We start from the raw sequence: 64,774 nt of genomic DNA, 5'->3' as shown, positions 1-64,774 counted from the left end.
GGCCCAAGCTGCTCGAGCACCAGCCTGCATGAGGGAAAGTGACAGGGAAAATCCTTGCTCGAAGAGACCAAGAGACTGCTACGCCTCACTGTTGTCAGTTGTGCAGAAACACGTGACTGCGTGTACGTAGTGCCAGGGCGTCCTGCCAGGGACTGGGGTGAGGCCTGGGGAAGACGCCTTAAAGCTCAGGCTGGCACTCACTTCACAGGAGACCGGCCTCCAACCTGTACCCATTCCACAGGTTGGGAAATTCCGGTCTTTGCTTTGACAGCACAGCAGTATCTTAACCTTGCCTCCCATTTGGGGGTCAGGTCTGCAGGCTGGTGGTGTACAGGTGGGCTTCGTGCTTGCAGAGCAAAACAAGGGCTCTGGGATACCTCTCTAGCCACACGTACGCTGAGTATAACCAGGCCGTGACTCAGTTTGCTTGAGGCATAAATAATACAGCTGTGCTATCTGTGCTGACTAGAGTAGATTTTTCTGTTGTTCAAAAGGTGAATTGTCTGCTGTGTATTCTTAATAGAATGTCAGCACAGTTACAAGTCCTTTACCTTGACACTATTTTCATTGCCATTACCATAAACCAGCCTGTTGTAATTACTATCCTACTTTTTTTTTTTTTTACTTTCTTATTTTGCAGTTCTGAGATGTTGCAAAAGAAGAATCGGACAAGAATCTGTTTCGTGTCATTTCACATGAAGAACCTAACACACAGTTTTCATTGAAGACTTGCAAATAGAAACTGTAAGAGAGAAAGATCCGACTTAGAATTAAGACAGCAGGTTGCATAACACGCTGAAGTGGGATGGGAACCAAACCCCAAAATGGCGAATGCTGACTTCCTGCTGGGGGAGCAGAACTGGTCTTGTCACTGATGACTTTCTGCTCTGGGTCTGTGCTGGTCAGCGGGTCTTGACATGACTTTATTCCTGAGAGAAAACTTGAAACGGAATGCAAAAAGCATCTACAAATCAGGCAGGGTGGTTAAACAGGGGCAGATGGAGCAGGTGGGACTGCCTTTTGCCTCAAGTCTGACGGGTAAGTGTAGATTCAAGGTAATTTTCGAGCTCAATTTTGGGTGAAATTCAAGGCTTGAATTAGGTCTTTGTACCAGGTCATATGCATGACAGCAACCAGCGCATTTTTCTCTAGATAGCATATCCTCAGCCCAGAGTTCTTTGGAATGTTATTTGAGGAGTATTAGAGATACGATAAACACAACAAAAGATAGTATCTGCCCAGAATCCTGTTTAGAACATTCTTTTTCAGACAGAAATGATTTCAAATTGTTATGTAAACTCTTTGGACAAACTATTATATCTCTGGTGCGGCCCCAGCAGAATTCTCTTTGTTTGTCTATTGTTTATTTGCACTGTGCCTTCTTCTAAAGGGGTCTATGATGATTTACAGTCACAGACAAATATAAAGAACAGTTAAAAGAAAAACAGCAGAAGTAACAACAACAAAAAGACAGGAAAGAGAGAAAGGCCGACCATCTCTGATTAAGGCCAATAGGATTGGAGGACATTTTCTCTACAGTCAAATGGAATGGGTGAAGGGGAGATTTTTTTCAGAACTGATTCTCAGGTAGAAGGAATTATACAGTTTATTTAGGAGAAAGCCTGTCCTGAGAAGAATTTGCCACAAGGTTGTTGAGGAGGGGGCGCTAGACCACAATGGCTTGGCTTCGGGTCATCTGTTGCTGGCAGGCTAGAGTAATTCTTCTCAAATACAGTGTCTTTCTGAGGCGAGGAACAAGTCTCCGACAGACTTACTCTCTTTCTTACTGACTTTGGAAGGGGAGCCAAAGATGTAATATCAAATCTTCATGGTCCATGTTTCCTTTTCTATAAAAAGGGGTTATTAAAAACATTTACATCGGGAGTCGGGTGGTAGCGCAGCGGGTTAAGCGCACGTGGTGCAAAGCGCAAGGACCAGCGTTAAGGATCCCGGTCTGAGCCCCCGGCTCCCCACCTGCAGGGGAGTCGCTTCACAGGCGGTGAAGCAGGTCTGCAGGTGTCTGTCTTTCTCTCCCCTTCTCTGTCTTCTTCTCCTCTCTGCATTTCTCTCTGTCCTATCCAACAACAACAACATCAAAAACAATAATTAAAAACAACAAGGGCAACAAAAGGGAAAATAAATAAATAAATATTAAAAAATTAAAAAAACACACATTTACTTCAGAGTGTGGTGGAGACGACACACGAGTTAAATTCTTTAAAAAACGACTTAGTCATATCAGAGCTCAATAAGCTACAACTGTCCTCAGCCAGAGCATGTGTCCGCAACTTACACTCTTACCATTTTTCTTTTGTTGCGATATCATTGCAAATCCTATTTGGGGAAAAAAAACTTGCATCTTAAAAAAAAATACCTGGGGGCCAGGTGGCAGCGGGTTGAGCGCACGTGGCTCAACGTGCACCCACTGGCATCAGGATCCGGGTTTCAGTTCCCAGCTCCCCACCTGCAGGGGAGTCGCTTCACAGGCGGTGAAGCAGGTCTGCAGGTGTCTGTCTTTCTCTCCCCCTCTCTGTCTTCCCCTCCTCTCTCCATTTCTCTCTGTCCTATCCAACAGCGACCACAGCAATAACAACAACAAGGACAATAAAAGGAAAAAATGGCCTCCAGGAGCAGCGGATTCGTAGTGCAGGCACCGAGCCCCAGTGATAACCCTGGAGACAAAAAAAAAAAAAGCCTAACACCAAAGTCAGCAGTAAATAAGGAACTGTTCTGCTCTCCATCGCCAGTCCCAGACTGATCCAGAAACACCTGTCCAGAAACACCTCTGCGGCGAGGCGAGGTGAGGCGTGGGAGCGAAGCCATCCGAAAACTTTTTAGAGCCATCCTAAAACTCCCCAGCAGAGCCTACGCTGTGCTGCACAGGACCTGGGAGCTCCTCAAGCTCTGGCCTCAGCCCCAGATTGCTTGCAAGGGACACAAGGGACCTGAGCTACAGTGTCTCTCCTTCTGTCTGTTGGTCCCTCTCTGCTCCTCATACTCTGGCAAAAGGAAAAAACACCAGTGAAATCACTAGCAAACAACTAAGAGCTATCCTTGTGTTACTGGTCCTTATGTTGAGGAGCTTTCCTCAGATAACATAGTCTGTAAACCTGGAATCAGAAGGAGAATGAGCTTTGAGTTTAGGGCTCCTCTTACTGTGCCACCCGGTTTGACAGATCAGCTATGGTTGTCCAAACAACCAGAAGCTTGGGTGCACCATTGTTTACAAATCTTTTTTATTATCTTTATTTATTTACTGGATAGAGACAGCCAGATATCGAGAGTGATAGAGAGGGAGAGAGACAGAGAGACACCTGCAGCCCTGTTTCACCACTCATGAAGCTTCCCCCTATAGGTGGGGGCCGGGGCCTTGAACCCAGGTCCTTGTGCACTGTAACGTGTTCACTCAACCAGGTAGGCCACCACCGGACCCCACTGCACCATTTTTTTTTTTACTCACAACTACTCTAAATATTGTCTAGGATTAAAAAAATTAAGATGTTAGGAATAAAAACTTGTCCTGGAGCTTCAAAAAAAAAAAAAAGGAAAAACAGCTGCTGGGGATTAAAAAGTTGTGTGAGCACCTCGCTCCAGTGACAAGCCGGGTGGTGGCATCCCTGTCTGTCCTTCTCTTCACAATTCTGTTGTACTAAGTGGGTAAAGCTTAGAGGCCTATAATGACTAAATGGGTGTTAGGGTTATATTCCTTTTCTGTTTCTTTTTTCACATTTTATTTATTTATTATTAGAAAGAGACAGAAAGAAATTGAGAGAGGAGGTGGAGAGATAGAGGGAGAGAGACAGAGAGACACCTGCAGCCCTGCCTCACCGCTCATGAAGCTTTCCCCCTGCAGGTGGGGACCGGGGGCTGGAACTCCGGTCCTCACGCTCTGTGACATGTGCGCTCAACCAAGTGCGCCACCACCTGGCCCCTAGTAGTATACTCATAAAATAGTCTTCGCTTTGTTCCACTCCCATGGTCTACTTTACACGGATCCAAGTAATTGCTTGATTTCAGCAATACTGGATAAGAAATAGGTCTGCTCTCCAAAAGACTTAAGATAGTCTCCATTCAAGAAGCCTGTTACATTCCTTTTTGAAAAAAACAATTTTTTATTTATGTATTTAGTAGAATCAAAGAGAAATTGAGAGGGAAGGGGGAGATAGATGGGTAGATAGGTAGGCAGTTAGGTAGGGGCCTGCGGTCCTGCTTCACCACTCATGAAGCTTTCCTTCTGCAGATGGGGAGCAGGGCCTCGAACCCAGATCCTTGTGCCGTGACACGTGTGCTCAAACAGGTGCACTGCCACCCAATTCCACCCCACTCCCTTGTTAAATTCCTTAGACTTCTGTGATGTGCAACACCACACGCTGTTAAAACTAACCCCCAGATTTAGAAACTTTGAGTTGCCAGGTGGAGGGACAGGCAGACAGACAACAGGAGTCTGCAATTAGTCCTGGACACGAAGGGGAGATGCCGTTAGCAACCCCTCTTCCTCTTTCTGGAATCCTCTCTGTCTGTCTCTCTGCTCTGATGCCCTCCTCCCACGCCCTGCCCCCTCCCACCGGGTACCAGTGCCAGCGGGGCAGAAGCCGGTCCCAGGCCCTGTTCTTCCTCTGCTCAGCCATCTTTCCCCTGCTGCCTCTACCAGCATCACCTTTCTGCACAGAGCTGGCGGGACACACCAGGCCTTTCCTGATTGTCCTCTGGCCCTTTTCCTTGAATGTATTTCTCCTGACTCACCAAGCTCTCTCCTCTGTCCTTGTTTTTCTCTTTCTTCTCTTGTATTCTTTATCTGTTTCCCAGAGTCATTTAGGTGCAAAATAAGACATTAGAACTGATGCTACCTTATTCCTTACAGTCCAGTCATTAGGCCCAGAGTCCTGTACTAATATTCTCAGTTGAGCTAATGGATCCCACAAAAGAGCAATTTCCTCCACTCTCAGCGGTGATATTAAGCCCATTATTTAATTTATTCCTCCAGCTACTGCACTCAGTGTGTTGCCAGAGGCATTTTGCTCAGAGAGAGCCAGAGGTAATAGAGTAGCTCCCAGCTGAACCCCAAACGCTCAATCTTTAGGTGCTTTGTTCTAGCTAATTCACTTCACCCACAGCTTTCAGTGTGCTGTAGCAGGCTAAAAAAATAAATAATAAATGAAATAAATAAAAACTAAGAGAAAGTGAGCTTCTTTTCCCTTTCCTAACTGTGAAGAATTCTCAGTAGTTACATATTTGCTAAAGGGCTTCCTTCAAGGTCTGGAACACATTGAATCGTTGAGAAGTGACAAGGCAGTTAAATCATTGATTTCCACCACAGCTGTCTCCCCAGGGTGTCCGTCAGGGAGCTGCTCTGGTGCGTGGCGTGGGTCTCCTACTGGAAAACTAAAGTGGCCGTTGCTGTGGTAGCTGTGGCCAACGGGGACATGCTTGCTGATGACTTCCCTTCTGGAACTGAGGCTGACGGAGGACACCGCTCCCAAGAGGCGGCGTGTTCAGAAGCCCGGCATCCATTTCCGTGACATGCCCACAAAATCCTGGGATTCTGGCTACTTGGTTTCATCACAGAGGCAATGCTTCAAGGGCTGATAGGAGTTTTGCCACTACTTTATTGCACTGCCATCCAACTCAAACTCAAGTGTTCCTGGAATGTCATTGTGGCCACCCGGGAAGTCTAGGTTAAGCTACTCAATTAATCTTAGCCCCCCTAAGCTTGTTATTATTATGTTTTTTTAACTTTAGCAAAGGGAAGTAGCAGGACATTTACAACTGTGACTGCCACTGTCACTCCACAAATCCACGCCAGCACCGGCTGACAACGGTCCCTTGAGATTCCTGGGGGAATGGGCCCTGTCTTCAGTCCTCAAGTTGACCCGTGCTGACCCACTGGCCCTTCCTTGCAAAAGCTGTCCCGGAGGTGACCGCTGGCCAAGGCTCATATATTCAGGGAAGGAACCTCCATGCAGTGCTTTTGTGGGGGAAATGTTAAGAGGACTCTTGTTTTCCTCTTCTGAGCAGACTTTTAATGAGTGAGAATGTTCTGGAAGAACACTCTGTAGTGCCGTGCTTTCCTGGGGCATTTTCAGTCTGAACTGTGAGCTGACTCTGTCACGAAGCATTTGTACTTTTTTTCAGTGTTGGAAAGAAACAACAAACAGAACATTGTATCTGTAAGCGAGTGGATTTATAGATTTCAAACTGAAAGTGACTTTAGATATCACCTTGCACAGGAGATGTTGCAACAAGGAAACACTGTCAAAAGTTCTGTGACTTGTCTAGTTCACGCAAACCGATCCAAGTTATCGGAGGACAAAGTTACTCTATTACATTATTCAGTTTGTGCCCAAGATGCTGATCTGTTTAGCATGTCTTTCAAACAAAAGTAGATCAACTTGCTAGCTCTAACAGAAGAAAAAAAAAATAATAAAGAAGAAGGAGGAAAAGAAAGGGAGGAAGGGAGAAATTTTGTTTATTTTTCAAGTTTATTGTTTTATTTGACATCTGTCATATGCTTTACATTGGGTTGTTCTAGATCTCCCCCGCCGAGAGAATTGGATCAGTCCCGTTAGTTTCGCGGGCCTGCTTGGCCCCGCCCCTAGGAACCGCGAGAGAGGGTCAGAGTTCCAGAGTTCCAGAGTTGGAGAGTTGCAGAGTGAAAGAGAGTGCTTGCGCCGCCGCAAAGAGACAGCAGAGTTCTGTTTGGTGATTAGTTTGGTTTAGTTTATGAATCGTTGTTCCTGAATAAAGAAAATACAGCTTCCCTGCCCAGCCGTTGTCTCCGCGTCTCTGTTACCCGCCCGTGAAGCTAGCCCACCCAGCTAGAACCGCCGAATTTTTAACAACAGACATCTTTTTTAGACTGGGTGAAGTCTTACTGATGTAATAATTGCATTTTCCCATGAGGACAAGTGGTCACCACAGCTAGTCACCTGCTATGTACCCACTTATTCACTCAGAAGGTGTTTGTGGAGTCTCTGCTAAGCCAAGCTCTGAGTAAACACTGAGAACTCTTTACCATGGATAAACCCTAGTGATCTCCACTAGCCCACATCTGCTTCTCTGCCAGGTAGTCCAAGTTCAAGAACTTCAGAAGATGGTTTCGAGCCAAGAATTGAACTCCATCAGTCAAAGTTTAAAACTTGTTAATCACAAAGTCGGTGAGACCATTATACACAGCCAACGAGCTGTTTTAATTATATTTTTCCAGCAGGGTCATCACTGTAGCTTAATGTCTGCACCACGAATCGACCTTTTTCTTTTCCCTTTCTGTTTTATCTGGTAGGACAGAGAGAAATGGAGGGGGTAGTGAGGAAGGGATAGAGACTAGAGATGGAGAGGATAAGGTGGACACCTGCAGATCAGTTTCACCACTGAGAAAGCTTCCCCCCTGCAGGTAGAGACTGGGGCTCAAGTCTGGGGTTCTGTGCTTGGTAGACAGGAGCACCGGCGCCTGGCTCCCAGACAGACGCTGTGTACCGGTCTCCTCCTGCCACTGGTGGAGGTCCACAAAGCCAGGACCAAAAGAGGTGGCATTTAGATGCCTCCCCATAGCGTCCCGATGAGCACAACGGCATTTTCTGGTTTGGGAGGACTGCTGGGCTGTATTTACGTATTTCATTTTGTGACACCTGCCGGGCTGCAGGTGTCTCACTAGGTTGTAGAGTTCAGGGTCTAGCTTTGCACCCACCATCCAGAGGCGTGTCGCCACCGTCCCATGGGCATCGCCGTGGTTCTCACAAGCTCTTAGAGACAGTCTGTCTCTGTGGTTTGTCCTGTTTTCTTCAGGGTCATGGACTCCAGTTCTCTAGATTTCACATTTGATGAGACAGTAACGCAGCATCAGTGCAGATACTGGGCACCTGTGGAATGTTCAGTGTGAGGTAAAAGGAAGCCATGGAGCAGAGTCAAGAAGGCGGCTGGAGGACAACCTGGCCCGCTCTCCACACACACAAACTGCCTTAAACCTGGGAATTCCAAGTGAGAGCAGGACTTCCAGGCCAGTAGACAGAAAACTATAAAGGAAGGGACAAAGAGGAGCCGCCGTGAAACAGCTCATCTATGAATTGGCAAAAGGGTGCTGACAAGGACAGAGTGTCACCAGGCTGCAGATGCTGCCATGACGCCATCCTGACCTCCCCGGGCAGACGCCCTCACCATGTGTCCTGGAGCCTCCCCTCCCCAGAGCCCTGCCCTACTAGGGACAGACAGACATAGGCTGGGGGTGTGGGTCCACCTGCCAGCACCCATGTCCAGCAGAGAAGCAATGACAGAAGCCAGAACTCCCACCTTCTGCTCCCCATAGAGAATTTGGGTCCAGACTCCCAGAGGGATAAAGACCAGGGAAGCTTCCAGTGGAGGGGAGGGGACAGGGAGCTCTGGTGGTGAGAATAGCTTGGAATTATCCCACAATTTTGTTGATCATTATTAAATCACTAATCAAAAAAAGAAAAGAAAAGAAAGCCTCATAGGCCAGGGAGATAGCTCAATAGTAGAGTACAGGACTTACTTCCCTGGAGTCCCAGGTTGAGTCCTCGCCGCTGCAGATGCCAGGGACAAGCACTACTGAGGCTCCTCCTCCTCCCTGTCTCCGTACGATGACAACCAAGGCAATGCAGGACAGCTGAGTCCGTGAGAACATTCCGGGAGCAGTGACACTGTTCAGCCTCTAACAAGCTACAATGCATGTTTGCTTTCGTTTTATTTGTCTAACAATGATTTCACTGCTCCTGGGTTCCTGTGTTTATTCAGAGAGAGAGAGAGAGAGTGGAAGGTCAGACACCATAGCTCAGGAATTTACCAAATGTGTCAAGGTTTGAGTCTGAGTTCATGACAAGGCACGTGTCTCTCAGAAGCAAAAATATCTGACCAGAGCTCTGTGCCCCATGCCCTCCACTGGAAACTGCAGCAGTTCTCCCAACATCACAGATATGGGTTGACTGTTATTTCTTTCTTTTTTAAAAAAATATTTACTTATTCCCTTTTGTTGCCCTTGTTGTTACATTGTTGTAGTTATTATTGTTGTTGCCATTGTTGGATAGGACAGAGAGAAATGGAGAGAGGAGGGGAAGACAGAGGGGGGAGAGAAAGACAGGCACCTACAGACCTGCTTCACCGCCTGGGAAGCGACTCCCCTGCAGGTGGGGAGCCAGGGCTCAAACCGGGATTGACTGTTATTTCTATAACTATCTGTCTATATTTATATACATTTGCCCACTTTTTCCTTTTTTTGATTAGTAATTTAATAATGATTAGCAAGTTTATAAGATAACAAGGGTACAATTCTACACAGTTCCCACCACCAGAGCTCCGTGTCCCCTCCCCTCCACTGGAAGCTTCCCTGTTCTTTATCCCTCTGGGAGCAGGGACCCAAATTCTTTATGGGGAGCAGAAGGTGGGAGTTCTGGCTTCTGTCATTGCTTCTCCACTCGACATGAACATTGGCATGTGGATCCACACCCCCAGCCTGTGTCTGTCTGTCCCTAGTGGGGCAGGGCTCTGGGGAGGGGAGGCTCCAGGACACATGGGTGAGGGCGTCTGCCCAGGGAGGTCAGGAGGGAATATTTTTTGAATCCACCAAGCACACGGGAAACCCCATGACTCGACCTTGCTGTTTCTTCAGCCTGCCGTGCTCCCCTCTGTGTGGCTCCATCTCACCTCCGTGGAGAATTTACCCAAATGTCAGCTTGCCCCAGTCTCCTCACTTAATTAAAGCATTTTCAATCCTTCACATTCAATATTTCTCATTCATGATTTACATTTCTCCAGATGACTTAGTCCTTTCTAACTCAGTTCAAAGCACATTTATTTTATTCATTACATGTCTGCCCTCTGGGAAGGAAATGTAAGATCTGCAGAAGCAGGGGTGTCGTTTCCTTCACTGCCTGACGCCATGTGTCTGTAGCAGCGGCCAGCACAGAGTCTGCTCCGTGATTCGGGAAACGGAGAAATCACACCCACAGCCCCATCCAGCGTCTGACGCGCGCATGGGAGTCAGTCAGTGGCTGTCACCTCCATTTTCCTTACTCTTTTATTTCCTTTATTTCCAACATTTTGATTCATTCACTATTGGCTAGAGACAGAAAGAAACCAAGAGGAGGGGCTATAGAGAGAAAGAGAGACAGAGAGACACCTGCAGACCTGCTTCACCACTCGTGAAGCTTTCCCCCTGCAGATGGGGACCGGAGGCTTGAACCTGGGTCCTTGTGCCCTGTAATGTGAGCGCTTAACTGGGTGTTAACTGTCCGCTCCTCACTCTTTTCTTTGTCACTATGGTAACCAGATGTCCCCCACCTCCTTCTGCGCTATTCCTCACTTTGGCATCTTCATCCTGGGGTCTACCGCTTAACCCCAGTGGACAGCACTGCTTTGGTGACCTAGCACCTTGGATACTAACTTCTTTCCCACCTCCATCTCTGGTCACGCTTGGTCTCACTGTCTACATCCACCTCCTCCTAGTTTACCTGACTGTTCTAGTGCAGACGACCTATCTTCCTGGCTCTAGAGTCCATCATCATCATCACCATCATTAATTCTATTTTTATCGCCACTGGGGTTATCACTGGGGCTTGGTGTTAGCTCCCGGGGGTCATTTCTTTTTTTCTTTTTGATGTTTTACATTGTACAGGATGGAGAGAAACTGAGAGGCGAACGGGAAATACAGGCCCGGGGGAGATAGACATCTGCAGCCTTCCCGAAGCCTCTCCCCAGTAGTGGGGAGTCGGGGCTCGAGCCCAGGTCCTTGCTCATGGCCACGTGTGAGCTCAGCTGGTCCGCCATCACCTGGCCCTGGCCTGGATTCTTCATCGATTCTCTGCTATCCGCCCTCTGCCCCCACTCTCTTTCCTCTCCAGCTATCAGCAGCACCCTCATCCTCACCCTCCCCAGAAACCCAAGCAGGTCCTCTAGAACAAGACGACCCATGTCCCCATACTCCCAGCTCCTTTCTGTCAAAACCCGCAACATGTGCACAGAGTAGGCATCTTTCCTTCCTCTGTGCCTTTTCCAAGAAACCCCATGTCCCGGCAGGTCCATCTTTCCGTGAAAGGCTTTGCCAAGCTCGCCTTCACCTTCTTGCTTTCTGACTGTAAAGTGAGACTTCGAAACTGGATACCTCTCAGTAAGCAAACAGCTGGAACTGGTTAAAGCCAGCGAAGGCAGATGATGAAGGAGGGAGGGCGGGAGGGAGAGAGGCCCGACCACTGCTTTCATCGCACCCCTCACGTGGCACTGCACAGTTGCGCTGGCAGCCACCACAGCAGTGTCCACAGGGGCTCGGCTGACTGCACTCACTGGTTCATCGCCTGTAGGGGGAAGGGATTGTGGAACGTACCCCAAGCATGTCCACCCCACATTGACCTGTGTGTCCATCTGGGGGAAGGGGCAGAATTCAGACGGAGCCAGAGTACCCACTGGTGGAAACTAGTAACTCCTGAAAACTAAATGTTGGAGCTGGGAATAGCAATGGACACGGCGTGCTTCCCTAGGTCACATAACTGACTAAGCCAGAACGCTGTTGTCTGAAAAGCATTTGTCCAGCTGTCTTTGGAATCCGTAATTCGAACCAACACCGATGACATAAGCAGATACTTGAGGTCTTAAGAATCTCAGGAATAGCTCAAGGAATTTAGGGATATCGGCTGAGGAGACTCTTAGGATTTGCTTGTTGGACATCTGGCCATGAGCCTCAGCCAAATCATTTGTTTTCCTCGCTCCTCTTCTGATTTCCAAGTTTTCCTGTGAGTTGCCCACAGGAAGGGGCCCAGGACAGACACCCCTTCCATGCCCCCTGGACTCCTCCTGAACATTAGATGGGATGGCCGGCGTATATCAGTTTCATGGCGGCCAGTGGATGCTGGGAGCTTCCTTAATAGTTCTGTGTCTTCTCCACTGACGGGAAGACAATAAGTACACTTGTTGCTGTCTCGGTCTTGCTGAGGAGATGTAAAGTGAGACAAAGCAGAAATCACTTGATTTGCACAGCCACGCGAGCTGGTGAGCTGAACACCTCTGTACGCACGGTCAGATGTTGGCATCCCGGCATCCTAGCTGTCCTCAGCAAGATGGAGTTTAGAGTCGGCCGAAATAAGCTTTACTGACTGTGCTCCAGCTGACATCATCATTCACAGAAGCTACTGTCGTGTCCTGAGTTTTTAAAAGCTACATGTAGATATATATCTCATTTTTGAAATTTCCCAAGTCTCTTGTAAAATATCCAAATATCTAGATCTTGACAGAACTGCAAGTTGTCTCAGAACCGTGTCCGTTGTGCGTTGGCGCATGGTGGCACGATGCAAACGTGTGGGTCGTTTGTGGAGTCCCTGATTATTGGCGTTCGATAGACACTCGGAATCAAGTCATCACACTAACAGAATGGATATCCAAACAAAACAGGAAAAAAAGGAGGAAGGTAGGCAAAGAGAGCTTTCTTTAGGTGAAACAAATAGATCAATGGAGAAACAACTTCATTTATAAATTCCCTAGCTCAAAAATTGTTACATGGGGGGGCATAGCTCAGGGGTAGAGCTCTTGACTGCAAAACTTGTTACATCACAGTGAGTAGGTGAAGGTCTGAGCTGTAGACAGGACAGCACAAACTCTAGACAAATCTATTGACGCCATTCTTCAAGGCCTGTTTCATATAAGCTTTTCAGTTATTAACCCTCAGGTATTACTAACGGACCCTAAGGACTAATTCTACGAACCTCTTTTCTGCAATACTGAGGCTGGGGTCAGGTACAAAGTTCTGTCTTAGATCGCAGGACACAAATACCTGAGACCCTATTGGAAGCCCCAGTAGTCCTCCAAGGTTACAGATATAGGTTGACTATTATTTCTCCAACCATCTGACTATATTTATATAGATGGCCCTGCTTTTGGTAAGGGCCTCTTCCTTTCCAGGCCACACCTACACCTGTTACTACATCCTCTTCCCTCTCTGGTCCTGATGGAGCTGGAGTTCAGAGCCTTTTTATCCTCTTCCTCCTATCACTTCTCCCCTGCTGGGAGCATGGACAAACAAACAAACAAACAAAAAACCACTTTTGGGGGAGATCTTGGGTCCAGACTCCCAGAGGGATAGAGAACAGTGGAGAAGAGGGGATGTGGAACTGGTGGTGGGAAGTGTGTGGAATTGTACCCCTCTTATTCTACAATCTTGTTGATCATTATTAAATCTCTAAAAAAAAATAGTAAAAAATTATTTTTGGGGTGCAGAAGGTGGAAGTTCTGGCACTGGCATTGGCAGGTGGATCTCTACCCCAGCCTTGTTTGTCAGATAAGAAATTTTCTTTTCCTTCTGCACACTGTGCCTGTAGACTGACTTTGTGCAGAAGGCTGTGTGATTAGTTCTGTGTAGTTTCAGACTTGCCATAGATGAAACAAGTTTTGGTATTCTCCTAAATCTAAGAAAGCCCTGGGGGTTCCCTGCAAATATTTTAATATTGTTCTAACTGGTTAAGGGCTGTTGACATTTAATAGTGTTCCTGGAAACCACGTAAGAAATGAATCTAATACACTAGTGGTCCCAGGAATGGAAATGTACCAGAAAAGATTTTCCTTATAAATCGTTCTCATTACCGTGCTTGGAACTAGGAAGTTCCTGTAAGTCGAGCAATGCAAACCCCGGTCTTCCCCATATGCGCTGATGGGGACATGCCATTTTACACGCTCATAAGCAGGCCTGGAGCTCTAAACAGGCACAGAAGCCTCCCATCCTGTGGGAACCGTGACTGCAGACACCAATTTTCTGTGTTTCGTCTCCCTCTCCTTTGCCTCATCTTGGATGAAGACTGAAGGAATCCCGTTAAGTGAGCTAAGCCAGGTGCAGGATGAATTCCAGGTGGCCTCACTAAGCCAGGCGAAACTTAAGAAACAAGGAGAGGAATGGAGACACAGAGTAAAACATGGCTGGGTAGAACTGTGTATTGCATCAAAGCAAAGCACTCTGGGGAAGGAGGGCAGGGAGAGAGCTGGGTGTAGCTGGGGGACAGGGAGAGGAAGTTTGGGGTCCTGGAGTTTGGTGGTAGTAAGGACCTGAGCTGGGGGGAGAGAGCTACGCCCATATCTACCACAAGGAGGTGGAAAATCGTAGCCAGGTGTCAACATCGACCATCCCCAACAGAGTGACTATTGTAAGTTTACCGCTAGGCCTGTAGCTGCAAGCAGACACTTACACACTCCATCCGGTGAGAAAAATGGCTGCAGAGGGGCCAGACAGCGGTGCAGCCGGTTAAGCCCATGTAGTACTAAGCGCAAAGACCCACGCAAGGACCCAGGTTGAAGCCCCAGGCTCCTCACCTGCATGGGAAAGATTCACGCGGGGTGAAGCAGGGCTGCAGGTGTGTCTCTGTCTCTCTCCCTCTCTACCTCTCCCTCCTCTCTCAACTTCTCTCTGTCTCTATCCAGTAAAATAGGGGGAAATAACGGCCAACAGGAGCAGTGGACTTGCAGTGCTCAATAAGCCTGGAGTAAAAAAGAAAAAAAAAAAAAGGTCTCGGTTGGAATTCTGTCTCTACTGCTTCTCATGAAGTAACTTAGTCAAGATGTTTAACCTCTCTCTGCTTCAGTATCAGTTCAAAAGAATCTTGACAATACCTACTGACTGGAATTATCTCAGAGTTTACTTTGAAAATATGCATAGATAAATATCTGGCAGATTTAAAAAACTAACAAATATTAGCTACTAGTATACCCCTTCAGCCAACTTTCCAGGAATGAGTCTCTTCCCACTCTTAGTACAATTATTTCCTCAAAACCCAAATTTTATCCCATGACCCCTTAGCCTCTACTAACTTTTTTAAAGATTTTTTATTTTATTTATGAGAAAGGAGGAGAGAGAAAGAACCAGACATCATTCCAGCACATGTGCTGTTGGGAATCAAACTCAGGACCTCATGCTTGAGAGTCCAAAGCCTTATCACCACGCCACCTCCCAGACCACACCTTTACTAACTTTTTTGCAATGAGAAAAATGTCAGCTTTTCCAACACCATTAAAAATGGGACAAAGATATGGGCCAATCTTTCACTGAGGAAGAGATCCAGAGGCCAACAGGCATATGACAAGATGCTCACTGTCACCGATTATCAGAGAGACGCAAATAAATACAGAAATGACGTGTGACTTTATACTCATGAGAATGTCATATACCAGAAAGGACAGAAACAACAAATGTTGGAGAGGATGCGAGGAAAAAGAGACACTTGTGCTCTGCTGGTGTTAGAAAATGGCCCAACCATTATGGAAACCTTCTGGAAATATCTCAGAACACTAGAAACGGACCTGCCCTTTGATCCAGCAATTTCTCTCCTGGAAATTTATTGAAATGGAAACAAAAACACTCATATTTAAAGAGATCTATGTACACATATGTTCACAGTAGCACAATTTGTAACAACCCAAACTCGGAAGCAGCTCAGATGTCCAAAGATGAGATGAGTGGACAAGGAAATTGTGGTACATACTCACAATGGAATACTACTCAGTTGATTAAAATGGTAAAGAGTCTCTTTCGCCTTATCTTGGATGAAACTTGAAGACCTCATGTTAAGTGAGATAAGACAAAAAGAGAAGAGCAGATAGCAGATCATCTCATTTGTAGGTGAAGCTTAAGAAACAAGGGCAGAGAATGAACACAAGTGACACTTGGATTGAGTGGGGTGAATTGCACAAAAGCAAAGGAATGTGGGGAAGAGGGGGAGGGAGGAGGGCAGAGCCCCTTGGGGTTGTGGTGCGTGGTGCTAGACAAGGACCCAGGTGGTGGGTCAGAGTGTTCTTCAGAGAAGATTCATGAGATGGGAGGTGAGAGAGGTGACACCCTGTGTCACGGCACTGTGCACCGTGAACCCCCCTCCCCAGTAAAAATGCTTTTAAAAATTCAGGAGAGTTTTTTATGACTATAAGTTAATAGGAGTGTCTATTAACACCATTCCTGTCATTAAAGGTCTGTGTCCCTCCCCCCCACCCCACCCCACATAGTGAAGCTGAAAATCTACCCTCCTCCTACCCCCAGAATTTTTCACTTTGGTGCCCTACTCCAAACTCAGTCAACTTCTGCTTTGTGTTTCCCTCTCTGTTCTTCTTTCTCAACTTCTGTTGCTGAGGGGGATCATCCCATACTCGTCTTGGTCTTTCTGACTTAGCTCACTTAACATAATTCCTTCTAGCTCCATCTAAGATGGGTCAGAGAAGGTAGGCTCATTATTCTTAATAGCTGAGTAGTATTCCATGGTGTATATAAAATCCAGGATAGTTAACATCCTTCAAGAAAGATGTCCCCAATCTTCCTTTCGAGATTCAGTTCTCACTTGGGAGGTTCTAAACTTAAAAACAAAATTTTATCTATCAAAAGGAAACACTGACAAAACCATAGGATAAGAGGGGTATAACTCCACATAATTCCCACCACCAGATCTCCGTATCCCATCCCCTCCCCTGACAGCTTTCCTATTCTTTATCCCTCTGGGATCATGGACCCACGGTCACTGTGGGATGCAGAAGGTGGAAGGTCTGGCTTCTGTAATGGCTTCCCCGCTGAACATGGGTGTTGGCAGGTGGATCCATACTCCCAGCCTGTCTCTCTCTTTCCCTAGTGGGGCAGGGCTCTGGGGAAGTGGGGCTCCAGGACACATTGGCGGGGTCGTCTGCCCAGGGAAGTCTGGTTGGCATCACAGTAGCATCTGGAACCTGGTGGCTGAAAAAGAGTTAAGCTTTGAGCTCTTGCTCCCAACCACCCTGAACTTCTCTTCACTCCTCCAAGTCTCTGCACTGTCCCATGATGTCAGGCTAACTGCTCACTTGGTAGCTGGTTTCCTAAGTTTTCCTGCTACAGCTCAACCCTCTCCAGGTCTCAGTGATCTCTGTGACAGACGTTTCTTTCATGCTGACGGACGTTACATGTTATTTGACACTTGTCTTCAAATTCCAAGAGCCACGCTTACTCTGGGACCCACACTAAATGATCAGTCCTTAACAGGAAATGATTTTTTTTTCATGTGGCAGAGAGAAAAGAGTGATGTTGGCCCTGGATGGGAGATCTTCATCGCTTTACTCAGAAGAGGCAAAACTACTTCCACTCATCATTTATTAATTCAAATAAGTCACATGGCTAGGACAGACCTTAAGTGGGGAGATGGGGCAAGTGGGTGAGGAGCAACATATAGGGCTAGGGAGCTAGCTTAGACTGTTAGAGCATCAACTTGTGTGCCTGAATCCCCAGAGGCCACAGGTTCAAATCCTTTCACCACCTCGTGCTAGAACTAACTATAGCTCTTATCCTTTCTCTCTCCCTCTCTCCTTCCTTGCTCATAATGAACAAGTCCAGTAAATACGTTTTAAAAGATTGAAAGCAACATTAATAGCCTAGTCATCTGTGAATTTCAAGATGTGAAATCCCACCACTGTCCCCCTTTCTTGCCCAGGCATGGAAATGCTCCTTCTCTTGATGAGCTTTGACACCAGAGCCACCTCACTTCTCTGCTTTACCTCCGGACTCTTCATCCACTTTAGTAAGGTGTTTGTGACTCTGTACTAGTGTGTCTGTTTACATTTGCCTATGTCTGCTGGGAAAAGACCAGAAATTCTTGATTTCTCTGTCCCTGGTTCCAGGCATCAGATCACTCTGAAACATGATGAACGCATAGTCATTAGTTAGACAAGTTTGGGGAGACATTTCTGCCGTGATGAATAGCAAGTGGTCCCTTCATGCCTGCTAGCAGAACGACACCTAACAACAACTGAGAAGGTCAGTTTGGTCTGTTCTCACATATCAAAATTACTATTATTGCCTCCAGGCTTATTACTGGGGCTTGATGCCTGCACTACGAATCCACTGTTCCTGGTGGCCTTTTTTTTTTTTTTTTTTCCATTTTTTAGGATAAGACAGAGAAATTGAAAGAGGCGAGGAAGATAGAGTGGGAGAGAGACAGAGAGACACCTGCAGACCTGCTTCATCACTTCTGAGGTGACCCCCCTACAGTTGGGGAGCTGGGGGCTCAAGCTGGGACCTTACGTGGGTCCTTTTACTTTGTACTATGTGCACTTAACCCGGTGTGCCACTGCCCGACCCCCCTACATACCAAAATTATACAACCCATTGTCTTTTTTTAATTTATTTATTCATTCCCTTTTGTTGCCCTTGTTGTTTTGTTGTAGTTATTATTGATGTCGTTGTTGTTGGATAGGAAAGAGAGAAATGGAGAGAGGAGGGGAAGACAGAGGGGGAGAGAAAGACAGACACCTGCAGACCTGCTTCACCGCCTGTGAAGGGACCTGCCTGCAGGTAGGGAGCCCGGGGCTCGAACCGGGATCCTGACGCCGGTCCTTGAGCTTAACCACCACCTGCGCTTAACCCGCTGTGCTACAGCCCGACTCCCACAACCCATTTTCTTATACTCCCCTTGGTTCGTTACTGAAGACCCAACACCAATGCCTTGAAAAGACTGCACCTGTCATCTTGGGCATTTGTGTGCATGTGATATTCACATGAAAACAGACTTCGTCTACATAGTGTTTCTCCCAGCTCTGGTGTTTCCACCCATTATACCTTTTGACAATGATAAATGATAAGACATCAACCAAAATCTGCTTATGGAACCCTCAGTAAGTTTCACCTTTAGTGGTCTTTAGGGAAAATACTAAATCAGATTGCCAAGCTGTTTAATTTACCTTCTAAGTCTATCAACCCATATCTTTGAATCTCCTCACCAGCACTGATCTCATTCAGTTCAGCTTTTTGTCTGTCCTCACCTCACTTTCCTGCACACCTGTCTCCTTTTTTCCTGCTCAGAGGACCTCCATCCATTTCCTCAGTCTTCTTCCAGTTAAAACAAGACTTTCCCCAAAGTCCTCTCTTCTTTATCTCTAAAGAGAGTTTAATCCTATCCTTACATGTATTTTTGTCACTGTGTTTCATCACATCATATTGTATTTATTTGTGTATGTATATGTTGTCTCTTAATAGAATGAGAATCTCTGGGGATCAGGTGCTGTGGTATCTGATTTCTCTTCTCAGAAAAGAACATCTTAACTCTTACAGAAGTTACTCAACTCAAGTCTGTTGCAGTGAGCTCACATACTTTGTGGTAAGTGATGAAGCACAGTTGGGAACTAGTGTGCTAATATATGCTCACAATTTTATGATTCATTCTAGCATTCAACAATGTGTTTTACATTAATTAGTGTAAAGTTTAACTTTGATATACACAATCCATTTAAAAACTTGGGAAAAAAAACAATAGTTCTCTAGGGAATTCATTAGCATACTTATCAGAAGATGCCAGAAAGGAAATATTCATTTTAGTGTATTCTGTGGCTAAAGAAAGTTTAGGAAGATACTTGAAATCAGCTGATTATCTTTGTCACACAAAAGAAAGTTGCAGTGAGACATAAGAACCAAAGAAACAGAGGGCTGAATTATGTGTGCCTTAGAAACAACAGTGCAGCAAGCTAACTTGACCAGAGATTTCTAATGGAATAGAAGCCAAGTGCAAATTGCATCCATTTAACTAACTCCAGAATGAAAGCTTCAGCCTTGGTAACTCTAACACATGTTTTGTAAGAGATCCTGAGTGAAAGAGGCAGAGGACGAGGAGCAGGAGAGGTTGTAATTAAAGTAAATCTTCCCAGAACCCTGGGTTGTAGCAGGAACATGGCCAGAATAAGCAAGGCTACTGACTTCTGCCAGGGTCATGTGTGGAGGTCACTCTATCATAGCCCTTGCTTGAAAAACATCATAGGAGCACCAAAGGGCTCCCAGCGCTCAGGGACTGCCATGTGCTTCCCATTACGGTCAAAGGACCGCCGTGGAGGCCTCAGCCAATGGGATGGTCTGAGAATGTTCAGATTCCCCCCTGACTTGGCAAAGGTCTGTGTGTGAGGAGGGATGTCCGGAGGGTCCAGGGCTTTCTCAAGTAAAGAAACACAGAGTCACAGAGTCTCCCTTGTCAATGCTTTCTCTGCTTTTCATCTCCCTTGCAGGGAAGTATCTAACTCAGCTCAGAATGGCTTATTGTAAATAACATCATTTTTTTTTATCATACGTCTATTCTGTATATACACGGACTCACTTTTTAATATTATACTTATTTATTTTAATGAGACAGATACAGAGAGATGAAGGCTGCATGGTGGCATGCCTGGTTAAGCTTACAGGTTACCATGTGCAAGGATGGTTTGAGCCCCCAATTCCCACCTGCAGGGGGAAAGCTTTATGAGGGATGAAGCAGGTCTTCAGGTGTGTCTCTGTTTCTCTTCTTATCAACTCCCCTCCTAATTCCTCTCTCTGTCCCATCAACTAAAAAAAAAAAAGAGAGAGAGAGAGACAGAGAAAGATACAGAGTACAGAGACAGAACAGAGCACTGTTTAGCTCTGGTTTATGGTGGTGCTGGGGACTGAACCTGGGACTTGAGAGTCTCAGGCAGGAAAGACTTTTTGCAGAGCCATTAAACATTATACCAATTTCCTTCAAAAATATTTATTGAATTTATTTATTATTTATTGCATAGAGACAGAGAGAAATTGAGAAGGCCAGGGAGATAGAGAAAGAGACAGAAGCAGCCTTGCTTCACCACTCATGAAGCTTTCCCCCTGCAGGTGGAGACCAGGGGAATGAACTCTGGTCCTTGTGTGCTGTAATGTGTGTGCTGAACCAGATGAACCACCACCTGGCCCCCGTAGCATCAGTTTCTTGAAGCATAGGTTAACTAGTAAAATAATATTGGATAATTCCCTTTCTAGATGAACTATTATGATTCAGAAGCTTCCCCAAATGCCTTCATATACATATATTTATTACCTACAGAGTTATCCCTGGGGTTCAGTGCCTGTATTACAAATCCACTGCTTCTGGAGGCTATCTTTTTTTACCACTTTATTGAACAGGACAGAGAGAAATTGAGAGGGGGGAGATAAAGAAGAACAGAGAAAGACAGACACCTACAGACCTGCTTCACCATTTGTGAAGCAACCCCTTTGCTGGCTGGGAGCTGGGGGCTCAAACTGTGACCTTACGTGGGTCCTTACACTTTGTAATATGTGCACTTAACTCAGTGTGCCACCGCCAGACTCCCCCCTTCAATATTTACTTATTTAGTGACACATGTCAGCTAGTCCCCCTCCCTGATGTCCATCAGCAACCAAGATGGTACAAAGACAGGCCAAGTACAACCCCACTGCCAGCTGTCTGTCTAGTGTCTGTATCTGTCTTTCACTCCATATTAAACACATCACAGCCACATGCTGGCTTCTGGGCAATTAGACATAAGTAGGTGTTTGCCCATCAGGTCTGGTAAAATCTTTTATTAAAAACAGAAGGCAGAGACAAACTCTTCAGCTATCAAAGCTGCTGTGATAAGTCTGACATCAAATTTACCATCTTGAAACTTGAAATACTAAGCATGATACTTGGGTCTTTCATGGAGCCACGAGGACCAAACAAAGCCAGCAAACACCTAACTCCAGTTGCCTACAAAACCCCACACTCTTTGAAGCACTGTTCTTGGGTCCTGACACTTGCTCATCCCTAAATGCTACAACAAACGCACTGGTAGGAACTCAACGAGGGCTGGCGACGTAAAGTCGGTCTCTGATGACTGGTAGCAGAAGAGCCAGACTCCCAAGAGGTAGAAGCTGATTATATGTTCCTCTTCTTTTCTAAATGTCTTCATATTCTTTAATCTTCAAAAATCTGACACAAGGGCATGAACTCAGGGCTTCATGCATGCCCAGTACAGCAGAGGGAACCTCCCCTGTCCAATTTTCTTTTTTCTTTCTTAAATTGTATTTATTTATTGGGTAGAGACCATCAGAAATCAAGAGAAAAGGGTGGGGCTAGAAAGGTAAAGAGACTGAGAGACACCTGCAGCCCTGTTCCACCACTTGCAAAGCTTTCCCCCTGCAGGCGAAGGCCAGTGGCTTGAACTCAGGTCCTTGTGCCCTGTAACATGCGCACTCAACCAGGTGCACCCCCACTTGCACCGCCACCCCCCCTGGCCAATTTTCTATTCTTTATTTTTGAGCAAGAGTAAAATAGACATCTGATATACCAACACTGGGATTTCATTCCTTCACACCATGGAGGTTCCCCTAAGAACAACTAGAGTTAATTAGAAAGGAATCATTGATTAGAACCAACGACACTAGGAGTGATGATATCTGCCCTCACCAGGCCTGAGTTTCATCAGATGAAGTTCAGTTTCACATGTAGTTGTAATCTTTTAATAAGAAAAGGGATTATCCTCTCACGCCAGGTTTTCCATAATCTAGTCACATTGTAAAGAAATCCAACCTAAGGGGCGGGGCCGCTGTCCCCACCTGAGTGCACAGGTCACTAAGCACAAGGGCCTTGAGTCAAGTCCCCTGTCTTCACCTGAAAGAGGGAATTTTGTAAGAGGTCAAGCTGTGCTGCAGGTCTCTCTCCCTCTCTCTCTCTCTCTCTCTCCCCATTATTCTCTCAATTTATCTGTCCTATCAAATAAACAAATATTAGAAAACTGAATTCATCTTTAAAAAGTCCCATCTTAAAATTCCAGCTTTGTGGGAGTATGGATCCACCTGTCAACACCCATGTCCAGTGAAGAAGCGATTACAGAAGCCAGAACTCCCACCTTCTGCTCCCCATAATAATCCTGGGTCCACACTCCCGGGGGATAAAGAATTGGGAAGCTTCCAATGGAGGGGATGGGGTGTGGAACTTTGGTGGTGGGGACTGTGTGGACTTGTACCCCTGTGATTTTACAGTCTTGTTCATCATTAGTAGATCACTAATACAAATATTTAAAAAATAAGCACCTAAAACCTTCAGCTCTGGGTATGGAGCTCATCTTCACTCATCAGACTTAAGGCTCAAGTGTGTGGTTTTCATGTGGTTTCAGTGATTACCTCTTGCAAATTGAGTTTTTCATACTCTATCTGCTGTTGTTGCTGTTCAAGTGCTAGCATGTAGCTTTCTATAGGCATAGAATATATTTCTGCTTTCTCTCTCTCTTTTTACTTTAATAAAATACACCTCCAAACTGGGCACATCTGGCTGGGCTGGGTCATGAACATTTGCAGCTGGAGCTCAGCCACACCTGAAACCAGCCCGAACTTACGATTGTCCTAGATTCATCACATCAGAGTGATGTTCTGTCCTGGTTCCAGCGTCAAGACTGGCTCACAATTTCAACTCCTCTCGCTCCAAAACTCTTCAAAGAGAATTTAGAATTTTAAAAAATGACAAGAAAGAAAACTTGCATGTCTCCCTTTGACAGCCTCTGTTTGAGAGACTCCCACCGAAGGGGTTAGCGAGAGATCCACTGTTTCTCTTAGACACTCTCCAGAAGCCGAGCTGCCACTGACTGAGGCATCTACCCTGCACCAGGAGTAGCACCAAATGTTATTGGCACATCTTCTCCCTTCAGGTCTAGGAGTTGACAGCAATCTCCTGACTATGAGCCCTTCAATAAATCAAGTCAGGAGAAGCAGAAGCCACCACTGGGCTAGATTCTGAGAGTGAACAGAATAGATATTCTCCACCACTACCCTCACTCTCTTCACTTGCTCAGCATCCATGTCTCCCCTGGGGGGAAGAGAGACATCCTGGTAGCAGCAGTGGAGAGGAGGAGGAGGAGGAACATGTAACAGGGGCCCTGACCCAAATGGGCATAGGTGGGGTGGAGAAGCATAGAGGAAACAAGGCCTCAGCCTGGACATCGAGACTGCCTGTGCTATCCAGGTGGTGGGGGCAGGACCCAGGTGCCAGGGGCAGTGGCATGATGTTCTTTCTGGTCAGGAGGTGCCTTCTACAAGGAGGACAGAGAGGAGGAACTAAGAAGACTTGGGGGGGGGATGATGTTAATGGTCAGAACACTGTGTGCCCTGTGATCTGAGACTGCTGTCACTCTCCATGGCTTTAAAAGACTTTGCCCAGGGGGCCAGGCAGTAGCACAGCGGGATAAGTGCACATGGTGCGAAGTGCAAAGACCAGCGTAAGGATCCTGATTTGAGCCCCGGTCCTCCCACCTGCAGGAGGGTCACTGCACAAGTGGTGAAGACAGGTGTCTCTCTGTCTCTTTCCCTCTCTATCTCCCCTTCCCTCTTGATTTCTGACAGTCTCTATCCAATAAATAGAGATAATAAAAACATACATTTCTAAGAAAAGGAACGCCTTCTAATAAGTTTATAGGTTTATTTAAAAAAATTATTATCTTTATTTACTTATTGGATAAAGACAATCAGAAACTGAGAGAGAAGAGGATGATAGAGAGGGAGAGAGACAGAGAGACACCTGCAGCCCTGCTTCACCACTCGTGAAGCTTTCCCCCTGCAGGTGGGGACCAGGGGCTTGAACCTGGGTCCTTGTGCCCTGTAACATGTGAGCTCAATCAGGTGCACCACCACCGGGCCCCGTTTATAGGTTTATTAAGACCTGAACTTGAAAATTTGTCCCAGACCTTTTTCTTGTTACTAGATCTGTTCTCAGAAGCTTTGTGCTGTGGTCTAAGTGGTCTCAACTTTTCACCTTAGTTTCCAAATCAGTTATTCAGCCTTTAGCTCAACCATCTGTCTGTAGTTTGCGACTTTTTCAGTTTGTTCTACACAGCGGAAATGGAGCAAATAGTACATCTGCTTCTTAGGACTCCTGGTAGATCTAGAGCTCTGTGATCATTATCTCACATAGCCTTGTAAAAGTGGGATAATTACCCCTCACTCACAATTAGTTTTGCAAGTTAACTATTAATGTTGTCAGAACATGTTTTGACAGAGATGGTCACGTACAGTGTTATATATCCAAGAACTGTGAATAATAAAGTGGGTGCTCCTTAACTGTAAAAAAAAGAAAGAGAGAGAGAGAAAGGGATAAGGAAAGAAAAAGAAGAGAGAAAATAGGTCAAAGTAATTTTGTTTATTAAAAACCATTTAGCTTAGTGTGCTGGGCAGTGTGTCATCCAGTAAAGCGCACATGTTACAATGCACAAGGACCTGAGTTCAAGGCCCTGGTCCCCACCTGCAGGGGGGAAGCTTCACAATTGCTGTAGCAGGGTTGCAGCTCTCTCTCTCTCTCTCTTCCTCCCCCTTCCCTCTCTACTTTTTCTGTCTCAACTTTTCTCTCTCTATACAAAAATAAATGAAGAACATGCCAAAAAATTAGTTTTCATGATAATTTCAGATGAATGAAATTAAATGACAAATCATTTGGACAAAAAACACCTTCCTAAACTGTCATGAAATTAGAATCTCAAGTTGTTGTTAAGTTTAGAACATTTGGGAAGTGGAGGGAGGCAAGGCTAAGACTGGCAGCTTTGTTACACGAAAGAACACTGTGGGGTGCTGGGACTGAGTCACAGGATAATGACCTAATGACCATGTTGCTCACAAATTAGAGAAGGGGTTCAGAGGTAAGGGTGGTCTGTGCAGACAGGAAGTGGTCCCGTCACCTTGAGGGGTCCCTGAAGGAAGGAATGTCCTGAGCTAAATCTCCCAGGTCCGTTTGCAGGTCAGTGGGCCCACGTCTACTTTTCAGAGTATGGACAGCCTACTCCCGATACACATTAGGTTCTTCATCAGTTTGTCTCAGTCAAGTTTCATAATCCCAAGATCACATTTCAATTTTCCCACCTAAATCAGAGATAGAATTCATCAAGGAACTTAGCCGCCATGACGAGACTGGTAGGATTTATGCTAGCTTCATGTCTTCCCTTGTTTCCTTCTTCCTGCCCTGCATAGAAGATTCTATCACTCAGCTAGTCAACACACTATTTTCAAAAGAACATCAGTTGTCAAAAGACATTCTTTAATCGTAGCTGACAAAGACAGATTCTGCAGGAGAGGCTGAATTACAAACTAGGGGCATTCAGACAAGGCTGGCCAAATAGAAGTCCGTCAGACTGGCGGGGGGATCATGGTTCTGCAAAGAGACTCTCACTGAGCCCGAGGCTCCAGTCCCAAGTTCAGTCTCTGCACCACCATAAGCCGGAGCTGATCAGTGCTCTGAAACAAGGAAAGAGGGAATGAAATAAGGAAAGAAGGAAGGAAGAACCGAGCCTATTGTATCGGGAGATAAGAGGGAGGTGAGTGTAGGGAGATGGGAAAACATTTGGTGACATTTCCTTGGGTTCTGAAGATCCATCTGCCATGGAGAACATCACATTGGTGTCTCCTTGGACACCCTCCCTCTGTGTCTGCACCTGGCAAGACACACACAGGTAGTGTTTTGGTGATCGTGTGTATTGAGACACCTACTATACTCATCATAAATGTATCAGAAACTCATGTAGCTGATGTGTATTTTTAAGCTTTTCGTTTTTTATTATCTTTATCTATGGGATAGGGACAGCAAGAAAGTGAGAAGGTAGGGGGAGATAAAGCAGGAGAGAGACAGAGAGACGCCTGCAGGCCTGCTTCTCCACTCACAAGGCTTTCCATCTGCAGGTGAGGACCAGGGGCTCGCGCCTGGGGCCTTATTTCGAAAGAGTGGTGATAAAAGATTAGAATGAGGACTGCCACTTGTCAAGTGTTTATCAGACATCGATCACCCTCCTCATCGTCGCCAAAGGTCAGTGACATTTATTGACTCCTCTGTTCCAAGTTCCTTTCCTGTGTTAGCTCACCGCTGTTCGATCCATTGGAAATCAACACACTTCTTCTATACACAAAAGGAAACAGGGGCCTAGACAAGAGAGCTCTCTGTCCAAGGATGCAGACCCAAAGCCAGGGATCTGACTCTTATCGGCTACGAACTCGCCTCACCGGAAAGACTGTTATTAATGACTTCCTCTCTGCCATGCTCTGAGCACATCTGCCTCTGCGTAAAAGTTACAAGTGCTGCCTTTCTGGAACTTACAGTCCAGCAGAGAGAGACAGTGGTGGGCAAGGGTGAAAGAAGCCGAATGGGTCCCTGCAGCGCTGCCAAGAGCTCTCTGAAGAAAGCCCGTGGAGGGTGGAAGGCTCCCCACCAGTCACACTGAACCTTTACAATAAGTTCTTCCCAGTCCATGTGGGGGTCGGTGAAGGCAAGGTGAAAGAGAGAAAGGACAGCCATCTGGACACTTGGCTGAGGGCCATGGACTCAGATCCTCGCAAGTAAAGAATCAAGTACTTAACTTTGGAGCCCCCGGTACGTTAGCTGCCACTATCAGAGCCTTCAGCTCGGAAGCCAGAGTGGTAGTTATGTGCACGCTACACTTCCAGAACCGGGACGTGACCCTTGCACAGATCACGCTATTTTTACGCAGAAAGAGTCCCACTGCTTATATAACACACAATTCGCTGACCACTCTCATGGGCAGGCAGGCGGAAAACACTGGGCTTGGGAGCTCATGCCTAATACTTGAGCTTCTCAACCGTGGTGTGGAATGTCCAACGGGGCTTAACCACCGTGTTTATTTCTGTTCAAAGCACTGGAAATAAACAGTTTTGTGCCATCATTTCAAGGACACCATATAGACTATCCGCAAACGTTTGTGGTCAGTGCAGCCACTATTAGTCAGTGCCAGTGACTCACTCTGACCTAGGTCTTGTTGGCTCTTAAAATATTGTTTTGGTCTTGTCCTGAGCAAAGCTGATGTGTTGGGCACAGCGTCGTCCATCAGGGAAGGGAGTGGTGTGGGTGGGACTGTGTGAAATATTTTGTGTGACAAAGTTCTTTTCCAATTTTCCTAGTCACCCCCAGGCTACTCCTGACCCATGACCCAAGGACTACTTGAGTCTAGGACAGTGGCGCGTCTGTGAAGAACCCAGCAACGCCTCACAGGGAAAGCTGAGCTCCCTCCCGAGGGCACCGAGTCCTCTGAGAGTCACCTTCGTGGTGGTTGCCTACTTCGCGTGAGCCCTGCCTGCACCGAACCCCTTCATCTCTCCCCTTGTCCCTGCTCCTTTCTTCCTTCTCTCTCCTACCTCCAGTGGGACGCCATGGTGGCTGAAATGGGACACGAGACGAACACAAGCTCACCACTAAGGATGGCCAGGAGTGGCTGCCCACAGATACGCGTGTCACATAATTCTGCTCTGCTTCCTAGGAGCGCTGAGTCGTGAGCAGAAAGCAGAGGGACACGAGAAAGACAGCTGAGGAGCACGGCAAGGTTCCTAAATGAACACGATTCGTTTCCCACGTGGCCTTGATGCTCCACGGGGGAGGAGAGCAAGGACAGACTCCGAGGGAGCCAAGGTGACCTCGGCGGGGCTGGGTCAGGCCGAGTTCCGGCGCTTCTCTCATTAGTCAGGGACACTCAGGGGGACAGGGGGGCTTCAAGCATCAGGCAGACGTAGGGCCAGTTTACGGTCCTGTCAGAACGGGTGACAGGGAACGCGGCGCGGAGAGACCCTTAAACGCCAGCGGGTTGAGCGCACACCTCACCATGTGCAAGGACCAAGGTGAATCGGGGGATGCTTCCCAGGTGTCTGCCTTTCCTTCCTTCTCCCTTCCTCTCTCATCTTCTCACTGTGCTATCAAACAAAACAGAACGGGGGGGAAAAAAAGGGCCACCAGAGAGGTGGCTTCATAGTGCTGTCACCCAGCCCCAGCAATTACCCTAATGACAATTAAAAACAAACCCTGAACCAAGGAGTTGAGAACGTCAGATATGTTTATCATATTCTTTCATTCCAATAATCAGTGATTTAGGCTGTGGCCCATGAAATGGTTCTGTACTTGAGCTCCGGACTTGTGAGCATGATGTCACATGTTTATGACAGAGTGATAGTCCTCTAGTTTTGGCCAGTGCATTCACTTATTCAAGAGGGAAAAAAAGTACTTTCTACAAAACTATGAAGTCACATACACACACTACAGTGTACAAGGACCTGGGTTCAAGTCCCTGGTCCTCTCCTGCAGGGGAAAATATTCACAAGGGGTGAAGCAGTGCTGCAGGTGTCTCTCTCTCTCTCTCTCTCTCTCTCTCTCTCTCTCTCTCTGTATCATCTCTCCCCTCTCAATTTCTTTGTGTCTCTCTAATAATAACAAAAATAAAAATAAAATACGTGCCATTGTCCATCTGTGAAAACCAGCATAGTGCAGGGCAGAACGGACGGCAGTGTCAGCTCTGGACTCCGCTCACTGCAAGGCGTTGGCTTTGCCTCAGTCACACCGGTGCACAGCACGGCCACAAAGCCCACAGAATGGGGCAGCTGGAGCTGGGGCTGGGGGCTGGGGCTGGGGCTGGGGCTGGGGCTGGGGCTGGGGCTGGAGCTGGGGCTGGGGGCTGGGGCTGGGGCTGGGGCTGGGGCTGGGGCAGCTGGGGCAGCTGGGGCAGCTGGGGCTGGGGCTGGGGGCTGGGGCTGGGGCTGGGGCTGGGGCTGGGGCTGGGGCTGGGGGCTGGGGCTGGGGCTGGGGCAGCTGGGGCAGCTGGGGCAGCTGGGGCAGCTGGGGCAGCTGGGGCAGCTGGGGCAGCTGGGGCTGGGGCTGGGGGCTGGGGCTGGGGGCTGGGGCTGGGGCTGGGGCAGCTGGGGCAGCTGGGGCAGCTGGGGCAGCTGGGGCTGGGGCTGGGGGCTGGGGCTGGGGCTGGGGGCTGGGGCTGGGGCTGGGGCTGGGGCTGGGGCAGCTGGGGCAGCTGGGGCTGGGGCTGGGGCTGGGGCTGGGGCTGGATTGGAGCTGGGATTCTGTAAGGGGTATGTGGGGGTTCTCTGCACTTTCTGCTCTTGTCTGTTCACAGAAAATTCTCTTGCACGGAAACATCTGTGGACTACCATTTCCCCATAAAATATCACCCGTCCTCTGAAAGGCTTAGTTTCCACTTAGAAAGGAGAAAACAGCGAAGTGCGTGAACTCATTTCATCCGAGAGTCCAGAGCAGTGTACCAGACACCTGTGCAAACTGCTGTCCCATTATAAACCAAGACAAGATGCCAGGGGAAGGCTCAGTGCCTAGAGATTGGATTTAAAAGCCTGAGGGTCTGAGCTCAGTCCCCTGCATTGCTTGTACCAGAGAGGTACCCTGGCGCTCTCTCTCTCTCTCTCTATTTCTCTCTCTCTCTCTATCTCTATCTCCTGTTAATAGATAAATCAGTCTTTTTTATTTAAGGGCAGAACTGTGTATTGTCCTTCAGGTACCCTTGGTATCATGTGAGCAGAGTGCCTGCTGGGATTTGGTCCACACTTGCCTCTCTGCCGCTGTCATTCTGCAGAGCACAGACCAGACTGCAGCTCCACTAGGATCCCATCCATGACTGTCAGCGAACTCCCAGCAGGGACCCACGTGGCCACAGACATTGGGGACTAAAGGAAAAGTCTGTTGAGAAGGAGTCACCATGGGGAGGGGTTCGGTGATAGTGCAGTGGGTTAAGCACACACAGTATGAACCACGAGGACCGGTGTAAGGATCCCAGTTCAAACCCCCAGCTCCCCACTTGCAGGGAGGTTGCTTCACAAGCGGTAAAGCAGGTCTATGGGTGCTTATCTTTCTCTCACTTTCTCTCTGTGGCTATTCAACAATACAATGGAAAAAATGGCAATCAGGAGCAGTGGATTTGTAGTGTAGGCACTGAGCCCCAGTGATAACACTGAATAGACAGAGAGAGAGAGAGAGAGATAGAGAGAATCGCCATAAAGCATATGAGAAGTGCTGTTTCCATGCCCTACCCCACCAGGGAAAGACAGAGAAACAACTTCAGAAGCGATGACAGAAGCCACAACTCCCACCTTCTGCTCCCCATAAAGAATTTGGGTCCAGACTCCCAGAGGGGGAGAAGTGTCAGGGGAAGATGCCCAGAGGGCTCTGAACTCCAACTCCATCAGGCCCCAGAGAGAGAAGAGGACAAAGAGAGGGACATTTGGATGGAGTAACAGGTGTAGGTGTGACTTGGAAAGGAAGAGAAGGTGGGAACCTTAAAAAAAAAAAAAGGCATATACAGACAAATAATCCTAGAAATAATAGCTGACCCGTATCTGCAGCCTTGGGAGAACCGCTGTAGCTTCCAGTGGAGGGACAGAGACGCAGATCTCTGGTGGCAGGAACAGTGTGGGGCTGTACTCCTGTTACTGTGTAATTCTTAAATCAATATTAAATCACTAATAGAAAAAAAATGCTGCTTTTCTATTAGTACAGAGCTAAGGATAGAGCCCCAAGAGACTGGAAAAACCAGGAAGAAAATGGTGGTGAGAGTGTAAAAGAGAGTCAAAGGAAGGGAGGAAGGGAGGAAAGAAAGAAGGAAGGAGGAATGAAGGAAGGAAGGAAGGAAAAGGAAGGGAGAGAGGGAAGAAGTGTGGAAGGAAAGATGGAAGGAAGAAGGAAGGGAGGGAGGGAGGGAAGAGGAAAGAGACAGCAGAGCACTGATGGCCTGCATCTGCAGTCAGCTGTCCGTGGTGCCACTCCTCCTCCCCGGGATCCAGAGCCCGCGGCACCTGGGAGACAGCAGCGCAGGACTGGCAGCCTGGTGGAGGCGCGCCCGGAGACCTCAGAGGGAGGCTGTGCCTGCACACCGTGGCGTCCGGGGCCCGAGGGGAAGAGGAGAAGGAAAATGCAGCCCGGCGGCGGCGACTGGAATGTGGAAGATGAAGCTCTGGGAAAGCCGAGCCGTGTCTCGGGCTGCGGCTCAAGAAGCCGCTAGTGGGTGAGAAGCTTTGGCGTCGGGGCCAGCGCCGTGAGCCCACCCACCCGGGTGGGGGTACATAAGGTGCTTCGGAGGCCAGGGGGAAAGGCGCAGAGGGGCCAGTCCACCCGGGTATCCGAGAAAGCCCGAGGGAGCCACCTGCCACCCAGGGAACCCGAGCAGCCGGCCTCAGGGCATGGCGAGGCAGGGCAGGGGGCCCAACAGCTGCTCGTTCTCCGCCCCAAGGGAGACTCCTCAGGGTGCGACTGGGCAATTCCTGCGGGGCCAGTGCCCCCTGAGCCTGGCTGTGAACACCCAACCCACTCCCACAGCCACAGCACCAGGGGCGGCATGTTTGTCTGCTTTCAATTCTTTTGAGGGGGTGGGGGTACTAGGGTCTTCTACTTCTTTCTCTCTCTCTTGTTGTTAAAATTCTCGGCGGCTCTAGCTGGCCAGGCTAGCTTCACGGGCCGGTAACAGAGACGACCAGAGACATACGGCTGGGCAGGGAAGCTGTATTTCTTTATTCAGGAACAACGATTCAAAAACTAAACCAAACTGATCACCAAACAGAACTCTGCTGTCTCTTTGCGGCGGCGCAAGCACTCTCTCTCACTCTGCAACTCTCCAACTCTGCAACTCTGGAACTCTGCCACCCTCTCTCGGGGTTCCCCGGGGCGGGGCCAAGCGGGCCCGCAAACTAACTGGGCTGATCCAATTCTCTTGGCGGGGGAGATCTAGAACAACCCAATGTAAAGCATACGACACTCTCTCTTTCTTTCTTTGCCACTAAAGTTGTCACTGGGGCTTGGTGTCTGCAAAATGAGTGCACTATTCCCAGTGACTGTGTTTTTTTTCTCTTCATAATAGAGACAGAGGGGTGGCAGGTGGTGATGCGCCTGGTTAAGTGCACACACTACAGTGCACAAGGACCTGGGTTCAAGCCTCTGGCCCCCGCCTACAGGTAAAAAGCTTCTTGAGTGGTGAAGCAAGGCTCTAGGTGTGTCTCTGTCTCTCTCCTTCTCTACCTCCATCTCCCTTCTCAATTTCTCTCTGTCTCTATTCAATAATAAGTAAATAGAAACAGGCTAGGGGGTGTGGATCCACCTGCCAACACCCATGTCCAGTGGAGAAGCAGTTATAGAAGCCAGGCCTTATGCTCCCCATAAAGAATTTGAGTCCAGACTTCCAGAGGGATAAGGAACAGGGAAGCTTCCAAAGGAGGGGATGGGACAGGGAGCTCTGGTGGTGGGAACTGTGTGGGATTGTACCCCTGTGATCTTACAATCTTGTCAAGTATTACTAAATCACTAATAAACAGAGCAAGAAAAGTAGACCAGTCTACTTACCATTGACGCTCATAACTGAACTAGCTTCCACCCAGATGACTATGACCCATGGCCTCTTTTTCGCCTTCTTAGGCAGCTTGGTGTTTTCAGTTGGCAGCACACTAGGGGCCTCACCTGGCTGGCTCTTCATGCACGTTGCCCTGCTTCCAGATGTTTCTGTTGTCATTACGTTGGCCTTTCCTCCTGCTTGGCAGGCAGAAACCTGCAGAAACCATCCAGCTACAGGCTCCCTTGGGTTTCAAAACCCAAAGCCAACCACAAGGCAAGGTCACAGTGAGACGCCCCACAAGGAAAAAAAAAAGTTTACTGAAAAGAAAGAAATCTGCAAATCTTCTGAAATCCAGAAATTGTTATTTTGGGGCACTTTCTGGACAGGATGTCCCCATCATTAGGCAGAGGAAGCCCGTTCTGATAAACAGGGTTTAGCCTGCACAGATCAAAGGGAGTCGTTTCTTAGAGGAAAGGATGGGAGCTTTTGAGGAGGCCTTTCTGCAGACTCCTGTAAACAGGATAAGGCCTATCAGTGAAGGCTTGCGAGAGGCCAGGCCACAGTCCCAGGAACAATGGGGCAGCAAGGAACAGTGGGTGGCAAGGAAGAAGCCTTGCCCCTGACAAGACTGTCCTGCCCAGAAAATGGCCATAAACAGGATTAGTGGTAATGAGATTATTAACTCAGAAGCTGGCGGTCTGAGCCGGAGAGCTCAGTGTAGCGTGAAGGAAAGGCAGAAAGAGAGAGGAGGGAGAGGGATTACAAAACCAGGGGCCAAGGCCTTCCCTCCCAGCTCTCTCCCCTTCTCCAGTGATGTCTGGAGGCCTCTTTGGTGGTGAAAATCATGAGGGGGTGGCAGAGGCCAGAGTGACTGCTCCATAGCCTGTAGTTTTCAGTCCCAGTGGCAGAGGTGGATAGTCCTGCCTGGATCTGTGTTCTCAGCTTAGATCCAGTGCTGAATATAAACACCCCTGTGTTTGAAGGCACACTTTCACCTGCCACCTGGCACCTGCACACCCCACTGACATTCCTAGAGTCAGCCAGGGTGCCCGCCATGCCCAGGCATCCCTCTGCCTTGTCCCCCAGGGACACCCTCAGGGACTAGCTGCCTTCCGCTGAGCCCTGCAAGAAGCTGAGATACTGGCTCTAAGCCCATCAGTACCAGACTGGTTCCCCGCCTCAGACCATCCAGAGAAGGTAGCAGCTTACTGTCCTATCCATGCTACTTCCTAGTGTCTGCATCCCACCCAAGGCTGGGTGCACCACGGGCCCAGTACATGTAGTTGTCGAAAGATAACGGAAGCTGTGCTTTAAGACAATCCCCACCTTATACAGGAGTGCGTGGCTTTCCATCTCACGAACAGTGGAAGCCACACTCGTTATTTTCAAAAAAATATTTTATTTCTTTGCTGAACAGTGACCATGAGATATGGATAGGAAAGGAGAATGGTAGAGAGAGGAGACAGAGAGAGACACCTGCAGGACCGCTGTACCACTTGTGAAGCCTCATCCCCCACTCGCAGGTGTTGACCAGGGCCTTGAATCCAGGTCCTTGTGCATCCAGACCTCTGACCAGGAGACAGAGAATGAGCAGGTCTCCCCAGGATCTGTGCCCTCCAGGAAAAACAAAAAACACCTAACTTAGAAAAGGATCACAGAGAAGACTTATCAGTGATGACAAGTGAGCCAGGGGCATCAGTTCCACCAGCTGAACAGGCAGTCGGCCTTTCCATTGCCCTTTCTAGAAAGGGACCCTGGGCCGATACCCAAGTCTCCAGGAAACAAAGTGTGCTGACCAGTATCTTGAAGGCCCCCAATCTGCAGTGTGGAGCCAAAGCAGCTGAGATGGGGGCTGGTGTGCACCCCCAGACCCTGAAGCTGGAGAAGAGAGAGGAAGTGTGATGTGGAGCCCACAGGGCTCTGGCCACAGGTGGGCCCTGAAGCCAGGAGGGTGAGCTCCAGAGGGAGGGTGAGCAGAGTGTCAACAGGGAGGGTTGGACAATGGCAAGCGACTTCATGATGTCTTGTATTGTCAGCTAACATTTTTTTTTTGCCTCCAGGGTTATTGCTGGGGCTTGGTGCCTGCACCATGAACCCACTGCACCTGAGGCCATTTTTTCCCCTTTTGTTGCCCTTGTTGTGGTTATTATTGTTGTTGCTGCTGATGTTGTTCGTTATTGGATAGGACAGAGAGAAATGGAGAGAGGAGGGGAAGACAGAGACGGGGAGAGAAAGACAGACACCTGCAGACCTGCTTCACCACCTGTGAAGCGACTCCCCTGCAGGTGGGGAGCCGGGGGCTTAAACCGGGATCCTTACGTCAGTCGTTGCACTTAGCCCTCTGCACTACCGCCCGAACCCCTGTCAGCTAACATTTTCAAAAATAATTTTTGAGACCAATAGTCTGTTTCAAGATTGCAAGGTCACAATGTCCACACCACACCCAGCACCCAAGTTCTGTGCCCCTCCCCCTCCCCCCACACCCAGCGCCCAGGTTCTGTGCCCCCTCCCCTCTCCCAAAGCTCATCACCGGAGTTTTGTTTGTTTCTATTTGTTTGCATTTTTTGGCAAGTTCATGTGCATCAGATCTCTAGATTCCACATATATATGAGTGAAGCCATCTGGTAGCTGCCTCCCATCTCTTCACCTATCTCACTAAGCATCGTCACCGCCAGCTCCATCCATTTTGCCCCAAAGGACACAGTATCATCTTTTGTGATTACAGAGTAATGCTCCATGGCTTATACACTCATAACTTCCTCAGCCAGTCACCTGTGGATGGGCATTCAGGCTGCTTGCACTTTCTGGCCACTGTGAGTAATGCAGCTATAAACACAGGGCTGCATGCGTCCCTTTGAATTTCCAGACTCTACCTTGACCATCTCTCCCGCGGTCTCCACCATGACAGAGATCTGGAGGACTTTCAAATCCAAGACTGAAATCCTGACTTTTTACTAAAAGATTCTAGCTATGTGCCTGGGCCTGGACTTTTGGATTTGGGGAAAGAGGGTTGAGTCACGGCATCATTTCACCTAGTCCCTGATGGCCCTGGGATAACGCTGGAAACCGGAGTAGGAAAGATGAGTGCAGTGGAGGAACAGTGCACAGAACAGGAAGTGTCTGAGAGAGGCGAACCAACCGAGACAGACGGACAGGATGTGTGAAGGTGGAAAGAAGGGAGCGGCAGGGTACAGGCAGGACTGGGGTCAGCTCAAGACCCCTTGTGGCTTTGGTGTTCAGACCGTAATACAGTTCTTACACAGGCTGGTGGATTCCATACATCGAGAATCACAAACATGTTTTGACTCCAGACGACATGTGACCAGCCCCCACCATTGCATCGGATTTCCTGGTTCCTTCCTTCATCCATCCTTACCCAGCATCTTTCCCTCTAGGACTCTGTACTTGGCTTGCTTAGTTTCAATTTCTAGGTGGGTGCATTCACTCCCATTACTTGAGATACTACTTTGAAGTTCACAACTTTCAAATAATGTGTGTGCAGCCTACACTTGTAATTTTAGGCTAGACTTATAATTTTGCCTATAGACCAACCTCAAAACCAACATACAGCAACGTAAAGCTTTTCTCTTCTTTCCCAGTCTGACTTCTTCTTCTTTGCCTGGATTTTTCTTTCCGTGTAATGACACAGCTGCTACCTGTGGTGAACCAAGAAAGAAATCAGGGTCCCCTTTGGTTCACTTACCTTCCTGCATTTGTAAGTCTGTTTTGCTTCTTAACCACAGATTCATTGGACCATGCTTTCTGTTCGCAATGGTCAGTCTCTTGGTATGCCTCCCCCATGATGGATATTTCACTGGTTTCCTAACTAGTAACAGTGGCCAGTTTTACCATCTCCAAATACCTCCTCCATGCTTCTCGGTGATTCTCTTCACTCAGTGAAAAAGTTGATCTCATTCCATAGGCCAGTGACTTCTGACTTCCTGCACCAGCTACAGCTTGTACACAATGCCTGGCACACTCTCCTCACTTCTTGACTTGTTTAAAGTCAGTTTCCACACATACTCACACTCCATTTGCTTGCAGTGATAATCTCCTAAATACCCAGCACTGTTTCCTGATTCCAAGTCTCTGTGCATGTGGGTCCCCGAGTTGGAATACCCTTTTCCTTTACTCTGGTGGATGCTAACTCACCCTCGGAAACTCACTTCTGGGGGGTCGGGCAGTAGTGCAGCGGGTTAAGCGCACGTGGTACAAAGTGCAAGGACGAGTGGAAGGATCCCAGTTTGGGCCCCCGGGAGTCGCTTCATGGGCTGTGAAGCAGGTCTGCAGGTGTCTGTCTTTCTCTCTGTGTCTCTGTCTTCCCCTCCTCTCTCCATTTCTCTCTGTCCTATCCAACAATGACAGCATCAATAACAATGATAATAATAACCACAAAAATGTTAAAAAAAAAAAAAAAACGACCAGGGTAACAAAAAGGGAAAAAATGGCCTCCAGGAGCAGTGGATTCATGGTGCAGGCACTGAGCCCCAGCAATAATCCTGGAGGCAAAAAAACAAAAAAAAGAAAAAGAAAAGAAAACTCGAAAAAAAGAAAACTTCTGGTATCCCTCACTCTTTGAATCTCACCTGATACTTTACTTTGTCTCTCTCCCTGCTAGTGCCCCATGCCTTGTTCACACTCGTGATCCAGCTCCCCATGCCTTGTTCACACTCGTGATCCAGCTCCCCATGCCTTGTTCACACTCGTGATCCAGCTCCCCATGCCTTGTTCACACTCATGATCCAGCTCCCCATGCCTTGTTCACACTCGTGATCCAGCTCCCCATGCCTTGTTCACACTCGTGATCTAGCGCCCCATGCCTTGTTCACACTCGTGATCTAGCGCCCCATGCCTTGTTCACACTCGTGATCTAGCGCCCCATGCCTTGTTCACACTCGTGATCCAGCGCCCCATGCCTTGTTCACACTCGTGATCTAGCGCCCCATGCCTTGTTCACACTCGTGATCTAGCGCCCCATGCCTTGTTCACACTCGTGATCCAGCGCCCCATGCCTTGCTCACACTCATGATCTAGCGCCCCATGCCTTGTTCACACTCGTGATCTAGTGCCCCATGCCTTGTTCACACTCGTGATCCAGTGCCCCATGCCTTGTTCACACTCATGATCTAGTGCCCCATGCCTTGTTCACACTTGTGATCTAGCTCCCCATGCCTTGCTCACACTTGTGATCTAGCGCCCCATGCCTTGTTCACACTCGTGATCTAGCGCCCCATGCCTTGTTCACACTCGTGATCTAGCGCCCCATGCCTTGCTCACACTTGTGATCTAGCTCCCCATGCCTTGTTCACACTCGTGATCTAGTGCCCCATGCCTTGCTCACACTCGTGATCCAGCGCCCCATGCCTTGTTCACACTCGTGATTGAGTGCCCCATGCCTTGCTCACACTCATGATCTAGCTCCCCATGCCTTGTTCACACTTGTGATCTAGCGCCCCATGCCTTGTTCACACTCGTGATCTAGCTCCCCATGCCTTGTTCACACTCGTGATCTAGTGCCCCATGCCTTGTTCACACTCGTGATCTAGCGCCCCATGCCTTGTTCACACTTGTGATCTAGCGCCCCATGCCTTGTTCACACTCGTGATCTAGCGCCCCATGCCTTGTTCACACTTGTGATCTAACTTCTCATGCCTTGTTCACACTTGTGATCTAGTGCCCATGCCTTGTTCACACTTGTGATCTAGCTCCTGGTGGCTGGGATTGTAACTCCTTCCCTGGGATTTATTTTCCCCTTTAAAACCTGACCTTATAAAGGACGAAGTTTGTCTGAAGACTTCTCCCCTCTCAAGATTTCTAGTTCCATGATTTATTTAAATATATTTTGGACACAAGAATCTGAAGGCAAAAATATCTGGGGGAATATGCATTTGACAACTTCTGTGTCACCAGGGGAGCCATCCAGCAAAACTCTGATCTGGCTTAGCTTGGTGTCACCACATTCTAGGGCAGGGGAGATTCTCAAGCAGAGTACACAAGCAGCAGTGGCAAAGGTAGGACACTGTCCAGCAAGGCAAGAGAAAGAGCCAGGACAGACTGAGCCAGCTCCATGGAGGCTGGAAACTTTGGGTGGGAACAATTTTCACTACTTTGAATAGGACACTCCCTGACTGACTTGTCCAAGGAAGCCCTTGGGTAGCCTATGATCTCCAGGGACTGATATTTAGAGTCGACTGGGACCATCCAAAGTTACATGAAGCAAATCTTCCAGGATGGTCTCACATTCATTTTTGTGGCCAGCTTGAACTTGGACCTGACTTGCCCTCGACTGTATTATGTCCCCAACTCAACTCACCACCACTCATTTATTAGCTTGTCGCTTGGATTCATGTTTTTCTTATTTAGATTTGCTTGCATGTGCCTCATGTTTGTAAGCACAATATTTAAGGCTTCTCAAGGACAGTCACTGGTCAGTTACACTGCTCTCAGCTGTGTTGAAAGTCCCAAGCACAGTGGGCACCCAGAAATGTTCATGGAATGCAGTAAACACAGACATGATTTAGCATTTCCTATTTGCACTGAAGCAACAAAGATGAAAATCTGATAACTCAGATGCTGAACTCTGCTACTTGGAAGCTGAGTAGGAAACATTGTCTGCAGCTGTAGGGGCTGGGGGAGGAAGGGTGGAGAGCAGACCCCCTTTGTGTTATTTCTATGTAAGAGAAATTTCAGTTCACTTGATCCTGTTCATTGCTCAGCTCTGGATGGGAGTTGGGGTGCGGGGAGGGGAGAGCAGCATTTCTTGTTGAGATAAGCAGTATGTTATCACCGAAGGAGCAAATTGTCTTAAAGACTGGGTTTTCAACTTGTGTTTCATGCACTGTTGTTAGCTTTGTACACAGGCAGTGCTGTGCTTAGTGCATGGAGTGGAATCTTGGCTTTTCCTCTTGAGAATCTAGGCAAATTGCTTGGCTTATGGTTCAGTTTTTTCATCCTGCTACCCCACCCCACCCCTGCCACTACCACCATAAATCAGAGCTGATGAATGCTCAGGTTAAAAAGAAAGAAAGAAAGAAAGAAAGAAAGGAGGAAGGAAGAAAGGAAGGTAGAGAGAAAGAGAGAAAGGAGAAAATGAGTTCTTTGGCATTCAGCTAAGCTATTCTAAGTCTGCCACCCACTGTCACTTCACATAAAGACACACACACACACACACACACACACACACACACACACACACCTGTGCTCCCCCCCAACTCCATGGGAAATCCCCATATGTTCTCCCAGCAGGCCAGAGAACCATATGCAGGGTCATGGCTCCCTGGGTCAACACTCAGTTGTCTACTCATCTTGATCATGAAGTGTGAGAGTTGGAGACCCCAAGACTGCAGTAATGGACCTGCTTCTCCATTTCTATTTCATAGACGAGAAAAGCGGAGCCCAGAGTGAGAAAATGATTTTTCCTAAATCCCATGGGAAGCCAGCGAGAGAGCCAAGGTGATCAAGACAATGAGAGTCAAGTTCATGTAGTTTTATGAAATGGCAGAAATGACAAACACCACAGACTAGGGAATGCTTTCTTGGTCATGATAGCATTTTTTCACCTTGCTGTTGAGAAGGTTGTTGATGTTGATGTGCATTTCCTTTCCTTCTGACTCTCCAGATGGTGATTCTCTTGGAAAGGATCTATACACTTGCAAAGTGACATCACACTTGGATGGCATCATGCATCCTTGCTCCTATGCCCAATGTACAGAGAGAAGGAGGCCCTGGGGGATGACTGACTCAGCAGCTCGTGGCAAGTACCCCCTGGATGCCTCCTGGGCACAGTCACCCCACCCAGATGAATTTCCATGCAGTAGTATTACTGAGATCTTACTGCTGAAAACACGCTCTCTGGGTTTCCTGCTTGTGTCTATCTTGAGAAAGTGTGTGTGTGTGTGTGTGTGTGTGTGTGTGTGTGTGTGTGTGTGTATGTTTGCTTTTTCAACCTTTAGCTTTCCTGACCTTAAAAAAAAGTAATCAGAAGCTGAACTGGTCTAAAAGTAGCCTGCTTGCAACCTGATACCAGGCCTGGACAGCAACCAGCTCAGCCTTGGTGTAGGGTTCGCTAAGCACACTTCAACTATTCCAAGTGGCAATTGGTTTATTTCCACTGAAACCCTTGGAGATACTGAATTAGCAGTACATTTCCTGAACTATTGTATGAGATCCGATAATTTGTGGTAAAATGGTATGCATGTCAGAAAACGAAATGGAAATCTAATGGAATTTTTTTTTTTTTTTGAAATTTAGCACCATTTACATTCCTTGTATTTAGCTCAATGGATTTTCAAGGTTAGAACTGGCTTATGTCACATTCTCATAGCTCACAGTTTTCGCCACAGTTGAAATTTGAAGGGATAGACAAGTGGCCCAGTGAGACTCTGGGTTTGGTCCCTGATCCTCAGTTGATGAGACAGTGGTGCTCTGACCTCTCTCTCTCTCTCTCTCTCTCTCTTTCTCTCTCTCTCTCTTCATCTCTCTCTCACACAGAGACACACAGACAAACACACACACACGATGTAGAAAGTTTTCTTTTTCAGTATGATTGACATTTGATTCAATACCCAGCCTCTAACATGACTTCTTACTTTCCAGTGTGTGGCCTTCTGTAACACAATCATCTGCTGCCTCAACAGGGAAACCCTGATGGATTAGGGGAACCAAATCTGGAATGCATTTCCAAATATTTTTTTGTTGATATAAAAGAATCTGATGTACATGTATGCAAACTCATTGTATTTTCATTGTTTTATGAGAAACCTTAACTCTTAAGTGAAGACACAATCGGCTTAGGATGGAAAACCACGGTTAAAGACAGGTCCTTCCAGGTCTCCATGGTAGAATTATATGGTACAAATCATGCAGTCAGGCCTACTATTTAGAAAGATAATTTGGAAATTGCTTTTCCTGTCATTGTCTTTGACCCCTCCTCCTCCTCCTCCCCCGCCTTCTTTTCTTCTTGGAGGAACCTGTATGTAAATACAACTAAATTTATAAGGGTGAAAGTCAATGTGGTATAAATTTTCAAGGTCTTGTTTCAATGCCCGTGACTAAAGACATCGTACTTTTAATGTTAAATAAATGTTGAGGAGATGTTAAAACAAGGTTTATTTTCTTTCCACTCTGTTAATTTAATATCCCATGTTAATTTACTATCCCATGTGTAGTGTCTTTTCACTGGCTATTTTCAACTGTTTACCCCAATGTAATAATGTCAGTCCTTCAAAGCAGGCAATCAGGCCCCTTCCAATCTTCTTTAATGCCCCCACCCATGCCGTCTCCACCAGCCCCAAGTTCAGTCAACCACTTCTTACGTCTTGAAGTGATGTCAACTTACTACCTTACGTATCTGATTTACTATTGTGGAAATAACATTTGTCTGTTGTACTCATTGGTGATTCTAATTCTTGAAAAGTCTAACTTGTGCCCCATCTCCTGGCTACCCTCAATCCAAAAATTTGGTAAAGATAGGCAGAGACTCCCTACCGCCACTGGCCCACAGCCCATCACTGTGACTATCTTTAGAATTTTCCTTGCGACTTTGGCCAGAATCCCCCATTTCTCCCCATCCTTCTCTCCTACCACGTAGCCATACTATTCTTCATCCCTCAGTAAGACATACAAAGAATCATGGTTCCCTGTCATTAACAAAGTCTCCGTCAAGCATCCACTGCCAACTCTAGGCTATCTAAACCATAATGATTTTGCCACCCTGCCTCAGAAATATTTCTGGGGAATGTCTGGAGATTCTTTTTAACTGTCACAAATTGAGAAGGGCAGTGCTACCAATATCTAGTGGGTAGAAACCAGAAATGGTGTTAAACCTGCTGCCATGTACAGGTGAGCCTCTTACAGTGAAGAACTCAATATCCATCCCCGTAAGTTAACAGAAGCAAGGATGACAGATTTTTCTCTAGGAAAGAGCAGAGCCCATGATTCTCTCCATGAAGCACTGGCAGAAAGACAAGTAAACAAAAAGAACAAAGCAAAATGGCACGTCACATACACAAATGAGACCCAGGGTTCTTTCTTCTCAGCTCAGGCTTGGAGCAAACAAGAAAGGCCTTACAGAACCAGTCCTTCCTCTCCTTGTGTGAGCTCTCCACCTACCTGGGCAAGGATTGGGGCAGAAAATCCCAGCTGGACAGAAGAGCCACTTCTGTTGGTATTTTTCCAACCTTGGCTGTACACCAAGTTCATGTCATCTTAATATCTCAAGGGCTTGTTCATTTATTTTTGAGACCGGATGCCAAAAATATCGTGGAGATATTACCACAAAATAAAATTATGGGCCAATCTAGACTAATGTTCAAATATCAGAAAATTTTTTGACAGTGGCTTGGGAAAACATTTAGTGATAAAGAACTTGTAAACACAAGTAAGTTTCATTTCTAGAATCACATAGGCCAGAGTGATGAGTGCTTTGGTTCCCTCTCATAAACAAACAAATAAATATTTAAAATACATCTAATAATACACTAGAAAATAAATTACGCTCATGGTTTTTCAAAAGGTTACATACCATAGAATACAGAATAGAAATCAAATTGGTCTGGCATGGGGTTTGGATGATTTACTATTTTAAAACTTCTTTCGTAATACTCAGGTACAGTGAGAGCTAGCAGCCTCCTGGAGTGTCAGCCTGCTCTGTGAGGAAGTATGGGTCTTCCCAAAGAATGGTGACTGATTGATTCTCCTTCCTGGATAACTCTGAAACATCCAAACCTCTGGTAGCTCTGGTAGACAGGAAGTCTTGGAACTATGGTCAGTCACTCTGCTTCCCATTACTTGAGGGTCTTTGCTTAGAGACTTTCAACATCTTAAACTAGGCCTTACATTAATTTTTGATATTTATCAAAATCAGGAAAAAAGGGTAAATCAAAGGTTAAAAGCTATTTCCATAGTTAAGCACTTTCTGTTAATTAGTATTTGTCATGGGGAAACATACCTTTTTGCTCTGCATACAGATAAAAGAATCTTAAATCAAAGCTCTGAGATGAGTTATGGTTTAGGGAAAATACCGTAGCAGTATCATAAATCAAGAGCACTGTCTATAAATATGGCCAGTCCAATTCTGCACATTTACTCTCCATTTCAATACAACTGTCTTTGCAAGACAGATTAATCTAACATTAACCTTGGAATTATGACTGTACTCTCACTGATAAAACCAATGTAATAAAACCATTTCTCAATGCCTGAGAATCTCATTAAAGAATCTGAAACACAAGTAAATCATGCCTAATTTCTTAAAAAAAAAAAATATATATATATATATATATATATATATATATATATTAGAGAGAGAGAAATAAACTTGAGCACGCCTCAGTTCTGACTTATGGCAGTGCTGGGGACTGAACCCGGGACCTCAGAGACTTAAGCATGAGCATCTCGCTGTCCACTAAGCTGTCTCCACAGCCCTAGTTTTTCAATCTTCTTCAATCATATACCCAGAATGTCATAGTCAAACAGACATTACATTTCAAGTTGAGACGCTCAGAAGCCGACCCGTGGCTCTGACTGAGCAAGTCCTTTTGTGCTCCACTCTGTCTCCCAGGAGTAAGATGAAGGTGGCCCTGCGTAAGAACCCTTTCCAGCTTAGGGCTAACAAGCAAGCAGATTGCTCATTTGGCAATCCTAAATATTAACGCTGCACCGCTGTGCCTGGTTTTTCTGTTTTGGCAGAAACAAGATATAGACCATTCAAGTTTCTGAGTATTTTCTCTGTGGAAAAACATGGGGTATTTTTATGGAAAACTCAGAGAAACAGCAATTCTATCTTCAAGATTATATAACACACTAATAAGATTACTACTAAGTTGGGGAGATACAGTGACATCAGATAAAAACAGTCATCAAGGGGGCCAGGCGGTGGCGCACCTGGTTGAGCACACGCAACACAACGCACAAGGACCCGAGTTCAAGCCCCGGGTCTCCACTTGCAGGGGGAAAGCTTTGAGAGCGGTGAAGTTGAGTGCGGGTGTCTCTCTGTCTCTCTGCCTGCTACCCCTTTCCCTCTTGATTTCTGGCTGTCTCTATCTGGTAAAAATAATAAAGAATCAATCATGCTGTTTGTTCACTATATTTCTCGGGAATTCTGACAATCCCTCCTCCCCTCCTCCAGTTAAGATCCCTGTCTCGGGCCTGGTGGCAGTGCACCCGGTAGAGCGCACAGGTCGCTATGCACAAAGAGCCAGGTTGCGGCTCAGTCCCCACCTGCAAATGAGAGGACTCATCAGTGGGGAAGTAGTGTTGCAGTGTCTCTCTACTTCTCCCTTCCCTCTCATTTGCTCTCTCTCTCTCTCTCTCTCTCTCTCTCTCTCTCTATGAAAAAAGAAAAGGAGAAAAGGAAGGAGGAAGGAAGGAAGGAAAGAAGGAAGGAAGGAAGGGAAAGGAAAAAATGGAAAGAAAGAGGGGGTCAAATGGTAGTGCAGTAGGTTCAGTGCACATGGCACAAATCCCGGTTCGAGCCCCCGGCTCCCCACCTGCAGGGGAGTCGCTTCCCAGGCGGTGAAGCAGGTCTGCAGGTGTCTGTCTTTCTCTCCCCCCTCTGTCGTCCCCTCCTCTCTCCATTTCTCTCTGTCCTATCCAACAACAACGACCAACAATAACAACAATAATAGTAACCACAACAACGATAAAAACAAGGACAACAAAAAAGGAAAATACATAAATAAAGTATTTTAAAAAATTAAACAATGGAAAGAGAGAAAGAAAGGAAAGAGAAAGGAAAATTGATCGCCTCTCATGCTTCACTGAATGTCTCCCAAGTGAGAGCTGGGAGTCATGAACCATATGGGAGCCGACTTAACTAGATATACGTTGATCGAATAGTTAGTAGGACTTGTGTGTCTAGAGCATCGTGTTCACCGTTGATGACAGACAGTAAATTCCATGGTTCCTAGTCATGCTTGGAAAACACATGGAAATCGCTCCATTGTCGAACACTATAGTCGGGGAAGGTCAGTCTGTGAACTCTGTTCGGGGTTTGCAGGTGTCGAACACTATAGTCGGGGAAGGTCAGTCTGTGAGCTCTGTTCAGGGTTTGCAGGTGTCGGACACCATAGTCGGGGAAGGTCAGTCTGTGAGCTCTGTTCAGGGTTTGCAGGTGTCGGACACCATAGTCGGGGAAGGTCAGTCTGTGAGCTCTGTTCGGGGTTTGCAGGTGTCGGACACCATAGTCGGGGAAGGTCAGTCTGTGAGCTCTGTTCGGGGTTTGCAGGTGTCGGACACCGTAGTCGGGGAAGGTCAGTCTGTGAGCTCTGTTCGGGGTTTGCAGGTGTCGGACACCGTAGTCGGGGAAGGTCAGTCTGTGAGCTCTGTTCAGGGTTTGCAGGTGTCGGACACCGTAGTCGGGGAAGGTCAGTCTGTGAGCTCTGTTCAGGGTTTGCAGGTGTCGGACACCGTAGTCGGGGAAGGTCAGTCTGTGAGCTCTGTTCAGGGTTTGCAGGTGTCGGACACCGTAGTGGGGGAAGGTCAGTCTGTGAGCTCTGTTCAGGGTTTGCAGGTGTCGGACACCATAGTGGGGGAAGGTCAGTCTGTGAGCTCTGTTCAGGGTTTGCAGGTGTCGGACACCATAGTGGGGGAAGGTCAGTCTGTGAGCTCTGTTCAGGGTTTGCAGGTGTCGGACACCATAGTGGGGGAAGGTCAGTCTGTGAGCTCTGTTCAGGGTTTGCAGGTGTCGGACACCATAGTGGGGGAAGGTCAGTCTGTGAGCTCTGTTCAGGGTTTGCAGGTGTCGGACACCATAGTGGGGGAAGGTCAGTCTGTGAGCTCTGTTCAGGGTTTGCAGGTGTCGGACACCATAGTGGGGGAAGGTCAGTCTGTGAGCTCTGTTCAGGGTTTGCAGGTGTCGGACACCATAGTGGGGGAAGGTCAGTCTGTGAGCTCTGTTCAGGGTTTGCAGGTGTCTGATGCGTTTGCCCGTTCAATGATTATTCCTGTATTCCCTACTTCCTTCGGTCATAGCACATCGTGTGTACACTGGGGAAAGCAAGACAGATGCCTTTTAGTGGAGTTCACAGCTTAATGGCAGAATAGATTGTTAACAAGCAGAGGAGCAAACACACAGCAGGCGATGTTTCAAAATGCTCAGCTCCATGTTAGAAGCAAGTGGGGGGGGGTGGGGCTGGGTGGTGGCACACCTGGTTGAGTGCCCACGTTACACGAGCAAGGACTCGGTTCAAGCCCCGGTCCCCACCTGCAGGGGGAATGCTTTGGATTGGTGGAGCAGGGCTACAGGTGTCTCTCTGTCTCTCTCCCTCTCTATTACCCCTTTCCCGATTGCTTTCTGACAGTCTCTATCCAAGAAATAAAGACAATACAAAAACAATTAAAAGAAGCAGGTGGGATGCAGTGACAGTGGTAGACGTGCACACACACCTCTGCAGTGGTTGGGAATGTTTCTTGGATTTCTCAGCTGAGACTCATAAGTCTGTCATGCAAAGTGCAGAGGTGGGCACCCCCCCCCCATACACACACACACAAAGACGCCCCCAGCTCAGGAAGCATGACCTGGAAGAAAGCTCTAAGACAGAAAGTGTGTTGTGGTGTTGGAGGACTACAGGGAAAGTCCCAGTAACAGCAGAGAATGGGGAGGAGGCAGCTGGACCCACTTCAAGAAAAGCTCCCTGAGCCCCAGTGAAGGATGTTGCTTAAAACCCAGGGAGAAGCCACTGAAGGGCACTGCATGGGGAGAGATGCTAACCCGTCAACCCGCCCGGGTCAGACAATATCCCTCTGGCTACTGCACAGAGACTTTACTGGAGCGAGACAGCTGCGGTCCCGGGAAGGCCAAAAGGAGACAGCCGGACACATGGAGGTGACTGGACTGGACTGGTACTAGTCCAGAAACTACAAGATCGAGGAGCAGGGTAGGACTTGGGGTTTATTTGCAAGATAGAAGCATGTAGTGGCCATGGGGAGTGCTCGAGACTGTCATGGAGATCACACTAGCTTCAAGTTCAGGCCAGAGAGAAAAATGTGCAAGTCTGCGGTAAATCCATGGTGTCAAGGAACAGGAACAGATTGAGTCAGGCCCAGAATTAGACAGAGAGGGGTGCGAGGAGCACGTCCAGAAGAACTGCGACCTTCCCAGCAGCTGAACTGTGTGCTATGCTCCAGAGTCCACAGGTAACATGGAACAAGAGACGTCAGCCAGGGGCATAGCGCCGGATCACTTTTGTTTTCCCATGAAGAGTAGAATGTGAAGGCTTTCTTCATACGCAAAAGGGGGCGTGCGGTGCCCTCCTGGGAAATTAAGGAACCGCAGGCCTCAGATTCCTCCAGTAGCATGGAAGCAGTCAAGGCCAGGGATAGAATCCTTGCATTTGTAATTTGCTAGGATTTTTGCTTGTTTTCTTTAAAAGGGCTCCCAAATTATATAAGCTCAGACCTCAGAAAATCTGGCCCTGCCTGCAGTGAGGAAAATTAAAGAACAGAAGCTGAATGCAGAAACCACCAGTGACCTGACCATCCGCCTGCCAGTGGGTTCTCTTATTCTACTTCTGTGCTGGGTCAGCTAGCAGCTGTGGGAGTCATGTCTTTGTGAGCAAGGCTTTGCTGTTCACAGCCACTGCCCAGCGACCTGTTCACATGAACACGAAGCTGGACCAGACGTACGGTGACGGGTTAGCATGTCCAGGTGAGGACAGCACGTAAGGAGAAGGGCAAGACCTCATTCAAGTGGGGAAAACAGAGTCCAGTGATGGGACTCACTCTGGTAACCAGGAAAACTGTAGGCAACTAACCGAATGACTTGACCCCTACAACCAAGACAACTAGTTAAACCAGAAGGGGAAGACTGAGCGTCTTCCAGGGGCAGGCTTCTGTGCTAGATAGGAGCAGGCATGGGCCCTGGGTCAGATCTGTGGGTTAACGCTTAAGGGGATTTAACTACTATTCTTATGTTTGAGAGCTACTCTCTGCCCTAATCCAGATTTCTAGCCCTATTCTTAACTTGAACTACATCTTCCCAGACAATACTTTTAGTCCACCTGCATGTTAGCTGTCAGGCTCAGGCAAAAATTACTTACGTCAAGGGCCCCTTGGAACATAGCTAAAATTGACTTCTCAGCTTATTCCTACACAAAATCCCCTAATTTCATCTACCCTATTCTTAACTTTGGGTTCATGATTATTAAACAATTTGTTCTGCTTTATATCTTGCCACATTTCAGCTATCTAGCTGCAAATACTATCATGCCAACCTGATTTCCCTGGGCAGACGCCCTCACCCGTGTGTCCTGGAGCCTCCCCTCCCCAGAGCCCTGCCCCACTAGGGACAGACAGACACAGGCTGGGGGTATGGGTCCACCTGCCAACACCCATGTCCAGCGGAGAAGCAATGACAGAAGCCTGAACTTCCACCTTCTGCTCCCCATAAAGAATTTGGGTCCATGCTCCCAGAGGCATAAAGAACAGGGAAGCTTCCAATGGAGGGGATGGGACAGGGAACTCTGGGGGTGGGAACTGTGTAGAGTTGCATGCCTGCTATCTTTCAATCTTGTTAATCATCATGAAATCACTAATAAATTAAAAATATACAACATGCAGGATCTGGTGTAAAATGGAAATATGGATACCCCCTCTTAAAACATACTAAATATTTTAAAAAATGGCAACCAACATACAAGCAGGACAGGCAACCCTTCTAATCCTGGTGCCCAGTTTGACACCACAGGCAGCATGGCCATGAAGTCTGTCCCTGTCCCAGGAGTGGAAGAAAGCTTAATGGAAGTCTGTCTGCATTTATTAGGCATGCACCTTATTCGTAACACAGCAAGGCACACTCACCATGTGTTTCACCTTCATCACAACTCCGAGAGAGAAATATTATCCAGTGGTCTGCAAAGTGGTACAGTGGGTCAAACATTGGACTCTCAGGCACAAAGTCTCGAGTTCAATCCCCGGCAGCACATGTACCAGAGTGATGTCAGATTCTTCATCTCTCTCCTCCTACCATTCTCATGAATAAAATTCTCATGAATAAATAAAAATCTTGAAACAGACAGAGACAGACAGACAGAGAAAGAGAGAGAGAGAGAGAGAAACTATCAGGGGGTTGAGGGGCCAGGTGGTAGCACACCCAGTTAAGAACCTGGGGCAAGGATCCAGGTTCAAGCCCCCACTCCCCACCTACAAGGGAGTAAGTTTCACAAGTGGTGAAGCAGGTCTGCAGGTGTCTATCTCTCTCTCTCTTTTCTTCCTCTCTCAGTGTCTCTGTCCTATCCAATAAAATGGAGAAAGTGGCCACCAGGAGCAGTAGATTTGTAAGTGCTGGCTCCGAACCCCAACAATAACCCTGGAGGAAAAAAATAAAGAGAGAGAGAGAAAGTGAAATATTATCCACATTTCACAGATGAGAAGAACTCAAAAGATTAGGTAGTTTGTCCAGACCCAGAGGAGCTGCCAGGAGCCATGAGCTGAAGGCAGCAGAGGACACACCAGAAGTCACTGCCCAGGCTCTGGACAGACAGATATTGTTCAGCTGCTGTCACGAAGCTCTGTGAACAACACGAAGCCACCAAGTGGCTCAGCCACCGTTCCCGTGAGCCCGCACTTGCGGCAGTGAATAGGAAGTTGACGACACCACTGTCCTTTTGACATTTCCTTGAACAACCTAGCTTTCTGTTACTGCAGAAAGCCTGTCATGCCCACAAAAGCAGGTGAATCTGGAAGCTTCTAGATTTTTCTGGGACCGGGCTAAATGACCGCTGACTTATTTGCAGTTTCTTTCTATTCAAAGTGCCAGGTCAGGTTCACACAGAGTGGAATAAAGGACTCTTTGTAGACTGGCAAACAAACACGAGTGTTCTCTGATTGACATATCCAAACAAAACAGACCAGGGGCAAGAACCACCTCCTCAGCTCAGAGGGGACACCTCCTCCTCACGGCCTCCTCAGCAGGTGGAAAGACATCCCGGGGACTCAAGAGGACGCCCAGTCAGATGCAAGCTCAGGGTTGTTGTTGGCAGGCAGCAAATCGAGGGAGACTTGCAGATTATCTAGCTGATTTGAACGCTGTAAACACCGCATTACAAACTGAGGGGCTGCAAGAGGGACAGAAATGCAGTGAGGGACTGGGATTCTCTGGTATTTTGTCAGCAGGAGTCATTTCAGTGTGGCCTTGTCAGCCTCCACGCTTGTCTGTTTACACTCACCTACAAGGCATCTGCAGCCCAGAGTCCGTTTATAGAAAAGCAACTATTTGTTTCCCTGAGCAAACACACACTTGCACTGGTGCCAGCATGGCATCTGAGTGTCCAGCATGAGCCTGCCCCCGGCCCTCAGGATGGTTCAGTCTGGAGAGCCACGGGAGAGCCGGCGTGAGCCCGAGTGCCAGCGATGACAGATGTGTGACTTTTCAAGTCCACGTGGCTCAGACATGATTGTCACCAAGGAGACACGACTTCGTATCAATACAAGGAACTGGAGCTGGGCCCACAGGTGCCGGTGCCAGCTCCACGGCCCTTGAAAGTGGTGGGACAGGTTTGTGCTGACTGATGACGGGTCTGTGAAGACACACGGCAAAGCCAGGGCTCCTGCCGCCACGAGGCTGTGCAGGTCTCGGTCGAGAACCTTCCCCGAGGAGGGTCGGTGGAAACTGGCATTTTGAATTCATCCATCACCTTAACTGAAAGTCGCAGACAAATGGGCCAGGTGGTGGCACACCTGGTTGAAGGTGTGCATGTCACAACGCACAAGGACCTGGGTTCAAGCCCCCAGTCCCCGCCTGCAGGAAAAAACTTTCCAAGTGGTGAAGCAGGGCTGCAGGTGACTCTCTTTCTCCCTCTCTGTTATCTCCTTCCCTCTCAATTTCTGGATGTCTCTACCTAACAAATAAACAAAGATACAAAATTAAAACAAAAGGAAAGAAAGTATTAGACAAGACTATAAATCTGACCTCTCCGTGTAAGGGAGCTGCACTCCAGCAGTGTGGGAACAGCAGGCAGGGCCCGCTTAGTGAACAGGAAAGTCTGCTTCACTTTCCAGGTATTTAATTTATTATTTATTGGACAGAGACAGAGAGGAATTGAGAGGGACAGGGAAATAGAGAGAGAAACACACACAGAGGCTGGGTGGTGGCACACCTGGTTGAGCGCACATGTTACAATGCACAGGACATGGGTTTGAGCCCCCAGGCCCCACTTGCAGGGGAATAGTTTTGTGAGCAGTGAAGCAGGGCTGCAGGTGTCTCTCTGTCTCTCTCCCTCTCTATCTCCCCCTTTCCTCTCGATTTCTGATTGTCTCTTTCCAATAAATAAATAAAGACAATAAAAAGACACACACGCACACACACCCCTGCAGCCCTGCTTCACTTGTCCAGAAGCTTCCCCCCTGCAGGTGAGAACTGGGGCTTGAACCTGGGTCCCTCTGCACAGTAGCATGTGTGCCCAGCCAGGTCACCACTGCCCAGCCCCAAAGGCCTGCTTCTAAGCACGCGGCCGACCCAGTGTCTTCTCAGCCTGTCCGGTAGCAACTTTGCGGTAAGACAACTGTGACCTTATTCCTAATTTTGGAGGTAAGAAGACCTCTATATACCACCCCCCCCCGGGGGTGAACCACCAGCTTCTGGGAAGGACAGGCTTTGAACCTGAAGCTCTGTCTGCCTCAGAGTCATGGGCAGACTCTGTATTTGTTAAATAAATCTTTTATTTTTATTTTTTATGTTTACTTATTTTCCTTTTTGTTGCCCTTGTAGTTTTTTATTGTTGTTGTAGTCATTGTTGGATAGGACAGGGAGAAATGGAGAGAGGAGGGGAAGACAGAGAGGGGAAGAGAAAGACAGACACCTGCAGACCTGCTTCACCGCCTGTGAACTGACTCCCCTGCAGGTGGGAAGCCGGGGGCTCGAACCGGGATCCTTATGCTGGTCCTTGTGCTTTGCGCCACCTGAGCTTAACCCACTGAGCTACCGCCCAACTCCCAACTAAATCTTTTCTTAATCTTTACTTATTTATCTATTATTGGATAGAGACAGAGAGAAATTGAGAGTGGAGGGGAGAGAGGGAAAGAGACAGGGAGACACCTGCTCACCTGCTCAGCCCTGCTTCACCACTCACGAAGCTTTCCCCCTGCAGGTGGGGACTGGGAGCTTGAACCCTGGTCCTTGAGCCCTGTGATGTGTGCGCTTAGGCAGCTGTACCACAGCCTGGCCCCAACCTCTGTGTTTCTTAATCAGTTGGTGTAGCATGTGTCCAAGCACCTACTGAACCCTGGTCAGCCAGGAGTCCCTTCACAGGTGTAGATGCCATAGGGAAGCCAGCTTGCTGACTTGCGTCCAGGGCGGGCGTCACGGGAAGGAACAGCTGACACTGACCTTGCAGTGGAGGAAGCCAGCACATTCCTGTCATGTCTGTTTTATCGTTTTATAGCGGTTGCCATGGCGACTGGAGCTCAGCAGGGCCGTGGTCCTCGGAGCAGGTGGGCTCGGCTGCTGGCGTGGGCGCATGGAGGCTGGAGCCTGGTAACCGTTTTCCATGTCACCTCCTTTCATTCCTAGTTAAGCTGGGTCCCTCACCTGTAAAGTGGAGGTGTCGTCACCTATAATGTGGGGGGTCCCTCACCTGTAAAATGGAGGGTCCTTCACCTGTAAAGTAGGGGGGGTTCCTCACCTGTAAAATGGGGGCCCCTTACCTGTAAAGTGAGGAGTCCCTCACCTGTAAAGCTGGTGGGGGGATCCCCTCCCTCACCTGTAAAGTAGAGGGGGTCCCTCACCTATAAAGTGGGGGAGTTCCCTCACCTGTAAAGTGGGGGAGTTCCCTCGCCTGTAAAGTGGGGGAGTTCCCTCACCTGTAAAGCTGGTGGGGGTGGGAAGTAGTATCTTCTGAATGCCTTGCTAGCTTCCCTCTCAACCCCAGTGCCTTTCTTTATTTTCACAGAACCATGATTTTTGTCCCCTCTCACAGTTCCACTTAGAAATATTCATCTCAACCTTCCACAGAGTTGGGGAGGGCGGCCATGAGACCACGTTCTGGTAAATGGTGCCACAGGGAGGGGCTGTCTCTGCGGAGATGGACCGGATGTCACGTGCCCTGCTCCAGCTGCTTCCACCCCTCCTGCAGCTGGCATCCCCTGGGATGGAGCAGCCACTGAGGCCGAGGCCACACTCAGGGTGGACGAGTGCGTGAGTCCAGATGCCATTGTGGGACTCCGGCTGCGGGAGGAATGAATGAAGGAGCCTTTAAGCCACCGTCAGCGCAGCACTACTGTAAGGATAAACCCCTACTGTGCTGGTAACAAACAATAATTCACCAAATGCAAATTGATCAGCCCAGAGCCCGAGACAAGTCGGTCAATAACAGCCATGTGTGCGGACTCCCCTACAGAAAGGGACCACTTGCAGAATCACACGCCGTCACCCCGAGCCTGAGAGTAGTAGCTCCGTGCAAAGCAGGTTACTCCCCGGCTCTCCGACTGTTATGAACCAGCTGGCCCGGGTCTGAGTCCGTATTTCTTCTCCCATGGCTCAGGGAACCCTGTGGAGCACACTTGCTCAGCAGGCTGCACACCTGCCGCACATCTAGACACTTCACGACAGCCAGGACACCAACGGAGGACCCAGCCGGAATCTGAATCTCACTGAAACGCTTCTCTGTCTTCTCCTCCTCACACCTCCCATGGAAACTCTTAAAAGGACCAGATGTGTTACCCGGCACTGGGTCGTGGTCCAAAGACCGGTCTAAAAAGGGGGACCTGAATGATTCTTGTGCCTCCCAATGATCCTCACAGCCCAGGAGTCAGGGAAAGCAGCGGTTTCTGGGAATGGAAGGACTCCTCTACCAACAGCAATGCCGAGAGAGCGAGTCTCCCCAGTGCAGCACAGGGGAAGTCACGACATGACGGGGGCCCCAGGGCCCCTCACAGCCGTAGACACAGGGAGCACTCATAGCTCAGAGTGGTCCTGTGCAGCGATGTGAGTGCTAGGGGCCGCCCTGGCTCACAGATGATTTGCGCAGCAAGAGTAGCTCCCGGGGTCTGGGATGGTTCAGGAGGACAGCACGCTATGCGGCCTGCGGGTCCGTCCATGTGCCACCCTTGGTGACACTGCACCGTGATGAAACCAGGGAATGACGTCTCCCTCAGACTGCACCCCGTGGCTAACTGATGCGGATCTGTGGCACTCTGCTCTCCACAGTGGAGATGCGTTTGTCTGCATCTGAGATCGAGCTCCTTCTCCATCATTAAAAGTTTATCTGACAGCAGCACCTGGGCTGGAGTTGGCGCATTGCACCAAAGTAAAGGATTCTGGTGGGGGCGTGTTCCTGGAACATGATGGCGGAGGAGGCCCTCGGCGGCGGGGGAGATGCCTGCAGCACGGCTTCAGCACCTGTGAAGCTTCCCCGGTGCAGGAGGGGAGCGGGGCCTTGAACTGGGGCCCATCACAGGATGATATGTGCTTTCAACTGAACATGCCGCTCGCTCGCCGGCCCCCATGGCAGCTGTGTCCGTGTCCTTCACCGTTGACTCTCAAGTCCGGGCCAGTCCCAGTCAACTGCCTCTCCTCATATTTTCTTGCTCCTTGTTTGTCTGCTTTAAGGCAAGTGCCAGAAAGTGTGAACTTTTACTTTCGAATGTTGGTGTTTTTGTGTTCCTTTAAACGTCCTGTAAACTCATCTTAGAGTAGAGCTATGTTACTGGGAAGAGCTCAGTCGCCTTTAATACATTGTTAGTATTTGTTAGGTGGGAATCTGGCAGTTTCCCATGTTCAGTGACTAGTGCTGGTCATCCCCACTAAGGGGCCATTTCTCCACAGTTCAGAATGGTGTTCAGTCTACAAAGCGAGAAATAGACATTCTCGTCTCTACGAGAGAGTCCAACACTGACGGCCGCCTTTGGGGTGATTCCCTCTCGGACTTCCAATGGTTCCTTGCATGTTTACTTCTGTCAGTTAAATATTGATATTTGAGGACTGTTTTTATTGAGAAAGAGAGAGAGAGAGAGAGAGAGAGAGAGAGAGAGAGGGAGAGAAAAGCACTCACTGCATGATCCACGGAGCTCCTCTGTGCCACCTCACCTGCGGTGCTTCCCTGCCGTCTGCGGCTAGCACCCTGGGTCTCCCCAGGTGTCTGGTGCACATTCCCCCGGGGTAAACTCTCTCTCTTATCCTCAAAGCAGTGTGCTTTCTGGGATCCTCTGCGAGTCCTGCGTTCTCTCTTCCCTGTAGTAGTCTGCCTTCACCACTTCTCTCTCATGTAGACCATTTCTGGTTTCTTTTCACTCTATCGTGACCTGTATTTTATTCAAAGCAGTGAGTCAAAATTGTTAGCCTCACTGTTTTTTGTCTGTATGTTTTTTTAAATTTTTTAAATTACTTGTATTTATTTATTGGATAGAGACAGCCAGAAATCAAGAGGGAAGGGGGAGATAGAAAGACAGAGAGACACCTGCAGCCCTGCTTCGCCACTCGTGAAGCTTCCCCCCTGCAGGTGGGGATCAGGGTCTCCAACCCGGGTCCTTGTGCGCTGTGACATGTGTTCAACCAGGTGCGCCACCAGCCAGCCCTGACCTCACTGTTTCTAATGTCTCACACAAATCACTATCTCTTGTCTGATATTCAAAAGCTTGAACACAATTGTTTTAATTTTATTTTTTAGGTTTTATTATTTCAAGAGCAAGAGTAATTCTGATTCTTTGACTCCATCTTGGCTGGGAACCAAAACCTTGTCCCCTGGTAAAAACTTTTTGAGTCATCTTGCTAAACTGGCATACCAAATATTTATTCTGTTCTTTCTTCATAGCAGATAGAAATAAAGACTAAAACTGTGTGGGTGGATGTGTGTGAGTGTGCGTTTGTGTGAGTGTGTGTGCTTGTGTGTGTGTGAGTGTCTGAGTGTGTGTTTGTGTGAGTCTGTGAGTGAGTGTCTGTGTGTGTTTGAGTGTGTGTGTGAGTGTGTGTGTGAGTGTGTGTGAGTGTGTGAGTGTGTGAGTGTGTGTGTGAGTGTGTGTGAGTGTGTGTGTTTGTGTGTGTATGAGTGTGTGAGTGAGTGTCTGTGTGTTTGTGTGAGTGTGTGTGTGAGTGTGTGTGTGCTTGTGTGAGTGTCTGTGTGTGTGAGAGTGTGTATGACTGTGTGAGTGAGTGTCTGAGTGTGTGTGTTTGTATGCATGTGTGTGTGTGAGTGTGTGAGGTGTGTTTGTGACTTTATGTGAGTGTCTGAGTGTGTGTTTGTGTGAGTGTCTGAGTGTGTGTGACTGTGAGTGTGTGTTTGTGTGTGTCTGACTGTGTGTTTGTGTGAGTGTGTCTGTGTGAGTGAATGTCTGAGTATGTGTGACTGTGTGTGAGTGGGTGTTTGTGTATCTGAGTGTGTGTGAGTGTGAGTGTGTGAGTGTGTATGAGTGTGAGTGTGTGTGTATGTGTGTGAGTGTGTGTGAATGTGAGTGTGTGTGAGTGTGTGAGTGTGAGTGTGTGTGAGTATGTGAGTGTATGTGAGTGTGTGAGTGTATGTGAGTGTGTGTGAGTGTGTGTTGAGTGTGAGTGTGTGTGTGAGTGTGTGTGAGTGTGTGTGTGAGTGTGTGTGAGTGTGAATGTGTATGAGTGTGTGTGAGTGTCTGTGTGTTTGTGTGAGTGTGTGTGTGAGCTTGTGTGAGTGAGTGTGTGTGTGAGTGTGTGTGACTGTGTGAGTGAGTGTCTGAGTGTGTGTGTTTGTATGCATGTGTGTGTGAATGTGAGGTGTGTATGTGACTTTATGTGAGTGTCTAAGTGTGTGTTTATGTGAGTGAGTGTCTGAGTGTGTCTGACTGTGAGTGTGTGTTTGTGTGTATCTGAGTGTGTGTGTGTTTGTGTGAGTGTGTCTGTGTGAGTGAATGTCTGAGTATGTGTGACTGTGTGTGAGTGGGTGTGTATCTGAGTGTGTGTGTGTGTGAGTGTGTGTGAGTGTGTGTGAGTGTGTGTGAATGTGAGTGTGTGTGAGTGTGTGTGAGTGTGTGAGAGTGTGTGAGTGTAAGTGTGTGAGTGTGTGTGAGTGTGAGTGTGTGTGTGAGTATGTGTGAGTGTGTGTGAGTGTGAGTGTGTGTGAGTGTGTGTGAGTGTGTGTTGTGTGTGTGTGAGTGTGTGTTTGTGAGAGTGTGAGTGTGTGTGAGTGTGTGTGAGTGTGTGTGTGAGTGTGTGTGTGTGTGAGTGTGAGTGTGTGTGTGAGTGTGTATTTGTGTGTGTGAGTGTGTGTGAGTGTGTATTTGTGTGTGTGTGAGTGTGTGTGTGAGTGTGTGTGTGTGAGTGTGTGTGTGAGTGTGAGTGTGTGTGTGAGTGTGTATTTGTGTGTGTGTGTGAGTGTGTATGAGTGTGTGTGAGTGTGTATTTGTGTGTGTGTGTGAGTGTGAGTGTGTATTTGTGTGTGTGAGAGTGTGTATGAGTGTGTGTGAGTGTGTATTTGTGTGTGTGAGTGTGTGTGAGTGTGTATTTGTGTGTGTGTGAGTGTGTGTGTGAGTGTGTGTGTGTGAGTGTGTGTGTGAGTGTGAGTGTGTGTGTGAGTGTGTATTTGTGTGTGTGTGTGTGAGTGTGTATGAGTGTGTGTGAGTGTGTATTTGTGTGTGTGTGTGTGTGAGTGTGAGTGTGTATTTGTGTGTGTGAGAGTGTGTATGAGTGTGTGTGAGTGTGTATTTGTGTGTGAGTGTGTGTGAGTGTGAGTGTGTATTTGTGTGAGTGTGTATACGTGTATTTGTGTGGGGGGGGGCATGCAGGCGAGAAGGCAGTGGAATGTTAGCTTTCCTCCCATGTGTCTCAGACACTGCGTCTCACAGCCCCACCCAGATATGAACTCTGTGAGTCCATCCCCCATGCTGACACCGGGCTCTGCACTGGCTGTGAGCTGCACAGACGTCTCTCGTCTCTCGTCTCTCGCCCACAGCCTGGCTCAGGGGACTCCGGCTGCAGGTGCCGTCCGGCCTCTCCTGGTTCGTGTGCATGAAGCTGAATCCAGAAGCTGACTCATCGCCAGCTGCTACACCAGACCACTTGGTGCTGGTCACCAGTGGCCATGGACATGTCAGTGGGGTTCTGTGTACATCCTCTCTCCGCCTGTGAAAAGAATACTTGTAAGTTTGCCTGGACCAGAATTCAACGAACTCTCCCTCTCTCCTCGTCTAATTTTTTAAACGCAATTTTGCTAATGGGAATGTTAATAGTGATTTATGATAACAGCCTCCCTTTGCCCCTGGTGGGACTCAGGAAGTTCCTCTGGAGGTCAAAGGGCAGCCAAGAGTCTCCTTATTTCTGATTCCCGTTCATGCCCACTTCCTGTGAGTGGACTTCTGTAGTCTCTGTAACCTCCCCTCCACTTGTCACCGCACTTTGGCGCACGTCTCGTTTTAGGGCTCCCTTAGTGCCCTCTCCACGGCAGGCTTCACAAAGCGCAAGCTTCCTGGGAAGGCTGTTTTCTCACCAGCTGAAGGCCTGGCAACATTCACTTCCGCCTCAGACCTCTGGGCCTCCTGAGCCTGAGTAGGAAAGTTCACATCAAGTTACGTAAGGCAGAAGATTCATGGTCTCTCTCAGGGAGGGAGAGAGGGACGTTATCAGCTTGCCAGAAGTTTGGACGTTTCTGAAGGGGGGTGGGGAGTCTTGATAAGAATATCTGATTAGTTATTTTTTCTGCTCTGGAATTTGTTATGAACCTTGACTTCTGGCCTGGTTAATACACTGGCTCCCACACTCCACAGAGACAAGCACACAGTCACCAGACAAACCGCACAGCAGTATGGGAAGTGGTGCTGGGGTCCTCTCTAGGGAACCATTTCTCTCACTGTCGCAAAGCTTCATCTGGGCAGATTTGCTAAAGCCCAGAGCAGAAGCGGATGCAACGGTCTTGAGAAGGGAGAGAGAGCTCTCTGGAGGTCTGGGCATGTGAGGAAGTCAGGATGACTGTACTGAAGGACACAGGCGACAAACTATGACTCCCTGAGTTCAAATCTCATTTCTGCTACTTTCTGACTGTACAAATGGGAGCAAATTCCTTTGCACCTCAATTTTGTCTTGCATGAGAACTAGTAGTTTCTACTTCAGGATTGCTGTGCTTTGATAGTCCAATTTCAACGAGAGAAATGCTTAAGCACAGGGTGCAGATGGCAGTATTAGTAGGATGGTGATCACTGAGAGATTCAGCCAGGGATTAGAACTGCACACTTCAGCACTTCAGAATGGTGAGCACTGAGCGCGAGTTGTTACTGAGTGACTCGAGTGGGCCCACTGTGAAAGCATAACTGAATTATTAATTTTGATTTCATTTAAATGTCAACTACTACTTGAAGGACTGAGAGATAGTTCAGTTAGTAAAGCACATATTTTAAATACGCCAGGGCCTGGGTCTGAGTCCCCAGCACCACAAACCACACACAGCACCGGGGGACTTTGTACATGTTGAAACGGTGCTGTGGTCACAGGTTGCCCTCCTCCCTCTGCTTCTTTCTGTTTGAAATAAAAAAAAAAAGTGAAAAGAATTTCCCAGAAGATGGCACAGTGGCTACAACACTGGACACAAAATAGGGAATGGATTGTTGGATGACAAAAGCGTTGAGAAGAAGTTAAGTACATGAGTTTACTCTCTCAAGTGTAGGTTTTTATGGGATCTAAAGCCAGACAGTATTCTCAATGAAATTGGCACCTGGATTTTAAGGACAGAGCACAGTACAGTGAAAAGGACCATACATCTCCTTGATGTTTTTAATATTGATTGCATTTTGATATGGTAATATTTTGATTATACAGCCAGAGAAATAAAATGTAATAAAATTGACTTCTCACTTTTCCGAGAGTGATGACCACAGGACACTAGAAATCACACACACAGCTCACCTCACGTGGGACAGTGCTGCACTGGCCTTATCTGTTCTGCGGAAACCTTTGGATTTCTTCCAAAGAACAAGAAGACTGAATCTGCATTGAATCAATATATTTACATGCCCAGGAAATTCACTCTTGCAGCTCTGTGGGGAAGAGGGAAACTCAACCAGAACCAGGAGGACCAACTGTTTGGTTGTGGAAGTCAGGCAAGAGCAAGTCCTGGTCTGGTCTACAGCCAGCCACGCAGCTACCCAACACAACAGGGACTCTGGCTCAAGGGGCTGATTCCTCCACTGAGGGTCCAGCCTGGGGAACAGAGAGAGCCCCTGAGACAAGCCTAGAGGGCGGAGAAGTGCCACACACTTGGCCTGTCCAACAACATCTTTTTGAAGATTTTATATATTATTAATGAGAAAGAGAGGAATGAGAGAGAGAGAGAACCAGACGTCACTCTGGTCCATGTGCTGCTGGGGACTGAACTCAGGACCTCATGCTTGAGAGTCTGCTGCCATCTCCCAGACCATCCGACTAAGTCTTTTTAATAAAACCACCCCTCTTTTAGCTCAGATAACCAGATTGCAACAGCTCCCACAGCCAAAAACACTGCTTTCAGGAACTCCTGGCTTTCCTATTTTCTTTTTCTCCAGATCTGCTCCGAAATTAATAAACTTGAAATGAAGTCTAGTAACAGCTTCTCCCCATCTTTGTTTTTTCATTCTTTTATCGATTTATTGGGAGGGTGTGTTAATGGTTTATAGTCCAGGTGTTGACCCGTGGGTAACAATTTCTCAACTCTCTATGACTGCAGTGTGTGAAACACTGCCACCTCTGACTCTGCTCACTCTCTTTTTCCTTTTTTTCTTGGCCTCCAGGGTTGTCACTGGGTCTCAGTGCCACCACTAGGAATCCACTGCTGCTGATGGCCAATTTTTCCATTTCATTGGATAGGACTGAGAGAAATTGAGAGAGATGGGGAGGGAGAGAGGGAGAGAAAGATAGACACCTGCAGCCCTGCTTTGCCACTCCTGAAGCGAGCCCCCTGCAGGTGGGAAGATGGGGCTTGAACCCAGATCTTTGTGGGGGTCTTGAACTTAGTACTATGTGTGCTTAACTGGGCGCACCACCACCCAGCCCCCTACCTGGGTCACTTCCCATCACTGTGCACCAAGGATTCCACAGCCCTAATCCTCTCCCAGAGCTCCTTCCCAGAGTCTTGTTACCATGCGATGCACTCAGTGCTTTGAGGAGACAGTAGCACGACAGACATACTCATCATGTTGCCGTCACTGTGGGAAGGAGTTATCAGTCTTCCTTTTGTACCCAAAGAGCTTCCAGAACTCAAAGGGGGTGTCCTGGGGACTAAGAGCAGACCCTCTGGAGGTGTCTTCCGCACCAGAGCAGTGACTTGGCAATGGGAAGAGCAGAGGCGTGGACCTGGACCCACTTGTCCCTGTTTCTGAACCACGTGCCGGCTCTCAGTTCCAGTTCCTGAAAGGCTCGCAATCAGAATCCGTTGAGTAGATGCTTAGACCCTGTGAGCATCAGCCTTCCGGTCTGCGTCGACAGGGAGACTGTTTCACCGTGAGAAGTCGTTTTGTGGATGAGATCATCGTCTACATACAGTGTCTGACTTGTAATCGATACACAGTAAGTGATAGCATTTATGATTGCTTCTTGGAATAAAATCAGAACAGAGGGTAAAACTGTTTGCACCACAAATGCAGCCATGGTCCCTGCTTCACTTTTGGCTTCCTTCCTCTTTCTCTTCCTTCTTTCTTCCTCTTTCTCTTCCTTCTTTCTTTGAGGCAGATCTGGAGTTCAAGCCCAGGGTCTCATGCATCAACTTCCACATGAACCCCTATCCCTAGCTTAATCATTTTTCTTTTTAAATATTATTTATTTATTAATGAATACTGAAAATGAGAGGGGAGGAAGAGATAGAGAGAGACACACCTGCAGCCCTGCTTCACCACTTGTGAAGCTTCACCCCTACAGGTGGGGACCAGGGGCTCGAACCTGGGTCCTCATGCCTGTAATGTGCGCACTTAACCGGGTGTGCCACAGCCTGGCCCCCCTTTTTTTTGTAGTGACAGGGAGACAATGTGGGGAGTACTACCCCACCACCCACAGAGTTATTGCTGCTGTCTCACATGGAACCAGAGCTGGAACCCAGAGCCTCCTGCATGTAAGTCCAGTGGTCCACACTGAACCTTCTCTGGTGCGAGCAGACTACCCTTCTGTGTGTTTTTGTGCCAATGGAAACGTGGTTGGCAGGCACCTCCGCAGTCTCTACTTGACCCAAAGCACAACACTTTCGCTGTAGGTGTGAGCCTTCAGCCTTCTCTCTAGCAAGTGCCTAAGGAAGGCAGGTTTTGTGATAACCGACAACAAGTCTTTGTTAACTGTCTTCTTTCCTTGAGCTTCTTTCCCAGCTTCCAGGACCCTGGAGGAGAAAAACTCAGGAACTCAAAATGTTGAAGAGGGGGGAGGAGGCCCCCAAGAAGAACAAAGGTCTCGACTTCCCGGCGTCCTGATGGCCTCAGCCTGGCTGCCCCTGCAGTGACAGCCGACACTCCTGCATGTCCACTGACGCACTCACCGTGTGCTGTCTGCTCTGGCCTCCTCCTCATGCTGAGTGGGGAGCAGTCCACTCTGCGTTTGGCTTTTCACCGCCATTAAGAAAATCCTCCATCGCTATCGAACAGGCCATGGCCGGTGCGCCGCTATGTTCCATCGCTGGGGAGCCAGAGACGACCCGAACTGCCCCTGCGGCTCCAGACAGACTATGACCCACATAGTCAACGACTGCCACCTCTCCAGATTCAAAGGAGGTCTCGAAACTTTACATCAGGCTCAACCTGACGCTGTTGATGGCTACGGAAGAAGGGCAAACGCTAGAAGAAGAAGAAGCAAATATTTATAGATACAGTATGAAAAAAGGGCAGCCAGTTTCTTTTCCCCTGTCTTCTAAGAACAATGCAAGGCTTCTTCTCAAACCTTTTGCAAGGAATGGACTGACGTGCTCATACAGGCTGAACTGAACAGAAAACATGCAGAACTATGCAGCATGAAGTTGTCTGCACGGCCTTAGTGAGCAAACAGTCAAGAGATGGACGGTGGGGGAGTCTAGTGGCTTGGCATGGGGCTGTGGCCAGGAGAGTGAGGCCCCAGACCTTCTGGGTATCAAGCCTGTGCTGGCAATGTTGTCCTGCCACGTCCCCTGGAAGATTTCAGGCTGGTCCCCAAGGACCTTCCGGTTCATCAAGATCCTCGAAACACAGGCTTGAAGTAAATAGAAATCGACTCAGCACTTAGCGGCTGATATTGACTAAAAGTGGAACGAGAGTTTCCAGAAAGGGGGATCAATGCAGAGGGCTGCGTGAAGAAGGCAGAGGTCACGCTAGGCTGGGACAGATGAGTGAGGTTTTAGTAAGAGCAGGAGTGGGGGATGACCCAGATGAGTGAGGTTTTAGTAAGAGCAGGAGTGGGGGATGGCCCAGGAAAGCAGGGGTGCAGCTGCGAGTGTGTGTGATGGGGCAGGGAGAGAGTGCTGCTGAGAGTGAAGTACACGCTATTCCTGTGAGGTTTTTCTTTTAAATATATTTTTATTGAATAGAGACAGATATAAATTGAGAAGAAGGGGGAGATAGAGAGGGAGAGAGAGAGACACGTGCAGCCCTGCTTCACCACTCATGAAGCTTTCCCCCGCAGGTGGGGACCAGGGGCTTGAACCCAGGTCCTTCTGCCCTGTAATGTGAGCGCTGAACCAGGTGAACCATCACCCAGCCCCCATTCCTGTGAGATCCTTAATCCAGGCTGCTGTGTTCAGGGCTGTGATGCTCCCCTCCTGTCTCAAGCTCCAACTCACAGCCCACTAGTGCTCACGTAAATTCCCTCTTTCCTAGTGGCTGGTACCCACCACTCTTACTGCTCCGTGAACTGACTACCCATTCCAGGGTTTTAATATGGGAGCCTTGGTGTCCAGACAAAACTCCAAGGTCATTATGTATCCCCAACACAAGACTGACCACACACGGGTCTCTCAGAAACATAACAAGTCTGTGAGAGAACCAGAGAGATTCAGGACGGTCAACCTGGCATTCTGGAGAGAATGTGTGGATGACAAAAACCTTTTTTAAATTTTTATTTTAGTTTATTAGT

General features: G+C 48.0%; 2 long non-coding RNA genes across 2 annotated transcripts; both read right to left on the bottom strand.

The window, feature by feature from the left end:
• Positions 1 to 6,596: 6,596 nt before the first annotated feature.
• On the bottom strand, positions 6,597 to 33,530 carry LOC132538567 (uncharacterized). Its single transcript, XR_009549904.1, has 3 exons — positions 32,961 to 33,530; positions 8,504 to 8,731; positions 6,597 to 7,856 (listed from the first exon to the last, which is right to left on the bottom strand). It is a non-coding gene; the product is annotated as an uncharacterized LOC132538567 (long non-coding RNA).
• Positions 33,531 to 49,570: 16,040 nt separating this feature from the next.
• On the bottom strand, positions 49,571 to 51,707 carry LOC132538669 (uncharacterized). Its single transcript, XR_009550022.1, has 2 exons — positions 51,000 to 51,707; positions 49,571 to 50,140 (listed from the first exon to the last, which is right to left on the bottom strand). It is a non-coding gene; the product is annotated as an uncharacterized LOC132538669 (long non-coding RNA).
• Between the last annotated feature and the right edge of the window lie 13,067 nt (positions 51,708 to 64,774).

Source organism: Erinaceus europaeus, chromosome 5 (genome assembly GCF_950295315.1).
Source record: "Erinaceus europaeus chromosome 5, mEriEur2.1, whole genome shotgun sequence".
NCBI lineage: Eukaryota > Metazoa > Chordata > Mammalia > Eulipotyphla > Erinaceidae > Erinaceus > Erinaceus europaeus.
Note: the sequence above shows the minus strand (reverse complement) of the source record. Positions and strands in the feature narration are given on the sequence as shown.